General features: G+C 38.1%; 1 protein-coding gene across 1 annotated transcript; it reads right to left on the bottom strand.

Annotated features, from left to right (window-relative positions):
* Nucleotides 1–403: 403 nt before the first annotated feature.
* Nucleotides 404–46,695, bottom strand: tmie (transmembrane inner ear). Its single transcript, XM_051095266.1, has 4 exons — nt 46,291–46,695; nt 33,067–33,184; nt 32,259–32,408; nt 404–857 (listed from the first exon to the last, which is right to left on the bottom strand). The coding sequence occupies exons 1-4, from the start codon at nt 46,435–46,437 to the stop codon at nt 541–543; spliced, it is 732 nt and encodes a 243-aa protein (XP_050951223.1). The 5' UTR covers nt 46,438–46,695; the 3' UTR covers nt 404–540.
* Between the last annotated feature and the right edge of the window lie 14,253 nt (nt 46,696–60,948).

The raw sequence follows: 60,948 nt of genomic DNA, 5'->3' as shown, positions 1-60,948 counted from the left end.
GTTTCTTTGCAGATCAATCAGTCAAAAAATGATCTTATTTTACTGCTTTTGAGTGACTGTTTATTTCTGCTTTACTCATGTGCATTTTATTATATTTTACTTTTTACATTCCATCATTCTTCATGTCCTCATGTGTTTTAAAACATTGCAACAAAGAATACTTTACACAGAAATGAAGATTCTGTCACTATTTTCTTGCTTTCTCCTGCAGTGGACCTTCTTCGAAATATTTCAAAAATGAAAAATTGACTTTTTCTTGTTGTTGTTGTTGTTGTTGTTGTTGTTGATGTTGTTTATATGTTATGTTACATAAATGCAAACTAACTTTTCTGTGTACACCAGTGTTGTATTATTTAGTGCTGATCAGTTGTATCATGTGAATAATAAATGAAAATGTATAATTAACAGAGAATCATTTATTGTCAATATTTACAATTTACAATAAAATAAATATGCTGTAAATGTACATTTACAAATTTTCTTACAAAAAATAAAAAATGGCTAACGAAAGTTTAGCACACACCATTAAGGTGACAATGTTCACTTCTTTGCAGGCTTCTTGGCATTGCCCTTGGCTCCACCTCCTTTTTCTTCCCCTTTCTCTCCTCCTTTCTCTCCACCTCCCTTTTTCCCTTTCCCTCCATCCGATGCCTCTTTCTTTGATGCTTCTTTCTCTCCTTTTTCTCCCTTTTCCCCCTTCTTCTTTGCAGGTTCATCCTTCTCTTCTCCCTTCCCTTCTTTTCCTTCTTTTGCACTCTTGCCTTCCTTTTTGCCTTCTTTTTCTTTCTTCTTCCCCTTTTCTGCATCAACCTTTCCCGCAACGGTTGGCACCTCCTCCTTCTCCTCAGTCTTTGCCGCTAAACCAAGGAAAAAAAGCATCAAGATATGGTCAACAGTACTGATATTTTTCACAAATTTACACCGGGGGAAAGAGAATTTACCTTAAATCAATATTCAATTAGAAACTCCTAGTAAATTCCTGGCATAATTACAAAGAAACAAGTAACTGAATTAAATGTAATTTGGAAGTAGACTGAAATAGTGTTTTCTTAAAAACAATGACAAATAATCTTTAGTTACAACTTTTTTTTTTTTTGTCTACACCAAATGATAGTAAAATTTTGTTGTCAAAAAAAGATGAGAGAAATGATATCATACAGTGCATTTGCTCTCCATTGTCCTTTGGTGGAAAACTTTTATGGAGTGTCTATTTACACTAAGTGTCTATTTACCACCTTGTTGGCAGAGGCTATTTACACTGACTCTGCCTGCCAACATGTGTTTGGGCTAGTCAACACTACAAAAGATGACTATCTTACAACAGCTCCAGTGGCACAGATAGTAAAATGCGAGTTGTGGTCACTTTTGACGCGATCAACCCGAGTTCGACCCCGCCTTTTTTCTACCTTTTTTTTTCTCCCTTTTAAAATCTCACATAGCATCGGAAAGGCATTTATTTTCAATAAAAATGAAGAAAATAATTGAAAATTTGAAAACAATGTATCGTGTAGGGTTAGGATAGGTTTAGGGAGGGCTTTATTGTCCCAAAAAGGCAGCATCCATTTAATAATTTGAATTAAAACTATAACTTACACTCAATAAGTTATTGTTTTAGAATGTACTACAATACTGAGGTGCAGATAAATGCCAGTATTTGCAATAAGTAGTATAAATAGCAGAAACTCCTGCTATTTAACATAGTGTAAATATAATCTATAGCTATTTTACACTTAGTGTAAATAGCATCTATGGTCACACTTTATTTTAAGGTCTAATTCTTTCTATTAACAAATTATAAACTACGACTTTTTCCTCAATAAACTCCTAATTTGCTGTTTGTTAACTGTCAGTAAGGTAGTTGTTAAAGAAGTCATGTTCATGTCATGTCTTTCTTTCTTTAGTCAATAAGAAATTATGTTTCTTGAGGAAAACATTCCCAAATTTTTCTCAATATAGTGGACTTCAGTGGTGCCCCCAAGTTTTAACTTCCAAAATACAGTTTAAATACAGTTTAAATGGCTCTAAATTATCCCAGCTGAAGAAGAGTCTTTTCTAGCAAAACGATCAGTCAATTTCAAAACAAACTGACAATTTATATACTTTTTAACCTCAAACACTCATCTTGTGTAAGTCTTTATAAGTCTTTGTTTTTTTTTCTGGTTCAATGCGGTCAATACAGTTAGGGTATGTCGAAAAGCTCCCATCTCGTAAGACACGAACATCTTGAATGACAAGGGGGTGAGTAAATTATCTGTAAATTTTAGTTCTGGAAGGGGACTTCTCCTTTAAGTTTATGTATTGGGTATACCCAATCATACCTCAATCCTACAGGATTAGGGATGTAAAATATGGCCATGCAGAATATGTACTTTATAAGTACTAATAAACAGTTAATATACTAGTAATATGCATGCTAATAAGTAGCTAGTTAACAGTGTGAATTGGTTCCTATACTAAAGTGTTACCGCTTATCACTATTTACACTTAGTCCAAATAACCACTGCCTTAGTTTTTACTTGTACTTGTTTCTTAATGACGTCATATGTACAAATATAAACAAATGCCCTTTTTCCATGTTTTCACTGGGATCAAATCGACCTAAAACAAAAGCAACATTACACTCCTGGTGTCAGGCATTCACCACAGCCACCTCTATCTGCCACGTCACCCACAGCACCACCTACTCGTTCTGCCTCACCGGAGTTCTGATTGTTATCACCTGACGCTCGTTACCATGCCCTATAAATAGACTGCTCCTTCATTCAGTGTTTGTCTGGTCTACCGTTCACTACCCTGATGCTAGCTCCAGACCCATTTCTGCTCAGAACCTCCGGTGTGTGCTACCTAAGGGCAAGGTCTATCCACTGTCCATCCCGGAGCGCTAGGCGATGGAGGAACACATCGAGGAGGCCCTGAAACAAGGTTTTATTCAACCATCTACCTCGCCGGCCACTTCAAGCTTCTTCTTCGTGGGCAAGAAGGATGGAGGTTTGAGACCCTGCATTGACTACCGACAGCTCAACTCCCAAATCATCCAGCAGCCGTACCCGTTACCCCTGGTGCCAGCCACCCTCGAAGAGCTTCGTGGAGCCCGGGTCTTCACGAAGCTGGACCTGCGGAGTGCATACAACCTCATTCGTATTCGTAGGGGAGACAAGTGGAAGACGGCCTTCATAACACCTACTGGCCACTATGAATATCGGGTGATGCCGTACGGTTTGTCCATCAGTCCCTCCGTCTTTCAGACTTTTTTGAATGAGGTGTTCCGGGAGTACCTGCATCGGTTTGTGGTGGTCTATATCGACGATATCCTGATCTACTCCCGGAACCAGGCCGAACATCGCCAGCACGTCCAGCAGGTCCTCCAGAAACTTCGCCAGCACAGTCTGTTCCTCAAGTTGGAGAAGTGTGAGTTCCATCAATCCACCGTCCAGTTCCTAGGTTACAACATCAGTGCCGAGGGCGTGCAGATGGACCAGGGGAAAGTCAATGCTATCCAGAAATGGCCACTACCCAACAGTGTCAAAGAACTTCAGCGCTTCCTAGGATTCACCAACTTCTATCGCCGGTTCATCATGGATTACAGCACCATCACCTCCCCATTAACCTCCCTCCTGCGGGGTAAACCCAAACAACTCCTCTGGAACCCCGCTGCCCACGAAGCATTCGAACGGCTGAAGACCACCTTTAGCACCGCTCCTGTCCTACAACATCCGGACCCCGAACGCCCGTTTACCGTGGAAGTGGACGCCTCCACCATCGGCGTCGGAGCGGTGCTATCACAAGCGGTCGGCGAACCCCCTGTCCTCCATCCCTGTGCCTTCTTCTCCCGTAAGCTGACTCCGGCGGAGCAAAATTATGACATCGGGAATAGAGAGCTTCTGGCGATCAAATTGGCCCTGGAAGAGTGGCGTCATTGGTTGGAAGGAGCGACTCATCCATTCACCATTATAACCGATCATAAGAACTTGCAGTATCTCCGTGAAGCTCGCCATTTGAACCCCAGGCAAGCCCGATGGGCACTCTTCCTGACACGTTTCAACTTCACCATCACCTACCGACCAGGTTCCAAAAATATACCAGCAGATGCACTTTCTCGGCAATTCGCTCCCGATGCAACCTCTGACCCGGAACCCATTCTACCCTCAGAACTCATCGTCAGCCCCATCGTCTGGGAGATGGATCAAGCGATCCAACAGGCCACTCTCCAGGAGCCAGCTCCACCGGAATGCCCAGAAGGCAAGATCTACGTGCCCCTCTCCCAACGTCAAATCCTTCTGGGCACAGCTCACGGGACTCCGGGCTCCCGGCACTATGGTCTACCGGAGGAGATCGTTTCGGACCGGGGTCCTCAATTCACTTCCCACGTATGGAAAGCTTTCTTTAAGCTATTGGGTATTTCTGTTAATTTATCATCTGGTTACCATCCACAGACTAACGGCCAGACTGAGAGGAAGATCCAGGAGCTTGGACGCTACCTCCGTGCATACTGCCAGGACGACCAGCACAGCTGGAGCAGGTTCCTCCCGTGGGCCGAGTACGCACAGAACTCTCTCCGCCAGAATACCACCGGCCTAACACCATTCCAGTGCGTACTCGGTTACCAGCCTCCGCTGTTCCCCTGGACGGAGGAACCCTCCAATGTTCCAGCTGTCGACCACTGGTTTCGAGAGAGCGAGAGAGTGTGGGACTCAGCTCATCACCATCTACAGCGGGCTGTAAGACGACACAAGATCTTCGCCGATGCTAGGAGATGAGCAGCACCCCATTTCCAACCAGGGGATCTCGTCTGGCTCTCTACCCGTGACCTGCGACTTCGCTTGCCCTGCCGTAAGCTGAGTCCCCGCTACATTGGTCCCTTTCGCATCCTGAGGCAGATCAACAACGTGACATACCAGCTTCAGCTCCCACCCAGGTACAGAATTCATCCCACTTTTCACGTCTCCCTCCTAAAACCCTTCTCTCCCTCTGCCACAGACGCCCCTCGAGCTGAAGCTGAACCCCCTCCTCCGGAAATCCTGGACCAACCCTCCGTCTTCACCGTACGGGAGATCCTGGACTCACGACGTCGAGGGGGTCGCCTGGAATACCTCATTGACTGGGAGGGGTACGGCCCGGAGGAAAGATCTTGGGTGAATAGAGATGATGTCCTGGATCCATTACTCTTGCTGGAGTTCCACCGCAGCCACCCTAATCGGCCGGCCCCTCGCAGTCGCAGCCATCCTCGGCGTCGTGTTAGGGCGTCGGGAGCCGCCCCTGGAGGAGGGGGTAATGTCAGGCATTCACCACAGTCACCTCTATCTGCCACGTCACCCACAGCACCACCTACTCGTTCTGCCTCACCGGAGTTCTGATTGTTATCACCTGACGCTCGTTACCACGCCCTATAAATAGACTGCTCCTTCATTCAGTGTTTGTCTGGTCTACCGTTCACTACCCTGATGCTAGTTCCAGACCCATTTCTGCTCAGAACCTCCGGTGTGTGCTCCTGCTACTCTCCACTGCTCCTAAGACTGCCTTTGAACTCTTTATATCAGGAAAGTCAACTCAACCTATCTGCTGTTACGATTTCATGCTTATTGCCTTTAATACAATCTGTTAATAAACATCATATCATTCTGTTTTACTTCCCTCTCTGGTCTCATCCTTGTGCAAGCGTGACACCTGGATGCCAGTCAATGCATTTCCGGATTTATTTTTTTTACAGGTGTTTTACCTGTAATTTAAATTTTGCACTTGCACTTTTAAACACTGCATTGTGTGCAGGGTTAATGGAAATGTTCATAAAATTACTGGATGTCCTGACAGAAAATTACTGTTGCATTTTCTTGTTATACCAACAAAAGGTCAAATCACAAACCTGTTCCAGTTATGGAAATTACACAACTCAGCACAGCAAACAAAAGGTTCAAAAACTTTCTTTCAGTCTAAAAAGATAAATATGCACCCTTCTTTTGTCTTTTCCTCCACAACATATTGAGCAGACAGGAGAAACACTGATAGTGATGTTAAAAAGATCTCCAAATGGAGCAGACAGCGTTGTCGTGTCAGTTAATTGGTTTCAGATTGATCATCTGAGAGCAGCACTGAAAACAATTACATTGTGTTTCTGGCCTAATCTGAAATACACAGGCAGAACTCAGAGCAACAGAAGCACAGTTTTAAAGCACTTAGTATTTTCAAAACATAGCAAACAGCTTTTATACTAACAACTTTTATACTATCTATTATAATACTGATCTCTTAAACATAAAAGTGTTAAGTCTCAGCAAATGTATTTTGAGATTTTAACAAAGCCTTTTCTCGTATGTATTGAGTTGAGAAGCTTGAGATCGTCTGAACCGTTCTGTGGCTGCTCTGAATTCCATCAAACATTTTTATGGGAAAATGTTCCAACTGTAATATTTTCCCTCCCGCACATTCACCCTATGCACACAATCCCAGCGCATTCCTGCTCTGAGGGGCCATTCTTACCAGATGATTGATATCAGGACGTGTACAAGCTCTGTGAGACACACATGCTGCCTTCAAAAGAATAATATTGTTGTGATGTTTAATAACATGCATTTACAATTGGGCCAAACATGGCAGAATCCTCATGTTAGACAGTCAATGGATGTGCAACCCAAAATTTGAGCTAAGGCAACTAACTTAACAAATGAAATGAAATATTGTAACTTTCAGTAAGCAATTCTTACGTGGCAGTTTATCACATTTAAACAGCATGTTGGCTGCAAAGTGTTTGTTCAGGTGAAAAGCATTTGTATATTTCCAAACACAGAGCAGCAGCAATTTAAAAGCTCGTGTATGCTTTTAATGTGTCCATTCTGTCTGTCACAAAGGTGTAAAAATGCAATGTGACGTGTCATCGCGTATGAAAACTCTGTAATTTGCAGCTGACACAGATTTTCATTCGGCAGCTATTAGCACGACAGTCACCCAGAACAAACCAATAAATGCCACACTTCTTGTCCTAAAAATAAAACATAGCTGAGCATGAAAGAGCAGTGAAAGGCATGGAAAATTACACATCTCAATATAGAAAAGAAATGGTATTGATTCTACATTTCATCTAATTTTGGGGAACAAAAATCAAAATAATCACAAAATCAAAAGCAAGAATTAAGAATCTATAAACACTTAGTTTTTATTGTAATTTCATTGGATTAAACTCTCTTTTTTGCCTTAATAAACTCCTAATTTTATTGGGTGGGGTTACGGGATCTAAACTACGGTCATGCAGAATAAGGCATTAATATGTGCTTAATAAATACTAATAAACAACCAATATGCTAATAATATGCAAGCTAACAAGCAACTAGTTTGGTACCTCAACTAAAGTGTTACCCTATAAGTGCCCTAGCTACATGTTTTAATATACTAAGTAAAATGTCTAAAATAAAATGGGGGTGGTGAAAAATACTACATCATTAGTTAGGAAATACTACAAAAAGAGGTCCTGAGGACAGTCCTAAAGGATAACAGAGGGGTTTTCTTTGAGCCTTTCAGCTGCCGTATGTCTGTGTGGATGGTTCTCGTGTGGATGTTGTCCGTGAGAATCAGCATTAAACCACTGCAATCATCTAACAACTGCTCTGTGTCTCACAGCAATGAGTGGAAAACATGTAAATACAGACCAGAGCTTCATCTTCTCAAAAAGCCCACTGTATAAATACTGACAAATGAAATACACAGTAGGCTTTATTCCTGGGACCAAAAGCTTTAGTTTTTTTATTGCTTTTATTTATTTATTTATTTATTTAAACTTTGAAGCACAGTTTACAAATACAGAACATATGATGAGCAACTTCACTGCAGTGTTAATATTGACGAAAACAAGACGATAACAAAACAAAAACTCTTTTTGAATGACAAAAACTTTGACAAAAACCTATTGACATAAGAAAAATGTACACGTCGTCATTAAAATAAAAGGAATCATACATCATTACATATAGTCTACAAGAGAAAATAATAGCTGAATTTAAAAATTACCCTGTTCCACAAATCCGTTGGTTTTCCAGCATTTTTGTGTATTTGAACCCTTTCCAACAATGACTGTATGATTTTGAGATCCATCTTTTCACACTGAGGACAACTGAGGGACTCATATGCAACTATTACAGAAGGTTCAAACACTCACTGATGCTTCTAGGAAAAACGATGCATTAAAGGAGAAGTCCACTTCCAGAACAACAATTTACAAATAATGTACTCAACACCTTGTCATCCAAGATGTTCATGTCTTTCTTTCTTCAGTCATAAAGAAATTATGCTTTTTGAGGAAAACATTTCAGCATTTTTCTCCATATAATGGTCTGATATGGTGCCCTGAATTTGAACTTCCAAAATGCAGTTTAAATGCAGCTTCAAACGATCCCAAATGTGGTTGTAAACGATCCCAGCCTAGAAAAAAGGGTCTTATGTAGCGTAACATCTTGTCTTACTCTGCCCGGACTGTTTTTGTTCCGGTTCATGACAGTTAGTGTATGTCGAAAAACTCCCAACTCATGTTCTCCCTCAACTTCAAAATCGTCCTATATCACTGTTTTATCTTTTTTGTTAAGGGTGTTTGATCTTCTTTGCATGTTCACGTTGCAAAGACTGGGTCAGAACTTCTGCAGCGATGTAGGATGATTTTGAAATGATTTTTGAAGTTGAGGAAAAAAATACGATTAGAGTTTTTCGACAAACCCTAACTGTCTTGAGTCAGAATACACACAGTTCAGGGAGAGTAAGACAAGACGAGTTTTTGAGATTAAAACGTATTTAAATTGTATTTTGAAAATAACCAATCATTTCACTAGATAAGACCCTTCTTCCTCGGCTGGGATCGTTTATAACCGCATTTGGGATCGTTTGAAGCCGCATTTAAACTGCATTTTGGAAGTTCAAAATCGGGGCACCATATCAGTCCATTATATGGAGAAAAATGTCACACAAAAAAAAAAAATTCTTTATGACTGAAGAAAGAAAGACATGAACATCTTGGATGACAAGGGAGTGAGTACATTATATGTGAATCTTTGTTTAGGAAGTGGACTTCTCCTTTAAGAGCCAGGGGTATAAACTTTTGAACAGAATAAAGATGTATGCATTTTTCTTATTTCGCCTAAATGTATATATATTTTTTTAATGTAGTACTGGCCTTCAGGAGCTACAGAAGATACTTACATGTTACTCAGAAGACAAAATAAGTTAAATTTACAATGATCTTCAAATTCAAAAAGTTTTAACCCCCCAGCTCTTAATGCATCATGTTTCCTTCTGGAGCATCAGTGAGTGTTTGAACCTTCTGTAATAGTTGCATATGAGTCTCTCAGTTGTCCTCAGTGTGAAAAGATGGATCTCAAAATCATACAGTCATTGTTGGAAAGGGTTCAAATACACAAAAATACTGAAAAACCAAAGAATTTGTGGGACCTGGAGGATTTTTCTGAAGAACAGTGGGCAGTTTAACTGTTCAAACAAGGGACTCATGAACAACTCTCTCTAAACAAAAAAACACAGCTGTGGATCATTCAGGTAACAACACAGTATTAAGAATCAAGCATATGTAAACTTTTCAACAGGTAATTTTTATAAATTCAACTATTATTTTCTCATGTGGACTACATGTAAATGTCTTTTATGTGAAATATCTTATTCAGGTCAGTACTAAATAAAAAATAACATGTATTTTGTATGATCCCTCTTATTTTGGTAAAATAACATTTAGCAGATTCTGCAAGGTGTATGTAAACTTGACTGTGTCTGAGTTGTACTTCATTCACGCTTTAACTATCTCCCCCCTCTTTTACTAATTTCTTATGTTAATCTTATAACTAGATTAAAGTAAAGTTTGAAGACAAACTTTTATGTAGCTCGACAAAGCCATGTCTGAAAGTTTAACCTTTTAACTGTCACTCCCTGTCTTGAACACAGACATGAAAATGCGCTATCCAAAGTTAAAATTCATGAACGAAAACATTTTGTAATATGATTTTGATGTACAATTTCCATGGTAATGCAATGTCTGATTTTAAAATGGGTTTCAAAGGATGAATTTTGAGATTTTAAGTTTTCAGTTGATATAATTTCTCAAGAATTCTATTGCGTGATAGGGAAAAAGGCAACAAAGAAAGTATTTTTGTGGCAAAGGTCAGATTTTTGAGGTGCACTCTTGTCATCAATTAATCTATTACTTTTCCTACGTAATTTCTTACACAAAAGAGTGGTAAAATATCTGTTTAGGAGTCTTAGACCTTCCCAACAATATATAGTTTGTCGTGATTAGATTAGAATTTATTTGTAATATGGTGAAGTAAACTTCCCACAGAGCGGACAGTGACAGTTACAGGGTTAAAATAACTTTTAAAAACTTGACATTTGAAGGTTTTACTCAGAGAAGGTCATTAACATGTTTTAGCACAATGTTGGCCTATTATGGCCAAGCTTCAGTATGTGCTAATATGTCTTACCACATTGGCTAGCATTAGTTAGCATGTTGCTAACATGTATCTTGTCAGCACATTTTAGCCTGTTGGTGGCATTACCTAATATGTTTTAGCATATTGCTAACATATTCCTGGCATGTTTTAACACAATAACATGATTTAGCATGATTAAGCATTTTTTTTCCTCACAAAGCCATATTTGCTGAATTTGTGCGATTGTTTATGGCGTCCCCTGCTGTGTTGGTTTAGTTTCACACTTACTTGAATTCATGGAACCTGCAATGCATTCATGGTAATCTTGCGTCATTGCATAATTTTGTGCTATTATGTGAGGAACAGCACTTGCATTTAATGTGTAATGTGAATGACACTTGAGTTCATGTGCGTTGCATGTAGACGACTGCCGCTGATCGAAAATGGTCTCGTTTGATTAGATAGCTGATTATGAGCAAATTCATTTGCCTCTCTGATTACACTGCATGCTCTCTCACACTAGCATCCTCTACATGTGTTCCATTGAACTAATGATGGCGTCATCAGCTAAAAAGCACACGCAGGTTACTGAACAAGTGCGGATATGAGTCTGAGTTGCTTTAACAGTCATGCGAATCGCACCACAGTTCCACTGCAACCACAGATACAGACAGGTGCTGCAATGCGCTTCTCCAGTCTGCATGACAGTTTTCACATTACAAATGTTTCATGCAAACCAAGTTCTGTTTCAAAGTGAGCGGCCAGTTTGAAGGCCTCCTCAAGGCGCTTGTTTGGAGCACTTGTTTCAGGACATGGCATGTTTTCTTCATTACTTCAGTTTGTTTCAGCACATACATGTTAAAAAATGCTGGGTTAAAAACCTTTTTCAGGTTATTTGGCAACCCAGCGGTGGGTAAATATTGGACAGAACACATGCTGGGTTATTTTGACCCAGCTTTTTGGACTTCATACATTAACCCATTTGCTGGGTGTTTTTTTGGACATAGTGCTGGGTCAGTCAACCTATTAAAGGTTTTTCATTTTAAATTATGAAAATGCGCTCTAAAATATATTTATATAGGATAAGAACAGTTCATATACTGTGAACAGAGGCGAGTGCAGTCCACAGAAAAGGCAGCAGCAGCAGCGCGTATGTGCTTGCTTAATACCTTAGTTCCACAGGTGTTGTTTAAATTATTAGCTACTGCTAGAAAGAATTTATTTGTTCTCTGCCTATTTCTATTGTTGTTGTTTCATTTTAAATTGAAGTTTTGATTGCACTTATTCAAATTACTATTGCTCCATTTCTGCACACACTTAAGTGCTAAGTGTCTCGCTTTTAGATTCGATTCAAACCATTTGCATTGCTATAGACTTTCAGCTTAAGTAAGTAGGTGGGCCCAGCTGTTTTCACTCCAGTATCATTTGGTTGTGTATTTATTTGTTATCTCCGAGCTGACGCAGAAGCGTTCAGCCCTCGTGTTCAGCCTCTTCATGTGAAGACCGACGAGGGTAAAGACCTGCGACTTTTTCCTGTGCGACTTTAACTGAGCAACAACACCGACAATGCACTTAAGTATTCCTTTTACTTTCCTTTTATATACTCCCTTCTTGTCCTCTCTTTCCACCTCTATCATGTGTTTTCAGTACATTCCGGTTGTTTCTACACAATGCTCTAACATCACACGCAGACGGCAACGCGATCTTACTAACCTGCGACCTATCGCTACGTCCACTGAACCTTTCTCTTTTACTGTTGGTCTCTGGAATTGCAAGTCAGCTGTCAATAAAGCAGATTTCATTTCGGCTTTTTCCTTACAATCTACACTCGGTATCTTAGGCTTGACTGAAACCTGGATTTGTCCAGAAGACTCAGCAACCCCTGCTGCTCTGTCTAATAACTTCTCTCTCACACACACCCCTCATCAGACTGGGAGTCATGGGGGTACTGGAATACTCATTTCTAACAACTGGAAATACTCGACCCACTCTCTGCTATGCAATTATAACTGAGATAATTAGATTCTCAAGCAATTACTGTAACAGCTCCTATTAAACTCCACATTGTGGTCATTTACCGCCCTCCTGGTCAACTGGGCACCTTCTTAGATGAGCTGGATGGGCTGCTGTCCTCATTCCAGGAGGATGGCAGTCCACTTCTAGTCTTTGGTGACTTTAATATTCATCTGGACAAGCCTTATGCTGCAGACTTCCATTCACTCCTGGCTTCATTCGATTTCAAACGCCTTGTCACTATAAGCACAAATCAGGCAACCAACTGTCTGTATTGCAGATAACAGTTTGGTTAAACCCCTACACATCTCTGACCATTTCTTCATTACATACATCTTGCTACCTGTGTGCCTCCAACCCCTCTACCTGTTACTTTTAGATGAACCCTCGCTCCCTTTGACCCTCCCATCTTTCCTCCACAGTGTCCTCCTTTCTTCCCTCTGCAACTCATTTCTCATCTCTGGATGTTAATGCAGCTACTGACACCTTATGCTCTACATTAACTTCTTGCCAGGACGATATTTGTCCTCTCTCTTCCAGGCCAGCATGGGCCACCCCTTCTAACCCCTGGTTATCCAATGTTCTTTGTGAGCATAGGTCCAAACTCAGGGCAGCAGAGAGAAAATGGCGCAAATCTAAATATCCATCTCGACTTGAGTATGTATCAGTCTTTGCTTTCATCCTTCTCTGCTCAAGTCCATACTGCCAAATCCTCATACTTCCACAACAAGATCAACAATGCTCCAGACAGACACAACCTCTTCAAAACATTCAATTTGCTCCTCTGCCCACGCCCTCCCCCACTACCTCCCACCACTTCTAGAACAGCTGATGATTTCGCCACATTCTTTATCGACAAAACTATAACTATCAGCATCCAGTTCTCAGCTCCACACATAGGAACTAAAACCGACAACATCCAAAGCTAAAATTCCACTCTTCTCCTTCTGTCCTCTCTCTGAGGCAGAAGTATCCAAACTTCTCCTCTCCAGCCATCCTACAGCATGCCCACTAGATCTTATCCCCTCTCACCTTCTCCAAGCAATCTCTCCTACACTCTTACCAGCACTCACAAACATCATCAACACATCTCTCCTCACAGGCACTTTCCCCACTGCATTCAAGCAGGCTCTGGTAACCCCACTGCTCAAAAAACCTACATTAAACACCTCAAATATAGATAACTATAGACCTATCTCTCTCCTTCCATTTCTCTCACAGAACAGCAAATTGGATGCAAACCAGTCAGGTTTCAGGAGTGGACACTCAACTGAGACTGCACTACTGTCAGTCACTGAAGCCTTGCGGATTGCAAAAGCTGACTCCAGATCATCAGTACTCATTTTGCTGGATCTATCTGCTGCTTTTGACACTGTGAATCATCAGATCCTCCTGTCCACCCTCTCATCACTGGGCAACATAGGGATTCCACTTCGCTGGTTTGAATCCTATTTCACAGGTAGGTCCTTCAGGGTGGCCTGGGGAGGAGAGGTATCCAAAGCACATCATCTGGTCACTGGGGTTCCTCAGGGATCAGTTATTGGACCCCTCCTCTTCTCCATATACACTACATCACTGGGACCCATCGTACAGGCACATGGCTTCTCCTACCATTGCTATGCTGATGACACACAGCTCCATCTTTCATTTCAACCAGATGATTCAATGGTAGCTGCACGGATCTCAGGCTGCCTGGCGGATATCTCTGCGTGGATGAAAGAACATCACCTGCAGCTCAACCTGGCAAAGACTGAGCTCTACAGCATGACTTCACCATCCAGTTAGGTTCATCAACAATTACCCCATCAAGTTCAGCCAGAAATCTTGGTGTAATCTTTGATGACCAGCTGACTTTCAAAGACCATATAACAAAAACTGCCTGATCTTGCAGGTTTGCATTGCACAACATCAGAAAGATCAGGCCCTTTCTAATGGAGCATGCTGCACAACTTCTTGTCCAGGCCCTGGTCATTTCTAGCCTGGACTACTGCAATGCTCTTTTAGCTGGTCTTCCTTCATGCACAATTAAACCTCTACAAATGATTCAGAATGCAGCAGCACGACTGGTCTTCAACGAGCCCAAAAGTGCCCATGTCACACCTCTCTTTATCACTCTGCACTGGCTGGCGGTTGTGGCTCGCATCAAATTCAAGACACTGATAGAACAGCCACAGGCTCAGCGCCCGCCTACCTCCGCTCCCTGCTAGGAATCTACACTCCCTCCACAAGTCTGAGATCCACTAATGAGCGATGCCTCGTTGTACCATCACAAAGAGGCACTTCCTATGTCAGTTTGCCTCTTTAGGATAAATCGTTTTGGATAAAAGCGTCTGCTAAATGAATAAATGTAATGTAAATGTAATATACAATCTTTTTTTAATTAATGTCAAGTAAAAAACATTCAGTAAAAGTTTTAAGATGTGACAGGAGCAGCAAGAGCAGCCAATGGGAATTTGTGGGAGAAAAACTGCTATCAGTAGGCTGTTCCAGTTTATTAAATGACATCAAAGTTTAAGTTACATCAAAATCAGCTTTACCTCATGCCATCTTCTCTGTCTGACATTTAAGTTTCAACCCATCAAACGTATAGTGCGACCAAATTGGAGATACTCGAATGTAAACAAAAGCATGGATTGCACGGTTAATTGTACTACTGAATATGTTGTTCTGCTAATTTATGCTGTCTAAATCACAGAAAAAACTCATACAGAGAAAGACTTACTAAGCAGGAAAGGGTGCAATATTTTTGACAAACTAAAGTTAATAAAGATATGTACGAACAGTATTAATTTAGATATTAGTCTAATATTTCACCTACCTGAACGGAACTGATAATAACTAATATGAATGTTGTCAAAATTCTTGCCCTGGAAATTCTGGTTCAGTTTGGCCAACCACAACCACCTTTTGTTCCTCAGATAGTCTTTTGGACTCTTCTCCTTGAATTGTTATAACTTTTGGCAGTCTTTCATACTCCAAATGTTTTTTTGGTCCGACTGATTAGTACAGCCCAAACAATGATAATAACTGACCATTTTTAGCAGCAATAATCAGCAAAATATGTAGGTTTCATTTGGTTCAGTGGCATTGTTTACATTTAGTACCGCCAACATGGCCGATTGATGACACGTCTTAAAAACCGTCTATAGCACTCCTATTATAGTCAGTGGAGCGAATGGAAACTTTGTTACATGTAACAGTCGTTTCGTGTTTCAGCCCCGGTCACACATTCGTTTGCCGGGAAGTGAAACCTCCCTGGTGGCATAATTCACTTTAATTATAGGTATGCGAATGCTGCGTTTGTAGAAATCTAGTGTTCTAGAAAGACGTTAACTGCGACATATATTAAAAAAAACAAAAAAACATTTTCCTATTTATGCAGTAATAATTTGATAGGAATACAATATAACACATATAACGCAGCTGGGTAACCCAGCATGTTTTAGAGTGCAGAAAAACTATCCAGAACCTGGGTAAAAAATATAAAAAGCCCATTAAAATGGCCCACCTGGCTGAATCCAACATTTCGGTTAAAAAAATAACCCAGCATTTTTAGAGTTCAGAAAAACTACCCAGCAACTGGATAAAAATGTTTTAAAAAATAAATAAACAAATAAATAAAATGAAATGACAAAACAGGCAGAAACTAGCATCTGGGTTTAAAAAAAAAAAAAGCATTTTTTAGAGTGCAGAAAAAACTACCCAGGAACTGGGTAAAATGTTAAAAATAATAATAAAATAATAACAAAATGACCAAACAAGCTGAACCCAGCATTTGAGTTTAAAAAAATAACCCAGCATTTTTAGAGTTCAGAAAAACTACCCAGCACCTGGGTAAAAAATATTAAAAACAACCCATTAAAATGACCCAACTGGCTGAACCCAGCATTTGGGTTAAAAATAACCCAGCATTTTTAGAGTGCAGAAAAACTACCCAGCAACTGGGTGAAAATGTTAAAAATAACCATATAAAATGACTAAACAGGCGGAAACCAGCATCTGGGCTAAAAAAATATCCCAGCATTTATTAGATTTCAGAAAAACTACCTAGCAACTGGGTAAAATGTTAAAAATAACCCAATAAAATGACCCAACAGGCAGAACCCAGCATCTGGGCTAAAAAAAAAAAATAATAATAACCCAGCATTTTTTTAGTGTGTGATCACAGTAGTCGCGTTTGAATAATATGTTTAAACGAGGTAAACAAGGTGATCTAGGCATGATAAAAAGACTATGCTTTTTACTTGGGGTGAGAAGGCAGTCAGACTCAATGACCCAAGCTGTATCATAACACAAAAAAAAAAAAAAAAAAAAAAAAAAAAAAAAAAATCTGTGTAGATTTACTCATCACAGCTGAAAACCAAAGTCATCTAAAATGTCATTGCTCTTCACTGAAACTGGTGCATTGGTAGTTATATAAAATTAATATATAAATAAATAAATCAATTAGAGTGGGAATGTGCATTCCTGTATGTGTGTTAGTCCATGTTGCCTTGTGAAAGTGAACTGAACACTCAAATACATTGTTATTATAATTCAAGACCCTATTTTGTAACAAAGCAAACAATCCACAGTTCTGAAAATGCTTTTAGTTTACAAATAAAGAACTGTTTTTTCTAGCCAAAGTAAGGAACAACGTGTTATAAAATGTTTTCATAAAAGCTGCAAAACAAAGCTTTGCCATATTATATGGCTATATACAGTCTTTCATACGTCCCCTAACTCCTAAACAGGGGAGTTAAGTATATAAATGATTTGGGAAAACATTTTAGTAAAAAAACAATAGAGCCTAATAGTTCCTACACCCTTACTATGAACACATTTCCATGCACACACAGTTTTTCTGTTGGTAACATTTTGCACAACCTAAATGTATTCCATGTCTCCTGTATCTTCAATTTACTATGAAATAATGTCTAACCCGTGTGGGACAGACAGCCGTGAGGTTAATGATTTGACCTGTGAGCTGAAAGGTCGTGGATTGAATCGCAGGGTTAGGAAGGAGTGTCAGTGAGGCTCGTCTTGGAGAATTACTGAGACGACTCCTTGTCTCTGCTCTTTAGTTGTTCCAGCGATTCTGGGCCTGGAACCGGTCATGCTCTAGGTAATTCATTAAAAGCATGGAAGGTAAACACGGATAATGAAATACTTTTGCAAACACTTCTGCAAGCGTGGAAGTTTTCAAACTGATATTAATGCACACAACAATGAATCTAATGCTTAGATACCAAGAACAAGCTTGACGAGAGAGACAAACTGACTAAAATAAACCTTAATACAACTGAACTATTTGATTTTTTTTATTCTAAATGGAAACAAAGCCAAACCAACAGTGTTGATTTTCCAAAAGGCCACAGTTAGAAAGTAGTCCTTCCACTTACAAGTGATATAATGATGTTACTTTTTAGTAGCCTAGAACTAGAAACATCAACATAAAATACTCATGGGCATCAATCACTAGACTAAATACTTGCTGGGTAAAAAATAAATAATTATTACCTTACGATGCATCTGTTTTCAAATCCACATAATTTGAATATCACAATGTTGTCTGACAAAAAATAACGTGCACAACACATGGTAGTAATTTCTGGAAGCAAGGGTCCAAGTAGTACACACATTTCCGGGAAAACCCACACTACCAGATGTTTGACAACATCATCGCTTTATGAAAAGAAGGGAAATAGCGGCCTGAGAGACAGTTGTAAAATTAGGAGTGATGTGCCTCGAATTTTTAAGAGTTGCTCCAATTTTTTGCATTAGGAGCGACTTTTTTGTGAATATGGCCCCTGAAACATAGTAGCCTATGTTTGGTAACACTTTAGATTAGGGAACACAATTAACTAGTTGCTTTTTAGCTTGCATATAACTAGCATACACGCTGTTTATTAGTGCTTATTAAGCACATATTAATACATAAACATAAACATAACTACTACAGCTACTTTACTTACTGTCAATAATCAACAAATTAGGAGTTTATTGAGGGAAACCTCTTTATAGATTCTTTTTTTACTTCTACTAACAAACAACTGTGAAAAGTGTTGTTTAAATGTAAGTTTTGATCACACATATACCCTTGTACTTCATACAGACTGAAAACATGCAATCGTAAACCACACAATCAGGACGCTCCTCTCTGAATGATATTTAAATCACATATTTTATGGGTGAGCTAATTAATCCAGATGTAGCCGCAGTGGAAACCCACTGACATTATTTGCATAGCTGCCTGTGAAAAATGCACGTGTCCACAGAACCAAGCCACAAATGTGTGATGCATTCCATCCATGAACATAAAGAACAGACATTCGTATGGCGCCCGACGAGGGGCTCTTCCTGTGCTAAATGGTCTCCGAGGTATCTGGGAGAGTCCTATTAGAATGTCTCTAGCTCTAATGATGAATATAATTAAGTCAGGGTTCGTGCGGGTAAGTGCGAGCCTCAGTGGGTTTGTTTGTTTCGAACGTACTACGTTATCCTTGGCACTGTGTGCGCGTACAGTTCTCCACACCTCGTTCATGTGCGCAAATGGAACGTCAATGTTGAGTTCCATCTCATGCATATTGCAGTTTTCGGAGACCCGTTGCCCTGTATAAAAAAATCTTGTCTATTTACAGTCTGTCAAAGAATGCTTTATCATCCATGATTCTCTTGAAATAATGAGGCTGTAGATGTTCTTCTTTTTGACAGATGATCCATAATGTCACAGTGCCACAGTGGAACAATGTAAAATTTGTGTGCAGTGTTTGAGGAGGATTTCTATTTTGATCTCCAAATGTTAAAAACCTCATTTGAAGTTTTGTGGCTTTCCGTGTCTGTAGTTCAGTATTCTTAAAAACTGACAAAATAATCATTTAGCGAATATAAGCTTTTAGTCCTGAAACATATTTAAAAATAGCAATGCAAATTTGTTTTTGTACATCACAAGAACACTGATGCATAAGACGGTGTATTGATGGAATTTTCGATTTTTTTCCACTTATTATTACTCTTAAAAATAAAGGTGCTTCACGATGCCATAGAAGAACCTTTTTTTTAACATCTGCAGAACCTTTCTGTTTCGCAAAAGGTTCTTTTTGGCAAAAGAAGGTTCTTAAGATTATAAAATGGATGGTTCTCTTTCTTGCCTTTGACTGAATGGTTCTTTGTGGAACCAAAAATGGTTCTTCTATGGCATTGCTGTGAAGAACTTTTTAAAGCACCTTTATTTTTAAGAGTGTACTTTTACACATCTTCTGAAAGTGTACTGAAACAATCGATCAAAACACAAGAAAGAAGAAGCAGAAACAAGTGAGAACATATGTGATGCTGGACCACAAAACCACTCATAAGTAGCATGGGTATATTTACAGCAATAGCCAACAATGCATTGTATGGGTCAAAATTACAGGTTTTTCTGTTATGCGAAAAACATTAGGATATTAAGTAAATATCATGTTCCATTAAGATATTTTGTAAATTTCCTACTGTAAATATATAAAAACTTCATTATTGATTAGTAATATGCATTGCTAAGGTCCTCATTTGGACAACTTTAAAGGCGATTTTCTCAACATTTTGATTTTTTTGCACCCTCAGATTCTAGATTTTCAAATAGTTGTATCTCGGCCAAATACTGTCCTATTCTAACAAACCATACAACAATGGAATACTTATTTATTCAGCTTTCAGATGTATGTATAAATCTCAATTTCAAAAAATTGACCCTTATGACTGGTTTTGTGGTTCAGAGTCAAATATGTAAGTAGATGCATATGTAAAATGACACGACCATCAAACATTAAACATAAATCAAAACTGCCTAGCGTTACTGAATGAAATGTCAACCCAGGAAGTGGTTAGAACCGTGCAAGCTTTGGATGTGTTGATGGAAGCAATCTACTACCATTTTTTGATCATCATTCTGAATCAAGAACACGATTTTCTCAGCTTTTTGGTAAAAAATACTGCTTTTTTTTCATGAAAAATAGAAGAAGCTTGAATAAAATGTTTTGTTTATCTTTTATATTGCATGTTCAGATATTCATATAACAAAACATTCTGGAAGCCACGAAAACTTAGAACTTAGTAAAAAGTATGGTACTGGCTTGCAAAAAAAAAAAAAAAAAAGCTAAAAGGGAAAGAGTTAATTAAACAGTTGACATCTTTATAGCTAGCTATTATAGTATGGCTATTATAATAGTATGGTATTATAGTTTTTTTTTTAAGATTTATTTTTGGCATTTTCACATTTATTTTTGATAGGACAGTATAACAATGACAGAAAACGAAGTGGGAGAGAGAGAGCGGGGTGTGATCGGGACACCCAGAGCACAACAGCTACATGTCGCCATGCTGCCCACAAGGCTATCGGCGCCGACAGCTATTGTAGTATGTTAAGGGAACAAAACTTGCATGCATTGGCCAAGCATTCACGTATGCACATTTGCATGAAAAAATGTTTCTGGCCTCTGGACCAAAAATATTGATCCACTCATCTTGTTCATACAGACAGCTTCTCTAGCATTCATTTTACTGTTGCATACGTCAATAATATTAGAGACTAGGGCTGTCATGATAATATAAAAAATAACAAATAAAAAAATCTTATATTTTGCTTATGTGTTGATTAACTGGCAAAATACAGAATGTGGCACATTCCACAGATTAAAAAACAATGAAAAGCATTATTAGATTATTTTCTAAGACTGCACAAAATATTAAAACCATTTAAAAATTATAATAAAGCATAGTGCTATTGTGAATTCGCAAGTGCTGCGATTCAACTAGATAAAAATATGCACTATGCGTTTAATATGCACATTATTTATATGCGTGTAAGTTAGGTGCATCTCAGAGAGGCTCCATTTACAGTAAATGCTTCTCCACATGATAAAACCATTTTCATTCCTTTTATTTATAAAGCACTTTACAACTGCACCTGCAGACCAAAGCGCTGTACAATCAACATAACATCAACATACAATACATAAAATCACAAACAATCCAAATAAAAACACAGATACTAGCCCAACTCCTCGAAAGCTAATGACAAGAAATAATTTTTTTACCCCAGATTTAAAGGCATTTATGGATGTAATCTCTCTAATCTCAGATGGAAGGCTATTCCAAAGCCTTGGACCTGCAATATGGCGTTATTTTTTAGTCAAAAGTTATGAGCGTGTAAGACATGCTCACGAGCACATTATGTTATTTCACACGCGCAAAAATGAACCTTCAGCTGGCATGATAAAAGTACTCGCGCACAAATTCAACAACCGAGAGGTGTACAGGCAGCTGCGCGCGAGCGCCTGGCATACTCTCATAGGTTAACTCTGCTTGTACAGTGGAATCCTGCTCGCGCGCAGCGGGCTTCTGCTCGCGGAGTGCTGTTTTGCTCGCGCAGTGGATTTCTCCTCGCTCAGCTGATTTCTGCTCCCTCGAGTCTAGATGACTTTTGACAATTTGGGGGCGGAAACCAAGGAGGGCACTGACTCTCTTATGATTGGTCACTTTCATCGTAATCACACCCACAGGGACATCCTTGTACCTTGATTGACAGCTCTCATTACAGGAAGCACGGAGACAGTTGTGCTGCTTAATATTTTTTTTATAACCTGAGATACTTTTTTTCAGGATTATTTGTTGAATAAAAAGTTAAAAAGAACTGTATTTATTTAGAATAGAAATCTTTTGTAACAATATACACTACCGTTCAAAAGTTTGGGAACAATAACTATTTTTTTTTTTAAAGAAATTAGTACTTTAATTCAACAAGGATGCGTTAAATTGATAAAAGGTGATGGTAACGATGTATATTGTTAGAAATGTTTTTATTTTGAATAAATGCTGTTTTTATGAATAAATGCTGTTAACGTTTTACTCATCAATGAATCCTGAAAAAAGTATTCCAAAAAAATATATTAAACAGCACAACTGTTTCCATCATTGATAATAACTGAGTATCAAATCAGCATATTAGAATGATTTCTGAAGGATCATAAGACACCAAAGACTGGAGTACTTGCTGATGAAAATTCAGCTTTGCATCACAAAAATAAATTACATTTTAAAATATATTAAAAAAGAGAACCATTATTTTAAATTGTAATAATATTTCATAATATTACTGTTTTTTTTTTTTGTTTGTTTTGTTTTTTTTTTTTTTTTTTTGCAGTGTTAACTGAATGGCTGAACTCCGTCAGATACCTTGACTCCGTGCTTCCTGTAATGAGAGCTGTCAATCAAGGTACAAGGATGTCCCTGTGGGTGTGATTACGATGAAAGTGACCAATCATAAGAGAGTCAGTGCCCTCCTTGGTTTCCGCCCCCAAATTGTCAAAAGTCATCTAGACTCGAGGGAGCAGAAATCAGCTGAGCGAGGAGAAATCCACTGCGCGAGCAAAACAGCACTCCGCGAGCAGAAGCCCGCTGCGCGCGAGCAGGATTCCACTGTACAAGCAGAGTTAACCTATGAGAGTATGCCAGGCGCTCGCGCGCAGCTGCCTGTACACCTCTCGGTTGTTGAATTTGTGCGCGAGTACTTTTATCATGCCAGCTGAAGGTTCATTTTTGCACGTGTGAAATAACATAATGTGCTCGTGAGCATGTCTTACACGCTCATAACTTTTGACTAAAAAATAACGCCATACTGCAACAACAAAGTTTAAAGTCCATATGATTTCTTGCTTTTGATATTTTATTTGAAACAAATATTATTGTCTCACTGCTATTATATATGTATTTTAAGTCTATTGTTCGCTTAGGCATATTTTTATTACCAAAAAAAAAAAAAAAAAAAAAAAAATTCCAGTTACACGATTAATCATCAGAATAATTTTACAGATTACTTGATCATCAAAATAATCATTAGTGACAGGCCTTCTTGAGACTCTTCAAACCAAACAGTCAGCAAGAGCAACAGCACACCTGAGCAGAACGATGGTGTTCTCTAGGTTTTTAACTCAAAAACTTTAAAAAGCAATAAAGTGGTCAAAGACATCCATCTAATGCATGTTCACATTGGAAAAAACAGTAGAGGAGATCACAAAATCACAATCGGTGTGAATGGCCACTTGTTCACATGCACAGCAGTAACAATTTTCTTAAAGTTACCTCTTAAAAAGTAGCCCCTTAATTGTTTTAGTTGTTTGTGGGTGAATTTCCACTTCATCCAGTGCTGTTACACTGTTACTCTGACTGACTGAACTGCTTCAGATGATTCTGTGAGAAAGCTGTCTGAACAAATGTGAATCAATTTACACTGTTTTGCTAATCCATTTGGCCAATTCACTGGAAAGAAAAGGCTGACTTACACTACCAGTCAAGATTTTTCATGTTTTTTTTAAAGAATTCTCTTCTTCTCACCAAGCCTGCATTTATTTGATCCAAAATACAGCAAAATCAATTATATTGTGAAATATTTTTACTATTTAAAATAACTGCTTTCTATTTGAATACATTTTAAAAGTAATTTATGCCTTTGATCAAAGCTAAATTTACAGCATCATCACTCCAGTCTCATTAATTATTATTATTATTATTATTATTATCAATATTTAAAACAGTTGAGTACATTTTTTCAGGATTCTTTGATGAATAGAAAGATTCAAAGATAAACATTTATCTAAAATAAAAAGCTTTTGTAATATTATTCACTATACCATTCAAAACCTTGAGTCAGTATTTTTTTATTTTTTTATTTATTTATTATTTTTTTAAAGACATTTATAGTGTTACAAAAGATTTCTATTTCAGATAAATGCAGTTCTTCTGAACTTTCTATTCATCAAAGAAACTTGAAAAAATGATACTCAGCTTTTTTCAACATACTAATAATATTAATAATAAATGTTTTTGAGCAGCAAAACAGAATATTAAAATAATTTCTGAAGGATCATGTGGCTGGAGTATCGATGCTAAAAAAAATCAGCTTTGAAATCACAGGAATAAATTACATTTTAAAATATATTCAAATAGAAAGTTATTTTTAATAGTAAAAAATATTTCAAAATGTTACTGTTTTTGCTGTACTTTGGATCAAATAAATGCAGGCTTTCTTCTTTGAAAAAAAATAATTAAAAACATTACTTTTCAAAAACTTTTGACTGATAGTGTACAAGAATGCGTGATTCATGTATGATTGTCACAAAACATACACAGTAACTGCTGAAATGTTACTATATAAGGAAATAATCTCACAGGTCAATCAGAGCTCTTATGGTATGCACAGCTGCAGACACACGTCACTGAACAACTTTTTTTTTTTTTTTTTTGTAATAGGAAACATAAGCGAGATATACAGCCCTGGTCAGAAATTTAGTTAAAGGTTAATTTAGGTTTAAAAAGGCAGAAACAGACATACAGTATTAAGTAAAGTCAACATGAAATAGAATTCACAACCGTTTTTGTGTCTGGAAAACAATATGCATCTGTTTCACAGAAGTGCTGCGAAGCTGCACTGAAACGATCTGTATTGTGTAAAGAGCTATATGAATAAATATGCATATTGTAAAATATTTCTATTTTAAAAAATGTGTTAGGAAAGTAAATTCTATCTCCAGGTTGACTTTAAAAGACAGAAACAGAGACAGAGAAGGAAAAGGTAAAGACGTGTGCTTTTTACTCGTTCATTAATTTATATTTTCCAAGAAGCATCTAAGGCTGAGTTTTGTAAGGATTCACTTACATTTACACTTGCATCTTTCACTTACATCTACTGACAGCAGATTCTAATCGCAGGCAAAACATAACTTCAAAGACATTGCGAACAGCATATTTCACCAGTTTCATCATAAATAGTCTTGATAGTCTTTTCTACTGAGGACAGAAGAGTTTGAGAGCGTCAGTCTAAGTGACTGGATTGGCGGGTTCATCTTCTTCCCTGACCACAGGAAGTTGTCCACTACCACGAGCCTGTACCTGCTCAGAGACTGTCTGAAGAGCTGACGCTTCCGCAAGAGCTGAGTAAACACACAAAGGGCGCAGAAAGAGGGAAGAGAATACAGATGAGCAGAGGAAAAGAGTAATAGCACTGGAAAAAGACAGATGACATCAGACACATCAGCTCAAAGAAAAGATGGAAGAAAAATATGGAAGAAATGTGTAAAGGGAAAAATGACAATTCAGTGGCAATGTGTGGCTCTTCTAGATTTCTATCAAGGTGGAAATCTGCACAAATCCACATGTCTACGTGAAAAGTCAGCAGGGAAGAAAAACAGTACAGGACTTCTGGAATAAAGTGTTGTTTAGTGATCCAGTGCCATGCTTAGTGTGACAGCTATAAAATGTGTGTGTGTGTGGTTAATTTTCTGAAGAACCTACTTTTTTGACCTCCTACTAGATGTTTGTCCGATTTTCCCAAAGATCAAACCAGACAAATTTCTGGTCCATGCAGACCAGAGTGCACTAACAAATCTGATGAAGAGCTTGCCAAAATGTATCCTAAATGCTATGTATCCACAGTGGTTTAGCATATTCAGACCAAACTTGGTGTGTGTTGTGATAACCATGACCTGAGGCAACCTGCACAGTTTCGGCAGAGTGCCACCTAGAGGTAGGGAGATATGAAAAATTGACATTTTTGCTTATAATCTCCAAACAGTTTGGCCAAAAATCACAAGGCTGCTGTTTTCAGACTGAGAATTACATACCAAGTTGAACAATACCCAATATTTCCATGTCGACATTCTAGGCCTCAGCACTATGGAATTTTGTTGTAAAATGTTATAATGCATTGGTGTATCATTACAAAACTTTATATGTCTCTTTAGCACCATACCCTGAAGGTACTCAAAATGTTTGGGGACGTACCACCTTGTGGTCAAAAATTGTAATCATTATTTTTTTTAAATGCTACTCGTTTTTGATTACTTTTGTCCATGATTTAAATCTTTGAAATCTTCTTACTTTTTTGAAATCCGTTTGACGGCATGATGCCACACTGCATCCGAAGCTGTATCTCTCCAAAGCTCTGACGTATTGACACCAAAATTTCATTTCTGGTGTCAGTTTTATTTTATTTTAACCCGGCCCGTACCCGAGATCATCTGACCCGACCCGACCCGACCCGACCCAAGTGGCACCGTTAAATTTAGAGCCCGAACCCAAAATTGTTTTTCACAATGAATAACAAAACTTTTTAAATGCTGTATTTCGCGACTGCATGCAACGGCCAGTAAACAAATACTATGAAACAGTTTCATTAAGACTCACAGCCGGTTCAACAAGGCAAAAAAAGCACTTACCAGTTATGAAATTTTACAAACAGGTGCAATGGTCACATAAATTCAGTTTTTTAATGGTTGTAACGACAAGATCCTAATTCTTCACATATATAATAGATAATCCAGCCAGCATATGAGCCTTAAAAGATTTTAATGCACGACTTGGAGGCAAAGGGTAAAAATTACAGTAATTTTTGTCAGTTATGGCTCGTTTTAGCATTCTGTATTCTTTAAATCAAACACAGAAATGAAGTGTGGTAAGATCACATTTATTTAAATGAATTATAACATTCATTTTAATTAATTAGCCAGAGAGAGAATGAAAGTTGCGTGTGTGATTACCTGCGTCTGCGTCAAGTTTAGTTACAGCGATTTTACCCACTTGCTGCTGAGAAATGTAGCTAATGCAGCCAGTCAGTATCAATGCTATTTTATTAATAAAAGTTTCTCTGCGCCACAGTGTTTCTGTGTTTGCGCTGCGCGTTCTCCGATCTCTGTGTGTGTGCGGCCGTCAGTGAAAGTGTAGCCTGCTGCACATAGTTTTACCTTAGCTACAAACCCAAGCACGACCTGAACCCGAAGTTATTCCTTAAATATTAACACGACCCGAAACCCGAGAGAATTTTGGGACCCGTCAGGCTCGCGTTGGATAGCAGGCCTCTACCTCACATTGACCACACCACATTGATTTGATAACAGCACCACCTAGTGGTCAAAAGCAATAAAGCATTAAATCATATTACTACTGATTTTACTAGATTTTTCAATCATTTTACTAAAAAAACATATCTAAATGTCTTTTTTACTTATTTTGGCAGTTCATCCGATGCTTGCTCTCTTGCTTTTCCCCTTAAAGGGGACAGTTCACCCAGTAATGAAAATTCTGTCATGAATTACTCACCCTCATGTCGTTGCAAACCCATAAGACCTTAGTTTATCTTCAGAACACAAATTAAGATATTTTTGATTAAATCCAAGTGCTTTCTGACCATGCACAGACAGCAATGCAATTGACATGAACAGAAAGGCAGTAAGGACATTGTTAAACGAAAACGTCTCGGTTACGTACGTAACCCTCGTTCCCTGATGGAGGGAACGGAGATGTTATGTCATGATGACATTAGGGGATTTACCTGGGAGCCCCAATCATCTTTGATTAAGAAAACGCCCAAAGAAATCTGGCTAGTGGATTTGCATAATGCACCACTCCCCTTGCACATGGGTATAAAGAGGTGCAGGTGCATCCACTCATTAGATTTTACGCTGAGGAGTCTCCCTGGCCACCAGTTATGTTATGACGACATTAGAGGTCCATGGAAAATTCCACAACCTGAACCCCGTCACAACCCTGAGCATAGCAAATGTTGGCAAGCGACACGTGTCAGACAAATGCTGTGCTAAGGTCATAACCTTCCCACCGCTCCAGCGTGAATTCGCTGACCTTGGTACCCGCAGGGATCAGAGGTGAGTATACCGCTGCTGGTGATAGTCAAGCCACTGTTCCTTTCACCCAAACTTACCAGAAGGGATTTCGACCTTCAATGAAAAGAAGTCTTTCCTATTTGTAGTTACAGCTTGTTCGTAATGGTGGGGAAACGAGCCTTCCAGAGAAGGGCACTACGGAGGCCACATCCTGCCCGTAGGGAGGTGACATGTGGAAACTCAGATATGGACTGACCCAGGCCTGGGGCAGTACTACATACGTAATGGGTCTCTGAGGCAGGTTCTACCTGAGAGTAGGGATGGAACGACTGCCGACAGAGACTGACAGAGTGAACTGTCAAAGGGAAGACACGGGTTCACAGAACGGGAAACCTCACCATAGAAGAATACACATATGGGATAGTCCGCAGGTAATCAAGCCATATGGACACCTAACCCAGTACATGGGCCGACCGGAAACCCGGGCAAGCTAACACCTGATACTGTGCCTGGTGTCAGACTGCTCCGCCCAGTCTGACTGCCGGGGGTGTTGGAGGACTCCACCAGGGTTCACCATCTGGGGAACTGAACTGGAGGAGAACAAAAAGACGCTCGCATCCCCGAGTGAGGGGGAATGGCGCAGCAAGCGTGACACCAGCCTGTTTTTCCCGCTACTTACCTGTTACCCAACACACGGGAAGAAACTGGCTCAACGCGGGACTGTAAAATCTCGCAAAGGTATTTGGTGTCGCCCAGCCCGCAGCTCTACAGATGTCTGCCAGAGAGGCGCATAGGAGCATAGGAAGAGGCAACACTCCGTGTGGAGTGAGCCCTCACCCCTAGGGGACACGGCTCGTCTTAGGATTGGTATGTCAAGACGATGGCACCCACTATCCAGTGAGCCAACCTCTGTTTGGAGACAGACTTCTCTTTCTGCTGACCTCCGTAACAGACAAAGAGCTGCTCAGAGCTTCTGAAGCTCTGGGTGTGGTCCACGTATATGCGCAATGCTCTTATGGGACACAGCAACGCCAAGGCTGGGTCTGTCTCTCGAGTCAGTGCTTGCAGGTTTAGCACCTGATCTCGGAAGGGAGTGGTGGGAACCTTTGTCATGTATCCAGGCTGGGGTCTCAGGACAACGTAAGAGTAGGCCGGCCTGAACACAAGGCACTCTTCACTCACCGAAAATGCTTGGAGGTCCTCAACCCTCTTGATGAAGGGTTGACTCCAGCGGCTCAAAAGGACCTCTCTGAAGTCCCGCCAGGACAACAGAGAGATCCCAGGAGGCCACCAGGGGCGGCCTAGGAGGATTTAATCTTCTGGCACCCCTCAGGAACCTGACGATGAGATTGTGCTTTCCCAAAGACCGGCCGTCCACTGCATGGTGATGTGCTGCGATAGCAGCCACATACACTTTCAAGGTGGAGGGTGACAGCCTACGCTCCAACCTTTCTTGCAGGACAGAAAGCATGACTCTAATCGGGCATTTTCGGGGGGTCTTCTCGGTGAGAAGAACACCAGTTTGTGAACAGACTCCATTTCAGAGCATAGGCTTGCCTCGTAGAGGGAGCTCTAGCCAGCTGTGCGCCAGAGCATCCGTGCTGAGGGGCCCCTCGGTCAGGAAATAAAATAGCTGGCAATGGGAGGACTCACAGGAAGCAAACAGGTCTACCTGAGCTTCCCCGAATCGACTCCAGATCAGCTGGACTGTCTGGGGATGGAGTTGCCATTCTCCGGGGGACGTGAGCTGTCGTGAGAGCACATCGGCCGCACGATTGAGCTTCCCCCGGGATGTAAACAGCGTGCAGCGATTACAGCCACGTCTGACTCCAGAGGAGGAGATGGCGGGCGAGCTGTGACATGCGACGTGATTGTACACCTCCCTGCTGGTTGATGTACGATACAGCCGCAGTAAAAGCAAGGTCCGACCAGAGGTTGAATAGACGGCGACACAACGGAGTGATGGTCACACGATGTGTACCGTGGCACCATGCCCATCTTGGTACTCGGGAGTGTAACCAATGCTGAAGTGGCCACATATCAAGCAAGCCGAGCGGCGTGACTGTGGCTGCGGATGCCATATGCCCCAGGTACCACTGTCCTACCTCTGAAGGAACTCAGCAGTTCAGCACTGATTGGGCTCGCTCGACAGTGAGACGAGCCACCATACTCACAGAGTCCAACTCCATACCGAGAAAAGAGATTCTCTGCACGGCAGAGAGTTTGCTCTTTTCCCAGTTGACCCAAAGCCCCAACTGGCTGAAGTGCTGGAGCACCAGGTCCCTGTGATCGCACAACTGTTCTCGCGACCAGGCCAGTCATCGAGATAGTTGAGGATACTGATGCCCACTTCCCGTAACGGGGCAAGGGCGCCCTCCGCGACTTTGGTAAAGACACGGGGGGACAGGGACAGACCGAAGGGGAGGACCCTGTACTGCCATGCCCGACCCTCGAACGCAAACCGTAGGAACGGCTTGTGTCGAGGAAGAATCGAGACATGAAAGTAAGCGTCCTTCGTCCTACTACCCTCGTGCATTATGTCAGTGCCTTGGCATGGTGAAAAGTAAGTGTGCAGGATAGTCATGACATGCACAGCAGAGGTGGCCTGGTCCACAGCACTGCAAGCTTGGTCACGAAGGCAGCCATAGCCAACAGTGCTTTAGGCGGGAGAAGCGGATGATTCCCCAAGGTGGGTCACTTGTGGGCACGGATGCACCGCAACCGCTCTGTCCACCTGGGGAATGTCCATGTACCCCCTGGCAGCCCCGCCATCGAGAGTAGTGAGGACGGAGGAGGGAGGCGCACCGAATGAAATGCTGGCAGCCCATGCGAGGCAAACCAGCAAAGTCACTCGGGAGCCGGACAGGATGTTCGTTGCGTGAGGGGTAAAAGATCCATTGGCGGTAAGCCGGCCGAGAGGCTCTTACTAATCCTCAGATCTTCCAAAGCGCCAGCCGACGGTTCTCTGGATGAAGCAGAGAAACCGGAGCAGGTGGCAGCAGAGGGTGCCACTCTACTTACCAAAAAGAGGTAAGATCGCAGCGACACCATGCTCATAAGCCCACAGCAGGCACATGAGTCATCCACGAGTGCAGCTTCAGCGTGCTGGAGCCCAGACACTGAAGACAACAAATGTGTCTGTCCTCAGAAGATAGGAAACGACCACAACCAAGAGGACACGGACGGTACAGCATCTTTAAAAAGACGTGAGCCGTCCACGATTTGCTCTTTTAGGAAATTGCTCTTTTAGTTAAAGTGCCCAGGGGAATCGCTGCAGACAGGGAGACCGCTGTTTGCACCGTAACGCCAACCACAACAGTTCCAGAAATGAAAGGCTTTGTGGAGATCAAGCATGTTCATCCACTCGGCTCCGAAGCAAAAGTCTAATGAGTGGATGCATCTGCACCTCTTTATACCCATGTGCAAGGGGTGTGGTGCATTATACAAATCCACTAGCCAAATTTCATTGGCGTTTTCTTAATCAGAGATGATTGGGGCTCCCAGGTAAATCCCCTAATGTCGTCAGGACATAACTCGTAGTGACCGACAAAGAGGGAAGTCCACTTCCAAAACTACAATTCACAAAATAATTTACTCACCCCCTTGTTCATGTCTTTCGGTCTTCAGTCATGAAGAAATTATGTTTTTTGAGGAAAGCATTTCAGGATTTTTCTCCATACAATGGACTTCATTGGTGCCCGATTTTGAACTTCCAAAATGTAGTTTTGCCGCATTACGTTCAACCGTATGCTATGAAGCTACAATAACACTTTTCGTGCGCAAAGAAAACAAAAATAACAAACTTTGTTCCATAAAACGCTTTAGTTGCATAGCTGTCTATGCAGGTCTAACGAAGGTCTTACGGGTTTGGAACGACATAAGGGTGAGTAATTAATGACAGAATTTTCATTTTTCGGTAAACTAACCCTTTAACTGCTGCTTGCAGTTGTATTTTTTCAATTATATCATCTTTACCCATCAATACTGTCCTAATAAACCTCCAGTATTCATTGTATGTATGTATGTATTCATTCACTGACTTGAATGAATTAACAGTTTAATGTAAACAATACTGGGAACAATACACAATGGGATAATCTGAATGAAGATGACTAAAATAACAAACAAAAACACAAGAACATGGTCACAAATGAAATAATAACATGATCAGATTTCTAAAAGTGCAAATAGCTTGTTTGGCTCTTACCTCCCGGCACCTCTGTGAGCTCGTTGAGGGGGGGCACCGTCTCCAGTGTGTTGGCATAGGTTTTTGCGGCTTGTCTTTGAGCGTGTCGAGCCTCTATCTCTTTTTTCGTTCGTGGAATTCGGCATTTGAAGATGCAGCACAGTGTTATTACTGTGAAATGAGGTAGAAAGCTGTGACATATTTGAAAGAGAGTTTATAAGAAGCAGCATCTCATATCTCTTTGTTATGTAATTGATATTTTGCTCTGGAGGAATTTAATTAAATCTCTTAATGTGATTCACTATGTGTAAAAAATTGTTTATTTTGACATCTATTCATGTGAATTCTGAATGCAAATATATGCATAGCCTGCCATTTTAAAGAGGTCACCCACAAATTAAAATTCTGTCATCATTTATTCACCCTCATGTCAATAATAATAATAATAATTAAAAATAACATATAGCCTTTTTCTTCTGGGGTGCGCACAAGGAGGCATTTTGAGTAATATATAGGTTGCTCTTTTCCATGCAGTTACAATGAATACAGATCGGAGAGATTTTGTGCTTAGAAACAACAGAAAGCCTGCAAAGGTTTAAAAAAGTTTTAAAAAATAGTTTATAAAATAGTATGCCATATTCCAAGACTTCTAAAGTTGAAGTGCTCTTTTTGTCACTTTGGAGCGTGACAGCCCCAGTGCTCACTTTCACTATATTGAAAAGAGTGGATAAAATATACCTTTTGTGTTCCAAGCATAAAAGAAAGAATGGCATATGGGAACAATATAGTGAACAAATAGTAGTGAATGATGGATTTTTTAGACACTTACTGATTGCTAGGACGAACATGGAGAAAATGCCTACAACCTGCCATAATCTAAGACCCCAAAACACCACTGTTTCTGAAGTGACTGGATCTGGCTTTTTTGGAGGGTCTGTTGGCAGAAGCTGCAGAGATAAGAGAAAAAAGAAAAATTGATATTTTCCCTGCATCTCTTGCAATATCCAGGTAATTGCACCATTGAAATGGCAACAGTAGCAGTGATTAAGAACCGCAGTAAGATTTTAAACTACCACTTTCACATGGTGATCACAGTGGAAAGAAGAGAGGCAGAAACATTTGAGGTGCATTTTAAGACATAAAGAAGGGGAAAGTTGAAGCAAGTGGCAAAATAAATTAAAAAGAGAGAGTTCCAGTTCCATTTAAAGGGGTCATCGGATGCCCATTTTCCACAAGTTGATATGATTCTTTAGGGTCTTAATGATATGTCTATAACATACTTTGGTTAAAATTTCTCAGTGGTAGTGTAAAACACCCTTTTTACCTTGTCAAAATCTGCCCTTTTTAGAGCGAGCCATTCTGTTGCATTTGCCTCAGCTCACCCCGCCCCTTTCTACTGTGGGGTGATGAGCCAAAGTAACGTCAATCCTCTGCTTCTTCAGCGGCTCAGATTTAGGACTCGCGAGTAATGCTATATTCATTATTACATCTAACAACAAAACACCTCAATCGCTCAATCAGAGACATTCTTGTCTTCCCCTGCACTGGAGTAGACCCAATGGGCAGTTGGACTGTTACAGCTCAGTCAGGGCGGGTCTAAGGTAAGACGGCCTTGTCAATCAACGTCAATCAATGGGAGCGGCCTTGGTCGGTGTGACGTCACACCAACAAGAAGGAGAGAAAGGCTCAATTTGCAAAAGGGTTATTACTTATAAAGATTTTAAAAATACCACTGGATGGATTTTTATCATTATAAGGTGGTTGTGTACACACACTGCCAACACACCTTTATGTTCAAACAACATGTAAAAGTGAGTTTTGCATCCGATGACCCCTAAACTGTTTTTCAAAAAAATGTTTTACTTAATAAATTAAAATATTTATTAAGTTTTTTTTATGATTATTTTCCATGCTCATGCAATTAATGCTATTTAAATTAATCATTTGATATACTGCACTTATCGTGTACATACATGGTTTACATTGTAATTTTTTTTTTTTTTTTTTTTTGCATGTAAGTACACCTCTAAATAATTTCTGTAATTACTGTACATTTAAAGTTACACTGTTCAACCAATCACCTTAAACCTTAACCCACCCTTAAACCTACTCATACCACAAAACCTGTCCCTAACCTTACCAGTATCCCACAACAAAAGTGTTTTGCAATACAATATGAATACAGTAAGCACATTGTACTTATTTTTTGACGCAAGTACATAGTAGTTAAGGCCACCTAATACAAAGCGGGGCCTAATCTTCTAATTGTAGGGTTTCACAGAATATTTTTCTTCACAAATAAGAGATCAGAAGGAAAATCTCAAGGTTTTATGGGATGTTGTTATAAAGTAGTTAGATTTGTGCTGGTCAGAAAAAAAAAGTCTGAGCACTGAAACATATGCAACAATTTTTATTGAAAAGTTAGAAAAACCCAAAGATTATGGTGATTTATGACTAAGATTAATGCTTCTGTATATACATGTAGCATTTAATTTACTAAAAATACACTACACTGTCAGAATAAAGGTACAGTTCTGTCACTGGGGTGAGGTACAAAAGTGAATAGGTACATGTACCTTACCTAAACAGTACATAGTAGTACCTTAAAGGTACATTTTAGTACTTTGAAAGTACATATTGGCACCTTTAAAGTACATTCGTACTTTAAAAATACAAGGTACTGCCACAGTGACAGAACTGTACCTTTTTCTCTGAGAGTGTATAGACTATCTAATATTATATAATATCATTACTGTTTGCAATAACATTTTGCCTTTATGTATTTAGCGAACTGCTAAATTGAATATCCATTTTCAAAAGCCCCCTTTTCAGCAAACATTACTTCAGTCTACTAAGAAAACGCTGTTACATAATCCTTAAAAATCATTATGTAAATTTAGTTCTTAGGAAACCTCTCTTATTAGAAATGTTATAATGGCTGTGCCTTTATTGAAAGTATGCTTACATTTCCTGAAAGGTGGGATGGGATTTAAAAATATTTCAAATGAATATATCAATAAATTTGCTGTCTGCACAGCTGTCATTGCTGCGAAGAACATTTTTGTAGAACAGCAAACAAAAACATGCATTTACAGCATTTGATATAGTATCAATGTATCATTATCAATATCAGGTACATTCAAAAACACATTATATAGTGAGTCCAAACTTTTGAATGGCTATCTCCAGCTTTGACAGGCTCAGGAGACAAGCCACAATGTGTGACAGTAGCTTTAAGGTGAAAATTTGTTGCTTTTGTTTAAATAATTCAGAGTCATTTCAGAGTCACAAAGCATTGGTGGAAGGTTTGGATCAGGGATCTGGTCAGTGTTGACATGTTGATGTGTTGTCCAAGTTTCTCCACACGGGTTATTACTCCACATCTCATTTGAAATCTGCACTCCTGAACTATTATACCTGCAGACAGATTTCACTTCACTTGTCCCCAGTCCCCAGGCCTGAAGGTCACATTGTGCTGATAAATATACAAAGCTTTTGACTGAAGGAAGCAGTGCATTCTCTTCATGGGAAGACTGTACTGTCCACATAAAAATGTATGTACTTGGTCTTGCAATGACTGTTTTTGTCTTCAAGTGATTCAAAATATATCTTCCAGTCTGTCACCTCAAGACATCTTGGAGTCCAGATTCTACTACTTCTGGTGGAGACAAACAGATGATGGTCAGTTCTGGATGATGGTCTTGAATGTTGAGATGTCATGTACCAACATGACTGTAGTTTAATCTACCAAGGAGTGACATACCCTTTTGACACATGCATATACAGGTACTGTATAGTGTATCCACAAACAGATTTAAATTTGTGAAGGTGAAAAGTAAAACAAGAAGTTAGTGATGCACATGCTGAAGTTTCTGACAACTGTATTGCATCCAGTGTTTGCACAGGGCAGAGTGGACACAGTGCTATAAAGTACATTAGTGCCTGCTAACTTTTTCAGCAGTGCTTGTTCTAAAAATATATATTTTTTCTGTTTATTTCTCCAATAATGATTTTAAAACAGTCTTAGTCAATGTGTAAAAAACCATTAACCAAACCAACCAGCTATAAGGAGAAATACATAAATGAAAACTTTGATTTGAAGCCAAAAATATTCGAAAATCGGACAAAAAGATGCAAGGTGCAAGACTGTGAATGTAACTGCTTTAATGAAGAAAAGAACAAAAATCGCATGAAGCACCGCAAATGACAATTAATGATGTAGAAATATAAAACTATTAATACAAAGTTGTTGATTGTATATGTGCTGCGATCTGGGAAAACCCATTGGATGTCGCACTGGGACGTGGATTCGAAAAATTTGTTGAAAAATTAGTCTTTTTTGCATCGCTAAAGTTTGGCTAATCCCCCACTTTGTCCCTACACCTTGCCCACAATTTTAATTTCCGTAGGCGGAATTTAATATAATGATATTCTAATGGACCGCGTTATGACATCATTGCATGCGGAAATCAAACGCTGTAGTCCAAAGGAGCCGTTCATTGTAGTTCTTGGAAAGAGATTTTTTTAAAAACGAAATATCTCCCTTTGAAGTGGATCTTTTTTATACCCAAAGATACACACCACACACTGACTAAAATTCAAAAAGTAAAAAAGCTTAATAGTACCCCTTTAATATTGTGAGATGGCGGAGCGCTACAGAGAACAACCCAGTCTGAAGTACAGCTGCTCACTTAAACCACACTCTTCAAAATAAGGGAGCTTTACGATGCCACAGAATAACCCTTTTTGTCTAAATGGTTCCACAAAGAACCTTTAACAAAAGGTTCTTTGTGGTGAAAGAAGGTTCTTCAGATTATAAAAAAAGGTAAGAAAGAGATGCTTCTTTAAAGAACCTTTGAAAAAAAATGGTTCTTATATGGCATCGCTGTGAAGAACCTTGTAAAGCACCTTTATTTTTAAGAGTGTATCTTACTTATCTAAATACTTACTCGTGCTCAATCTTGGTGATGTCAGTGCCCTAAACCAGGGGTGCCCATCCCTGTTCCTGGAGATCAACCTTCCTGTAGAGTTTAGTTCCAACCCTGATCAAACACACCTGTCTGTAATTATCAAGTGCTCCTTCAGATCCTAATTATCTGGTTCAGGTGTGTTTGGTCAGGGTTGGAGCTGAACTCTTCAGGAAGGTCGATCACCCCAGGTTGAGCACCCCTGCCCTAAACAATGTTATAATGGACTATTTTACATTCAGAGATGAAGGATCAGATGGTACTAAAGTTACTAAAGAGGAGGATTCTGGTGATAGTCTGTTATATGCACAGTGCACAAACAGTTGTGTTGCGCTCGCTTTTCTAAATGTAAACTACAAGGTACACTCTTTGTGCTATCTAAACTTCGAGGGGTGATCAAAAGTTCAGAGACTATGCCCATGATAAACAACGGAAAACTGTCCTCTTCAGGGTAACGTTAGTCTGGTTGTGTAATGATGCAGTATAGCGCTCTGACAGTCAGCTCTCGTTAAACCCGTGAAGTGAAAGCCATCTCACTATTTCCAGTTTTTCTCAAAATTCCATTCCTGAAAATCCTTGATCGCATCACAATTATTTAAAACATATGCTGAAATAATGCAAAAAACTATTGGCTTCAACAAAAGTATACACTATCAATTAACAGCCTCAGAGCTCACAGTAGGTCTGCCTTTAAAGGTTTAGCATTAAAAACATTTTCTCTACGGAGAAAACCCCACTGGAACCCCACTGTTGTGCTCTATTGCGTTCTGGTTGCTGCGTCTTGGTTGCTGGGTGATTACTTTCTGAACAAAATCAATAGAGCCCACCTAAGTCTCTATGGAGTGTTAGCCTGCAATGTGTAAATGCATGTTGTTTCAAAGCAGCTTTGCGTGTTAATGTTATATCATCTTCATGTCTTATAGTCGCTTTTAGCAAATTAGAGCTGGTCAATAACGTAGTTTACATTTCACAATAATAGAAATTGAGATTGAGCTATTTAGTATAATTCACTCTACAGTTGCAAATACTTATATATATTCAGCTTGATATGAAGAATCTGATCACTGAAAAAAGTAATAGCACATTTCTCCTCTACAAGCCACTCAATTTTATCATTATATGTAAAAGATGCACAATAAATTTTAAAATAGGGTAAAGAGGTTGTTCAGATCTTCAGTGTCACCAAAGAAACAGCGATGCTTGCCTCAGCAAAAACCACTAATAATTAGTATTGACTTATACCATTAGTATTTAGTATTGACTGATTAGCATGATATTTTTGCCAGATAAGAGGGTAACATTTCCATCAGCGAGGCTGAAGATAGCAGATGTCCCTTCAGCTAAAAGTAAATTACTATTGATGTTTCCTTCTTATTCAATAAACTTTGAGATTTTCACATGGTCACCTGCTATGCCACATCGATAGACAGTGTGCTGAAAGCTCATTCAGACATTCATAGCTCGGCACCTGTGTTTCCTCAGTCTACTGCACACGCAAGCTAACAATATACATGCAGAAACTCTTGGTGGATTCAGTGTGTCTATACAAAGAATAAGCCTCGGAGCATAGATTTATATGTCTGATTGATAGATCAATATCTCAACCAAAGAATGAGGGGAAATCCTTTTTATTTCACTCACTGTGTAAAATCAACAGAGCGAGTGCATCAGGGATTTGTAGTGAGCCCATTCCTGCTGTGAATAAATATCATTGAAGACTGAAAGAAATGCTTCATACTACTCCCTCTGTGACTAACCAGTGCTTTCTATTCTTTAGAGAATGCATCGCCTCTACATTGACATTAAACATATTTATATATATATCGATATCGATAATTTGTGACTCTGTAAAAATGATTTTTAATAAAAGTTTGTTTTTATTTTCTTCATGAAGTTCATGCAGACTATGAAAATCATGGTAATTTTGTGTATCATGAAAAGTGCTCATGAAAACTAAAAAAAAAAAATATGTTGACAACTTATACAAGCTAATCTGTTATTACTCATGCATAAAATCATAACAGTTTAATATAAACATTTACTAAATGTCTGCATTGGATTATTTTATATTCTTTATGACTAGCCTCGCAATGTTCTGGAATGCTCCAGAAAGCACTAGAACATAACAGAATATTTCAGAATGTTACAGAAACTTTCAGATTGTCCCCATCCTTGCAAAATAAATAATAAAAAAAGTACAAAAACTTATCTGTACTAAATCAGTGTTTCATAATAAATAATATAAGTTCTAAAAATTTACCTAACCTAAATATTTAGCAAAATACTAATGCTACATGCAAATAAATAGTACACTAATAATTAGCACCATGAATTAAAAAAGAAACAAAAAAAATTAAGTGAAACAATTTTTTGGTACATTATGTAATCTTTATTTTCAATATTTTATGTTCAATATTTGTTTTGGGACTTTGTGTTTCATTAAGAATATATATATATATATATATATATATATATATATATATATATATATATATATATATATATATACATATATATATATATATATATATTACAAATATTGCAATAATCCAGTGATATTACTTTTTTCTTTTACAAAGACTTTAGTTTCTTGCATAGCTGATATCAGATTTAATGTAAATCCAAATCCTGGAATTATTAAATAACAACTCAAACAACAAAAAAATATAATGATTTAAGTACCACAACAACTTGCCACTGCCCAACTTTAAATTAATAAATAAAATAAAATAACAAAAATAACTCTTCAGATACCACAAATCTGTCAGTCCCTCAGTTGGCCTCAGTGTGGAAAGATGGATTAAAAAAAAAAAAAAAAAGTACACAGCTGTGGATCATTCAGGTAATAACAAAGTTAAGTATCAAGCGTATGTAAACTTTTAAACAGGGTCATTTTTATGAATTCTACTATTATTTTTTTCTTGTGAACTATATGTACATGTCTTTTATGTGAAATATCTTATTTAGGTCAGTACTAAGTAAAAAAAAAATAACACCACACTTTTGTATGATCCCTCTTATTTTGGTAAAATAATTAATATTTTGCAAGGTGTATGTAAACCTTTGACCTCAACTGTATTTAGTCTAGCGTACAATAAATGTTTAATATGATTTATTTTATATGATGTTTAAACGTTCAAAATCAGACTCTTTATATCTGTGTCCAAGAGAAGTAACATTGTGGTATCTTATCCTAATTTGGGTTTATTTATTTATTTTAGTTTAAATGAGTTTCAGAAGAAATTATGAATTTGAGTCATTATTTTCTATGTGAAAAAGCCACCAAAATGCACTGTTGTTATGTGAACAAACAAATATCTCTATAATCCTTCTGTTTTGAGTTTTTGAGTGAAAAATTAGTATTCGAAAACAGAAATAAAATATCGTTAAATATCAGCGTTAAGGCAGAAAAAGCATGACCTGTAGACGTAAAGATTTATTGGGTCACTCAGTGTTTCTGACAGCCAATCAGTCATGAGATGCAATCGCTATTGTGTGTGGCACAGATAGTTTGGAGACTTCAGCTGGCAGTGGATCACATATTGATATTTTTCTTTGTAATGCACTTCATCATGTCCCTTCTCTTCTATCCTCAGAAGAAATAAAATTGACTCTTATTTGATGTGCCATCCTTAACAAATCTATCGACAAACAGCAAGCAAAGACATCAGAACGTCAAACATCACCGTCTGGACATGTAACACACGTACTGTAAAATGAATTGCACATATATTAAAATGATTGTATACTGTATTGCATAGCATGAAGACAATAAAAAAAGAAAATTCATAGTTATCTTCTCAAGTCTAGCACGTGTTCTTCCAGCGTGATCTAACACGACACGACTGGCATAATTGTGTGTCTTACAATTCACAGATTGCCTGCAGATGAGAACAAATCTCTATCATCATGTTGTTTTATACGGGGGTCTATAAATATGAATGAACGTCATCCTGTTTTTCAATTCGATTCTATTGCCTGCTGAGTCCACTGGAGCACAAAATGTCCTGAACCATATTTGTGTTCCTTAAGCTGTTCCGTGTTGGAGTTAAACATTGTACCAGCAGAGAAAATTGGAGGCACCTGGATAATTGACCCTTTAATGAGTGTTTAATTAGCAGTGGGTGTAGAAAAACGGTACGTCTGACACCTGCGGTCAAAGTCAACTAGGAAGAAACCTGTAGTATTATTAGTTATGAATGTAAACATCTGCTAAGCACTTGCCAGCATCTTCAAGACATGTCTGAGAACAACCAATGTTTGTTTTTGCATGACTGTATTGACAGAGGCATTTAGATAGCATGGCCTCATCAGCGCTGTTTTCTATTTATTGGTCTATATTTGTCAGACAGACGCGTATTTGTTCAGACATTGTCTCACCAGAAGTGCTATCTTAAGGGATTGCTTGAACCATTTAACAGTCCATTAAAAATACTTTATTTTTATCATCCATTTTAGACATTCTATTAACTATAAGTAACTTGGCAACTCTATGTCAACTAGTAGTCATTACAGTATTAGTAGACTGTCTGCTTAATATCCGCTAACACTTTATTTTGATGCTCCCAACACACATTCTACTGACTAAAATAATTTTTTGTTTTAATTCTGATGATTAGAGCTTACAGCTCATGAAAGTCAAAAATCCAGTGTCTTAAAATATTAGAATATTTCCTAAGATCAATCAAAAAATTGATTTGCAAAACAGAAAAGTTCAAGTTCTTTAAAGTACTCTGTACTTGGTTGGCAGCACATATTACAGCAAATGACTTGGTCCTAGCATAAATTACAGCATCAGTAAAGTGTGACATGTAAGCGATCAGCCTGTGGCACTGCTGAGGCACTATTGAGCCTTCAGATCGACTGTATATTGTTGGATTGACTTTCTCATCTTTCTCTTGAAAATATCCCATAGATTCTCTATGGGGTTCAGGTCAGGCATGTTGGCTGGCCAATACAGGACAGTAATATCATGGTCAGCAAACCACTTGGAAGTGTTTTTTGCACTGTGAGCAGATGCTAAAGTCCTGCTGGAAAAAGAAAATCAGCATCTCCATAAAGCTTGTCAGCAGATGGATGCATAAAGTGCTCAAAAATCTCCCGCTAGACAGCTGCATTGACTTTGCACTTGATAAAATACAGTAGACCAACACCAGCAGACGTCATGGCACCCCAAATCATCACTGTCTTCAAAAACTTCACACTGGACTTCAAGGAGCTTGGATTCTGTGCCTCTCCAGACTCTGGGATCATGATTTCAACATGAAATGCAAACTTTACTTTTATCTGAAATAAGGACTTTGGACCACTGAGCAACAGTCCAGTTCTTTTTCTCCTTAGCCCAGGTAAGATGCTTCTGACATTTCTGTTTTAGAAGTGGCTTGGTAGTCCTTTTCCTGAAGACATCTAAGTGTGGTGACTCTTGATGCGCTGACTCCAGCTTCAGCCCACTCCTTGTGAAGCTCTCCCAAGTGTTTGAATCGGCTCTGCTTGACAGTTTTCTCAAGGTTGCGGTCCCCTGTTGCTTGTGCACCATTTTCTATCCAATTTCTTCCTTCCAGTCAACTTTGCATTTAATATGCTTTGATACAGCATTCTGTAAACAGCCACCCCATTCAGTAATGACCTTCTGTGGCTTATTCTCTTTGTGGAGGGTGTCAATGATTGTCTTCTGGACCTCTGCAATGTCATAAGTCCTCCCCATTATTGTGGTTTCAAAGAACAAGAGATACATAGAATTTATACTGTAGGGACGGACATTTACTGAAACTCAAATGTAAATATTCTAATATTTTGAGATACTGGATTTTTTACTTTCTTGAGCTGTAAGGTCTAATCATCAAAATTAAAACAAAAAAACATTAGAAATGTTTTACTTTACATGTAATAAATCTAGAATATATGAAAGTTTCAGTTTTTTTTTTAATAAGTTACAAACCACAAATTAACTTTTTCACGATATTTTAATTTTTTTAGATGCTTTCAATGTTCAATGTTTGACCCAACATGCCGTTTTTCAAATATGGTTTAAAAAATACTATACTGCTGGGTTAAAATTTGAACATTAACCCAAAATGGGTTATAAATTAAAATGACTTTAACGCACAGAATGACTACAGTAGAAGTACAGAAAAGAATGACAAATTAACAGTCATACAGTTTATACAGTTAAATGAAGTTGCCGTTTAAGTTGTTCTCTAAATTTAATCTGTTATTCAAAGAAGATTGTTGAATAAATATTGAATAATTTACATTTAAGGCCCAATTTTACCAGCTATTTCATTTATTTTTTCTTTCGCCAATGAAAATACTCCTACTACAGCCAAAGCCTCAGGCTTTGAGTGCTGCCAAGAAACACACAAACTGAAAGCCTATAATATACACTGAAAGTCAGGAATAAACTACGTATTGTAGCGAATCAACAGGATTAAAGCATTTTCGATCACTCCTCTCAAGAGCCATTCCTACTTTTCCAGTTCACGCTCAACAGTCACCACTTCACTTCGATTAGTTTCTTCTATTTTCCAGACATACTCCTGTCACGAGAGTCATGAACACAGACAGGTGAAGTGCTTTCAGCCTGCTCTCTTTTACAACTGCATTTCCAACCCAGAACTGTCAGGTTACTGATTATGAGCAATTATCAACACAAACTGGGTCAAATCAACCCAGCATCTTTTAGAATGCATATTTTTAAATAACTGTTACATTTTATCTTGGAAAACTGTCACTGTGTTACATTGTTACAGTGTTGTAGATTTAAAATCTAACAATGACAATGTCAGCTGACCTTTTTGATCTCATTTGTAAATCAGGGTCTTTTGTAAAACATGAATGACAACCCTTAAGTTTTCTAAATTAACATATTTTCATTACTGTAATTGTTTCCTGCTAACATTGGTTCCAAAGATTACCATTTCTCACATGGCATGATGTAATGAACAGGATGTCCTTAAGCAGTCAATAAAATTTAAACAGTCATTTGTTGTCTCAATCGACGGTCTATGACAGGGGTGCTCAACCCTGTTCTTGGAGATCAACCTTCCTGCAGAGTTCAGCTCCAATCCTGATAAAACACACCTGAACCAGCTAATTAAGATCTGAAGGAGCGCTTGATAATTACAGACAGGTGTGTTTGATCAGGGTTGGAACTAAACTCTGCAGGAAGGCAGATCTCCAGGAACAGGGTTGGGCACCCCTGGTCTATGATTTAACAATGACACCTGCTGGATCTTCCTCCTCTCCTACTGACAATATCACATTATGTAAACATGTTTACATTACAATGCCGTTATGCTAAAGTGCTGTTATGCTAAAAATAAAATAAGTGTGTCACAGTGAAATAAGCAGATTTCAGAATATATCATCTATGATATAAAAATCTGCTGTTACTTACTGACTAATTTAATGAACAAATTAGTAAGTAAGTAACAGCACACAGTTGAAAGCAGTAGTCAGGGCTGGATTTACCTCTTATCGTAACAAAGGCAAAACACATTTTTGGGCCCCCCTTCGTGTGTTTGAATTGCAGCAGCATCTACTAGCGAATCAATAAGTTGAACCGGTTCAAGAATCTCGCTACTGAGAAATGTCATGTAGCTTTTCAGCTGCAAAACTATTTTCTTGATAAATTTGCGAGGCAGTGCTGACAAGAAGTTTCTGTTCGCATCTCTGCATGTGCGCATGAGTGTGTACTGTGTGTTCGTCTGTGAAAGAGAATGGGAGAAAGAAAGCGTGGTTTCTGTATGTAAAAAAAGGTGGAAGAAAACTGAAATAGTTATAGTTTTTTACCCCATTGTTTGTTATATTTATTTGCTTAGTGTCTTCTGGGGTTTTTGGTTGTTTTACTGTTGTAGATAGCCCATAGTATAACAAAAGTATTATTTGGCTTTTCATTGTGTTTGTGTTTGGGATCTAAAATATGGTCATGCAGAATAAGGCATTAATATGTGCTAATAAACAACCATATGCATGCTAGTAAGCAACTAGTTAATAGTGAAAATTGATTACACTTTGGTTTACACTTTACTCAAGAAAATACTAAAAGATAACTACACAGGTTAAGATTAGGTTCAGAAGTAGCTTCAGGGTTAGTACATAGTTATTATCCAGTTATTTTAATTGCTATAATAAGTATAGTATGCACATGGGGTAATAGGGCTTCAAAATAAAATGCTACCTGAGCATTTGTCCCTAAACTAAAGTGTTACAGAGGCAAGTATGTGTAAAGCATTATTCACATGAATTATGGAACTGCATATTTTCATTGTAGTTCTTTGTATGGGCAAAAAAAGTTGTTAAGAGTGCTATTACCAACTCAGTCTTGTTAGTTCATAGAAGTTACTAGAATGTTATTATCGTGTTGCCCCTTTGTTCCATTAATGATAGAACAGTGCAATAAAGTGTTGCCTAAATCTCCAGGTAACAGTGATGTTTTCTTAGCCGCCATGACTAATAACCCTGCTAGCAGCAGTATTGTCCTACAGAAAGATACTGCAGGCAAGGTCTTAGTCTGTTGACGTTTAAGACTTATTATCCAATTCCTCTCTTCCAATAGTTCTTTTAGCACTTTGGGTGACAGAAGAAACAAACTATGCTCTACCTTTCCTCTGCACATCACGAATCGATTTATTTATTGTCTGTCAGTCACTTCCAGGATCTGACCTTTCAGGAAACTGAACTCTAATGTCACACTTAATGGACTGCTTATCATCGGCGTGGATTGTAATAAATATGCGCGTCCTTGGTTGTTTCACTTTCCATGTTTTCAGGCAAAGCCTTTTTCTCTGACAGACACAACAGAGGGTCCTTGCACTACTGCACTTACTGTAAATAGCTTTTTAATAGTCGTATAACTGTACAACACCGTTTGACTGTCAGTAAATGTTTCTGAAACACCATAAGCGCTAACTTAAAGGCGTAGTTAGATAAATCCACGCCAGGACTGGATGTGTTTTTAACGCTGTCGTTGTGTCAGTGCATTCAGTGCCATAAAAATGAAAAGCGGTTCACGCTCGCCTGTTCAATACAAAGAGAGTCACGACAACAGTGCAGTTTAGGGGCCATAAAATCTAAGCAGCTCTTACCTCGGGGTCTGGTATCTGTGCAGCTGCGTTAAAGATGTGATGCGAGATCAACACAGCAGTCACGCTCATCAGCAATGGCACGAGGGTTGGCGGTTGATGCCTAGGCCCCTCCATCGCCATTTTCCCTCTTCTTCTCCCGCGTCTCATCCCTCCCCCTGCTGCTGCTGCTTTCTGCCCGGAAAACTGCGCAGGACCACAATAGTCCAGGTGATTGATAGACGTTCAGCTCGAAACGGCCACCACCTCCCCTACATGAACGCTGCTCTGGTCTCTTGCTGTCCTAATGCTTCCGAAAACAGAGAATACTACGCTCTCCGCCGCAGAGCCAGAAAGCCAGCCACTCAGCTACACGCCATTAATTAATTAATAGCCCTGGTGTCATTTACAGCCTCGCCGCCCGGTGCACAGAGAGGTTACAAGAGTCGTGGGGGGAAGGGAGTTACACAGAAACACGCAAGTGGATCAGAGGAATTGTGTAACACTCTGGAGACACTCAGTATTTTGTTCACACGCTCGTGTTGATGTGTGATGCTTGCTATGCCGTCTGCATATCTGCTGCAACAGGTTTTGCAATAATCATGTAACCACAGTCGTTCCACTAAGATAAGGACAATTTACTCAAAGCAAATGTTTACTGGAAAATGTTGACATGCTTTTTCCAACACAGGCTCATTGGCTCAAAATCATGCTTCTACCTACATTTTGGCAAAAACTATCTATGCATACAATTCACTGCAGTTTCCAGCTGAAAAGAACTCTAGTGGCAGTTACAAAAACAACAACAACAACAACTTATATTCCTTTTCACACAAATTGTTCACACAAACTATATATCGTTGGAAAAGTCTAAGACTCCTAAATAGATATTTTACCACTGTTTATATTACAAATGATGTAGGAACAGTAATAGATTAATTTATGACGAAAGTGCACCCCAAAAATTGACATCATAACAGGAGTTCTGACCTTTGTCACAAAAAGTCTTTTTTCGTTGTCTTTTTCCCTATCACGTTTTAAAAATTATCATAAATTATATATTAATTGAAAGTTTAAAAACTCAAAATTCATCCTTTGAAATGAATTTTAAAATCTCACATTGCATTACCATGGAAATGGTATTTCAAAATCATATTAGAAGATGTATTTGTCCATCAATTATAACAATTTAAGTTTGGATAGTGTACTTTCACGTCTGTATTCAAAAATTAAAGGATTAAAGGGTTAAACTCACCTATACATACAAAATAAGCACTAGTGGCAGTAAAAGACCAACATTTTATTCCTTTTTCCACATTATGATTACAGGAGTAGACTATACAGTTAATGCTAACACTTTACAAAAAGGTTGATTTGTTAACATTAGTTAATGTATTAACTAACACGAATGAACAATGAACAATGAACAATTACACTATTACACTATTTATTTAATTTTGTTAATGTTAGTTCAGAAAACTACAGTTGTTCATTGTTTGTTCATGTTAGCTCACAGTGCATTAACTAATGTTAACAAACACGTGTCATTTTTATAATGCATTAGTAAATGCTTAAATTAAATGAACTAAAATTAATAAATGCTGTAGAAGTATTGTTAATACTTTGTCCATTTTGCTATTATAATTAATATTTTCCCATTTGTTATTTTTGCATGGTTTCTTGTAATAAAATAAAATAAAATAAAAAATGTGGATTAAATAGTCTCAATTCTAAATTAGAAATGAAGGCAAGATTTACAATGATATTTATATATATTTATAACAAACAAACAAATAAGGTTTTTCTTTAAATGTGATATGTGAATGTATTTTCTTGGACTGAAATATATAGAGGGCAACATATATGTGAGTTCTTTTAAGAAAAATAATTTTACAATTCTGAAATATATTATATATAATAAAAACAAAATATATTGCCAGAAAATATATTTATGTTAATATACCGTATGTTAAATTCATTTTGTTGCAAATTTTAGCACAAAAAAAGGTTATTTTGAAATATATATTAATATATTTTTGTTGTTGTTGTTGTTGTTTTTTTAATGTATGGGAATACCATGTTATGACCAAAAAAAATAAAAAATAATAATAATTACCACTATTGTACACAAATTGTACTATTGTACATTTTGTTATTTGTATCACATGACTTGTGGGATTTTTGTCTTACAATTGCTTTTGTTAACACTATTAGTTTGGTTTATTGATTGATAATTTATTTGTCCTCAGAGAGGAAATTCATCTTCACAGAAGGGTTTAGGTTAGAGTTTATTTTTACATCCAATATAACATTATCCTTTGACATTTTGTTTCCGAAATGCAATGACACATACAACAACCAACGCAAAAATGTTCTATTCACATATGAACTCATTTAGCATGTAACAGATGGGATGAAACCTGATGACAGCAATGAGCATGTGGGTAACTAGTTCTGCAAGCCTTCTGACTCAGAATAAAGACCAAGCTGACATTGAAGAACTCACTGCGAAGACTGCAGCCAACGGCCAATTAGCACATACATTCTGCACCTGCATGAGAGGAAATCGCTTTCACAGCAGGTGGCAGTAGTCAGTATTCATCATTTAAAAAAGAGAAAGGAGAATTCAAAAGATTCAAAAGTCTTATTTCACCCTCTCAATCAAAACCTTATGCGTCATCAGTATATAACATAAAATCACACTCGATTAACTCAAAAATCATTCCTGTCTGACAGAGAGTAAAAGGCACTGGTCTGATTGCCAGTAACAGCTGCTCACATGGAACTGAACTTGATAGTTTTCCTAACCCACACAGAAACAGCTAAACATTTAGCTGATTTAATTTACAATTCTTCAAAAGTGTTAGAGTACTGTGACAAACTTAGTTCTAGGACTTATGACAAAATCATTAGGTAACACACTGAACTTGTGATATGACTCATGACTGCTCTTGTAGTGGTTTCTTTCCGTGACAAAACTGAACAGGTCAACTGAGTATGTTTTACCATTCATATATAACCTGTAAAAATGACTCTCTCAAACTTTCTCAAACTGAAATCCAATCATAGACTAAATATGTTTGGAATATTAATTTACAGTTTATTTTACTTTAAAAATGTTTGAGGTTGCTGGGATACTTTAACAAATATATCTTTATTTTGGGGGACTCGTTGCACAGTTACTTTTTTTTGGCTATCTTTACATACTGTAATAAGATGAACTGTTTTAACAACAACAACACCAAATACACACATTAAATTAATCACTACCAGCCACCAGTGATAGTTTACATTCTATATAGTTTCATAAGATAACATTTTATGCTTAAAGGTGGCATTTTTCTGTAAAATCCTGCCTCAAAACTAATGCTAAATACAACTAATAATAATAATATGTTTTATTTATGTAAGTTTAGTTGTATAAACTTAGCCTCTGTGTTAAGACAGTGTCTTGAGAACTAGTCTGACCATCCATCACCTAGCCAAGTAGTAATCAGTCTTATTATTTTAGATTCCATGTAGACTAATCTAACAGAATTAAATACATATAAGCAAGACTAGTCAAATCCTGTCGTGCAACAAGAATAAGCTGTTCTAAAAAGATGGGTTTTGAGATGTGATTAAAAAATCTATTATGTATGTCTTAAGGCAAGGTGCTTTAAAGACTTGGACCAACACAACTAAAAGCTCTACATCACAAACATACAGAAGGTATAACAAGAGTAATTAGAAGGACCTAAGATGAATACATACAGACAGGATTGCAGAGATGAGTAAAATCTTACATTGAATCTGGTATTTAACCGGAAGCCAGTGGAGTTGTCTAAGGACTAGAGATGTGTGCTCAATCAATAGTGATCATGTAATGATTCAAGCAGCTGAATTCTGGACAAAAGCTTGTGTGAAACACCACTAAGAAGAGAATAACAAGAGTCAATACGAGATGTAGCTAATGCATGTAAAAAGGATGGCTTTGGAAGCTGTTTCCTTTCTGAGACATAAACTCGCAATTCTTTTTCTCAGAACTGTGGGACTTGGAATTGCTAGTTATAAAGTCCAATTTGAAAGAAAATAAGACTGTTTTCTTACAATCATCTCAATAACCTAACTTTATTTTTCAGAATTGCAAGCACACAATTCTAACTTTGGAATTCACAATTGCAAGTTTCTATCAGGCAGTTCTGAGAAAGTCACGATTACCTTTTTTTATTTTTTATTCAGTTGAAGACAAATGTTTTAATTAATCAATGTTATTAATATAATTTGATTAGTGATATCATTTTATAATATTTTAATTCATTAATATTTCAAACATGATGATAACAGCATGACACAGACTGTGTAATGTTATTTACATCTGCCACAAACACTAAAGTTGTGACCTATTATGCCCCATTTTTACAAGATGTAAAATGTGTCTCTGATGTCTAAAGAGTGTGTATGTGAAGTTTTAGCTCAAAATGCCTGACATAATTTTTATAACTTATTAAAATTGCCACTTTTAGGCTATGTGCCAAAACATAGTGTTTTTTGTGCTTGTCTCTTTAAATGCAAATAAGATGGTGCTTCTGACTCGCTTTTAAGAAGAGAGTGGAGCTTTAAGAGCCAGTAAAAACAAAATAGGGCAATCTCACACACTGAAAACGTCAGAAACTCTCAGTAGCGGTGTTCAGCCCAGTGTTGCCAGATATACGATAATTATCGTATTTGTACAATAATTTTGACCTCTGTACGATATACAATCAATAATGAAAAAAAAAAAACATAATTTACGGTAATTTCAGAATTTTGTGACACTTCAAATGGTGGTCGTAGTAATCATAGGGCTTCCATATTGATCTAGATGTTTACCGTGCCCTGCTTTTAAGCCAACAAGCACTATGTTGCAGTCTATAACGGCATCAAATCTGTACTGCAAAAGGACCCGCTTAACATCTGACAACACGCAGGCTTCTGATTACAGTGACTCAGAGGTGGAGTTTGGACCTTCCTACTAAAGTACGCCTAGTTATTTATCTATTTTGGTCATTTGCAGGTCGTGTCAAAAAGTTGTTGGTCTAGATCAGGGGTGGGGAACGTTGATGCTCAAGGGCCGAAGAGTTTAGCTCCAACCCTATTTAAACACAGCTGAACAAGCTAATCAAGGTCTTCAGGATACAGGTTGGTATTTTTTTTTTTTTTTTTCAGGGTTGGAGCTAAACTCTGCAGGGACATTGGCCCTCCAGGATCAAGGTTCCCCATGCCTGGTTTAAATAAATAGCTGTAGACTCGTGTATGATAATTTTCTTCCAAATACGATAATTTTGACCATCTAGTACGATACTTGGGCATTTCCAATTTGGCAACACTGGTTTGTCCTTAAATGTTCAAATCGGAATTGGTTTAAAAGTCAGTCATCTGATTGTATACTGTAAAAAATAAATAGTTGAGAAAACTTAAAGTAGGGCATCTTAATCCACTAAGACTTTTGAGTTCTCTCAACAATAGTTTTTTAGTTTTTCTCAGTAAAGATACTTTGTTTAGCCAAGATACATTTGTTTGTTCATGCAATGATGATTGTCTTTTTTTGCTAATAGAAAAAAGTCTTGTCACAGCAACTGAAACAATTACTGTCGTTGAGGTAATTAATTTTTTTTATGTATCATAAATTAAGTCAGCTAAGTCATTTATTCATGCTGCAATGCAAGCTGGGAACTCACAAAGCCTTAACATTTCATCAATATAAAATTCTTTGCTCAGACAACTGTGTTTGACTAGTTGGGACAACATTTGGGGCAATTTTGTTAGTCTGACAAGGGTTTTTATGTTGTTTCAAGAAAAGAGCATTTTTTTTGTATTTGAGACTCAATGTTTCGTAAACTGGAAAATTTGCATTTGCATTTTTACTGTGTACTGTGCATAATAAATGCACATTTATGAATTACACAAACGGGGAGCACGGCGTGATAAAAATAACAACATAAGATAAGCTGGTGTCATGGTGCGATCACGTGCTATCAAACTTTATACGTCCCACATGTGATTATGAGCTTGACAAATTCAAGTGGTTGACTTCACATTGCTTTCATATGCAATTTTTAACTACCATATTACTATTTACGATGATTCTGGTAGCATGTGAAGGCAGCATCAGTAAAAACAGGCAGTGACAATGGTAGCTTTAGCAACACTAGCCCTACAGAGTGCCGAGAAGCTCTTTCAGAAAGGCAATTTGGAAATCAAACACGTGATACTTTCTTTCTAGGTCCCCTGTGAGATGTCCTTTTTGAAATACTGTGTTTAATATGACAGTCTATGTTACAATCAGAAAAACTTCTCTCTGTCAATCATGTGAGCTTGACATGTCTGTTTGTCAAATATTTGAAGATGGCAGATCATCTATCATTAGTGGTGTTTGTTAAGGCAAATATCGCAATGCATATCGCTCATACTTGGGGTCATCCATACGTTTTAAACCCTGACATTGTAACCAATCCCTTTTGTGCTAATGATTCCTCCAAATTGTGGTTCTTCTTAAGGATAGCTGTGCTATTGCTTTCCCAACTTGCTATTTTCAGCTGGTGGGTGATAAAAGTTGTGACTTGGCCAGCAAGCAACCACACAGAACACCCTCACAGTAACAACATGGTGACATTAAGTATAATAAAAATAAAACAACACTGTATATCACCCCACAAGATACAAATTTGCTGTCTATCAAAAGATCCCTCAATCTGTTCATTCAGACGTATTGATGAGTTAGAGAATCTGCTATTCAAATTTGTTCTTTACTTTTGGATTTTCCATCCTTCTTTCAAGGGATCTGACATTTCTAGGCTGTGATCTTCTTAGAGTGTGATCAAGCTGGTGAGAGGATGTGGTAGGAATATATCAGCGGCTTATTGGTTACAGCCTATACATCTCCACAGCTTGACTGACAAGGTTTTCTCCACGGCCTTTGAGAGCCAAAAGAGAAGATAATGAATAAACACAGCCAAATGTCATGCTAATGTTAAGATCTGGGGATTACGTGATGGGTGCTAATAACCCAACCTACACCGCTGTTATGAAAAGAAGGGTGCAGGAGGGATGGAATTAGATATGAGTGTTGTGCCTCTTTTGAATTACTGATTCTATCTCAGTCAGATAATACATCAGAGCGAGTGATTCTGCTCCACATAATGCGGCTGCTATTAGACTGATAAGCATATTATCAAAATTGACTAGTCAATCTGAACAAGTGGGGGCACAACCTAACAATTTTGGCTTTTTGCACATTAGTTTAACATGTCTGGCACTAATATGTGGTCTCATTAGTATTCCTTTTTCTTTATTTACCCTACAAGAAAGGAAGAGAAGTGTGAAAGCATGTCAGAAAGTTGCGGCATTGAAAGCTGACAGCTTGTTATCTGTTCTGATCATAACATACACACAAAACTAATTCAAAACTGACCATTTTGTCCATAAAGATTAACTTTTTGTATGAGGTATTAATTTTCAGCAATTAAAAATAACTACCCAGATAGCACACGTACGTTTGCAAGATGTCTGTTAAAGATCTATTGATCTGGAAAGTATCTGCTGTGTACAAACGTCTAGCAGACAACTTTAAGATTGTCAGTTTTATATACATTCTAAATCATAAACATCTTAAAGAATTCTAATGGACGTCTATCTGACATCTAATAGGAAACGTCCAACAGACGTATTGCAAATGTCTTGCAGATGTAAATGCAGACGTCAAATAGACGTCTTCGAGATGTACGTGAGCTATCAGGGTACTTTTAGAAACACAGCTATATAGCAAAACAAAGTGGGCAAAGAGATGAGGAAACATTTAGAAAACCACACAACACACTCCACTCTCAGAACAGGAGAAAAAATCGAGAAGCTAATAAGAAAGCTTTCTTGATATAATAATTTCTGGACACTTTGGTTCTCCCTATCAATCTTTATTCACATCTTTATTCAGAATTTATAAAAGTTATATACAGTATGTGAATTACATTACTAAGTTAGCAGTGCACGTTATAATGCAGTGTTACAACATGACTCACCTGTGCAACTGGGATTTAAACCTCACTAATGTCTTCGGCTAGTCACATAAACTTTTCAAACTGTCATAACAGATATAACAGATTGTCAAAAATAATTAAATTTAATTAAAATAATAGCTGATTTCTCATTTTAAATAAGGCAGCGGCTTTGCACTAAGCATAAATAGCGATAGAGGCTATTTACACTAACTGAAAATAGCATATTTTCTTAGCGATGTGCTATTTACACTAAGTGCAAATAGCTATAGATTCTATTTGCACTGTGTTAAAGTGCCCCTATTATGGATTATGAAAGGTTCATATTTTGGTTTGAGAGTCCCCAACAACAGGTTGACATGCATGCAAGTTTACAAAACACTTTCATTGTCTTATAATATGCATTTATTTTTTACCTTATTTGCTCAACGACGCCCAAACGATTCAAAATGTTACATTTGCCTTGTGTAAAACCTCATAAAAGCTCACTGAGATGATACAGACCGAACAGACATGAAAAGTTCCCACCATTCACTTACATTCAGATCACACTCACTCACTATTATACAGTGGGTACGGAAAGTATTCAGACCCCCTTAAATTTTTCAGTCTTTGTTATATTGCAGCCATTTGCTAAAATCATTTAAGTTCATTTTTCCTCATGAATGTACACACAGCACCCCATATTGACAGAAAAACACAGAATTGTTGACATTTTTGCAGATTTCTTAAAAAAAGAAAAACTGAAACATCGCATGGTCCTAAGTATTCAGACCCTTTGCTGTGACACTCATATATTTAACTCAGGCACTGTCCATTTCTTCTGATCATCCTTGAGATGGTTCTACACCTTCATTTGAGTCCAACTGTGTTTGATTATACTGACTGGACTTGATTAGGAAAGCCACACACCTGTCTATATAAGACCTTACAGCTCACAGTGCATGTCAGAGCAAATGAGAATCCTGAGGTCAAAGGAACTGCCTGAAGAGCTCAGAGACAGAATTGTGGCAAGGCACAGATCTGGCCAAGGTTACAAAAAATTTCTGCTGCACTTAAGGTTCCTAAGAGCACAGTGGCCTCCAAAATTCTTAAATGGAAGACGTTCGGGACGACCAGAACCCTTCCTAGAGCTGCCCGTCCGGCCAAACTGAGCTATCGGGGGAGAAGAGCCTTGGTGAGAGAGGTAAAGAAGAACCCAAAGATCACTGTGGCTGAGCTCCAGAGATGCAGTCGGGAGATGGGAGAAAGTTGTAGAAAGTCAACCATCACTGCAGCCCTCCACCAGTTGGGGCCTTATGGCAGAGTGGCCCGACGGAAGCCTCTCCACATGGAGTTTGCTAAAAAACACCCGAAGGACTCCAAGATGGTGAGAAATAAGATTCTCTGGTTTGATGAAACCAAGATAGAGCTTTTTGGCCTTATTTCTAAGCGGTATGTGTGGAGAAAACCAGGCACTGCTCATCACCTGTCCAATACAGTCCCAACAGTGAAGCATGGTGGTGGCAGTATCATGCTGTGGGGGTGTTTTTCAGCTGCAGGGACAGGACAACTGGTTGCAATCGAGGGAAAGATGAATGCGGCCAAGTACAGGGATATCCTGGACTAAAACCTTCTCCAGAGTGCTCAGGACCTCAGACTGGGCCGACGGTTTACCTTCCAACAAGACAATGAACCTAAGCACACAGCTAAAATAACGAAGGAGTGGCTTCACAACAACTCTGTGACTGTTCTTGAATGGCCCAGCCAGAGCCCTGACTTAAACCCAATTGAGCATCTCTGGAGAGACCTAAAAATGGCTGTCCACCAACGTTTACCATCCAACCTGACAGAACTGGAGAGGATCTGCAAGGAGGAATGGCAGAGGATCCCCAAATCCAGGTGTGAAAAACTTGTTGCATCTTTCCCAAAAAGACTCATGGCTGTATTAGATCAAAAGGGTGCTTCTACTAAATACTGAGCAAAGGGTCTGAATACTTAGGACCATGTGATATTTCAGTTTTTCTTTTTTAAAAAATCTGCAAAAATGTCAACAATTCTGTGTTTTTCTGTCAATATGGGGTGCTGTGTGTACATTAATGAGGAAAAAAAATGAACTTAAATGAGTTTAGCAAATGGCTGCAATATAACAAAGAGTGAAACATTTAAGGGGGTCTGAATACTTTCCGTACCCACTGTATGTGATCCTGGACCACAAAACCAGTCATAAGAGAGATTTATACATGAATAAATAAGCTTTCCATTGATGTATTATTTGTTAGGATAGGTCAATATTTGGCCAAGATACAACTATTTGAATATATGGAATCTGAGGGTGCAAAAAATCTAAATATTGAGAAAATCACCTTAAAAGTTGTCCAAATAAAGTTCTTAAAAATGAATATTACTAATCAAAATTAAGTTTTCATATATATACAGTAGGAATTTAACAAAATATCTTCAGGTAACATGATCTTTACTTAACTTCCTAACAGTGGCGATTTCTTTAAGACTGCAAGGGAAGCTCAGCTTCCCCTATAATGTCACAAAATTAATGGTCAAATTATGTACTATTGTATTAACATTTTATTGACTAAAAATGCGTTAGAAAACGTTCATCCCAAAGACGAGTTCGTTCAGAATCAGTTAGATATAGCAGGTCGGCTGACTTGCTATATCTAACTATCTAACTTCTCATACATTCCCGTAGCGTCACAGTGCATTTCCCCGTTGAAGCCCAGCGTCCATTGACTTCAATGCGGCTGCTTTGAACGTTTTTTTTCAGTGCTTTGAAACTAGACGGTCATTGGATAAACGCTGCGATTATGTCCCGCCCACGGACGCTCAGCGTCTCTGGGGGTGAATGAGGAGCAAATGAGGAGTGGGCTGGCCTGGACTCCGAGCTTCTGCGTGATGATTGGAGGGTCTGTCGAAAGATTGCATCTCCTTTTGACTGACAGCGATTTTGTACTATAAGGAATCGCTGAAGCTATTCGCGCTCAGTCCCATCGCGGATTTCTCAAGTTCAGTCGAAATAAAAACTGCTGCAACCTATTTCTTTATATTTGCTTGGCGAAATTGCTTGATTTTCATCATACATTTCACACAATTATACACCACATTCCTTGTATATATAGATTATATATATAGATTACTACATTAAATATTAACATGGAGGATGACTATAAATTAATGTATATATATATATATATATATATATATATATATATAGTAATCTTGAAAAATTTTAACATAACATAATGAAACCTTATATTTCTATTAAAATACTTTATAAATAAATAAATAAATCTCCATAATAACCTTATTTAAATTGCAAAATATTTATACTATATAGTAGCATCTGACTAAAAGAAAAAATACATCATATTTTGCATAATAAAACTAAAGCTTTTTTTTTTTTACGATTGTTTGCATTGTGACTTACTTATGACAATAAGGCACATTCTTGTGAATAAATAAATAGACAATTTTATGATGTAGGCCGAAAATGAGCTTCCCCTATTTGACAGACCAGTAGCCGCCACTGCTTCCTAATGATTATTTGTATAAAAGAAAAATCAATTGACCCATACAGTGTGTTTTTGGCTATTGCTACAAATATACCCCAGCAACCTAAGACTGGTTTTGTGGTCCAGGGTTACATATGTATGATTTACACAGCAACTGCGAGTACATTTTCTGTCATCTTGTAATCTGTAATGTGAAGAATGTACAAAGTAGCATCTTTAGCAACAGTGTAAACAGCACATAATAGGCACAATACCGGTAGAAAGATAGATATCTATTGGTACTATATCACATGACTAAACATGCGTCATCGTTTTCAAAAGCCTACGTTTTCAGTCCACACTACAACATGTAAACAGCATTTTCAAATGTATCCGCTTTGGAGAGTGTTTTCTAAAAGCTCAGTTTTCATCAACAAAAACAGTGTCTCAGAAGGGACGGCTCTCTAGAAGCTTTCAGACAAGTGTGTTGAAACTGGTAGAATTTGCTGCAGGATATTGGCTCCTCAGGAGCAGGACTCGACCCTTGTTAAGGATCATGTCCACCAGGCACCAGGCCCAAATCAACTCCAAGCAAGTGATGGCAACCGCTTCTTACTATAGAAACTACTACTGCAACCCATGTCAGAACGCAATTCTTGTCGTAAAGCATGTGTTGCATTCTCAGTGTTGCAACAAAGTTGGTTAACTGCACTACAGTGACCATTTGTGTAAACAAACTACTTCTGTTTCCAACTGGAGAGGTCTTAAGTGCTAAACAGACATTTTCTTTATCCGCTGCCTCATGAACCAGCAGGACAGTCACTAGTGAAGGGTTTGGGACTGTAGCTACACTTCTTGTGATGTAGTCAAGCTCTGCATCTCAGTGTGCACATTATACATCCTAACTAGTATGTGAGTTTAACTTAAGTGTGTCCCAAAGCAAAGTTAAAAAGGCTATGCTAAAAGTCACCAGTTTCTGAAGTGTGGATCCTCTGATCTGCAGATTGCACTGCTTCTGCTAGATTGCATTAGTCATTATGATAATAATCTGTCTTTGTCTGTGTTCTTTAATTTGCACATTGTCAGGAGAACTTTTCAGTCCCATCAACACAATCAGCATGTTTGTAAATCTGGAAAATATGGAAAATATGTAAAACACTTATTTAATGTTATCAGTGCTACATTTCATCTACAACAACATTGTGAACTTTTATACTGTGGATACAAAAAGTGATAATAGCAATAATAGAAGATACAAACAGCACAACAGCAACACATACATTTGGCCATTAACTGTTAAATGTATTATTATTTGACTCACAAATAGCAGAACATGCTACTTGTTGTCTCTCCAATACGGTAGTAAGAATTGTTTGAGTAGTGTAAATTTAATTCAATGTAATGTGTTGATTTTGTGTTAAATGTGGCAGGATAATTGACAGACTGGTATATTGTGACAATGCACATAACAATGAGCAGGGTTCCTACGGGTGCTTGAAATCCTTGAAAGTTTGTGAATCTGAAACAATCTGAAATCTGAAATTTTTTAAATAAACATGCTGTGTTTATGACCAATCTGCACTAAGGGTGACTGTTAAATATACATTTTAGGTATAGAAATGAAATATTTTGATATGGGATATGGTCACTGCGGTACTTTCAGGGCTTTTTAATTATAAAAATTAAGATTACAAAGAATGGCTTGCCAGAGATCCAAAGGACCATCACTTGGCCAGGTACAGAGCAGAATATTCTTCAATTTTATGCAAAACAGAAATACGACAAATAGAATATCATATCTCTGCCATATGGCCAAAAATAAATGCAAAAAATAAAAAATAAAATAGTTACGTTTGACACATGAAAACTGTAAAAATGTATCTTACAAGGTAACATGACGTAACCTTGCTCTCACTTGAAATCTGTCCCCACATTAAGTCCTTGAATTTGAGGGTATTGGACCTCGCATGGATATATTTTAAGCTCATGAGTGATAGGTCACATGGCATTTATGGTTTAGGTAATTGCATCATCTGAGAAAATTCCACCAAGAGTAATCCTAACAGATTTCTACAGGTATCTGGGCATTCAGTCCATAAAAGCTGCAAATGCTCTGAATACCCAAGCCATTCAAGAGAATGAGTTCTTATGAGGCTTATTAGTTTTAAAATAAATTCCCTTGTCATTTGAGGTTGTTAAAATATTCTTATTTCTTAGGCTTCAGATTCTGACTGTCCTTGTGTAAAATCCTTTTGTTATATGCACGTCATGAACACCTAGTCAAAACGATATCTACATGATAGATATCTACATCCACATTGTTACACCTGCATGAAAACGGGAACTAAGCGTGCACACACCAGAACACAGACATGCTCACACACGCATCTTATTTGTTGTTATATTTCTTAATATCCATATAGAGTAATGTTTAACCTCTGACTACCCCCCAGGACATCCTGTATGTTGTTGTGTGAATCTGTGGGATAAATATGACCCAATCACATAAGACTTGTTGGGAATACGTATGTAATCATCCGTAAACTATTTTTTTGCCAAACAACAGTCATTTTCTGTAAATCTGTGCCGGTTACGGAGGGATTCGGGTGAGTGGATCCTCAGCAGCTTTGGCGCCTGCGCTCAATTGCTGTGAATCATCATTACTGTATCACGTTCTCATTGGTTTGATGGCATGTGGGTTATTTTAATGGGCAAGGAAAGATGTCCACAGATCGCCCACCCAAATGGGAAAATGTTGTTGCATGCCGTTGCTGCCAGATCACGATTACCGAAAATCACATTGTATTTGACGCAAATACAAAAAAAAGTCACAAATCACTTGCAAAAAAATTGTAACTCTATGTTTTCATGTATTTTCAAGCAAAGCAATTTTTTCCAATCCACTAAAAACATTTCTTCTTACATTTGATGGCATAGACCAAGTATGTTGAAGTTGCACATTATTTGGCAACATGCTTGAGCAAACAAATTAGAGTGAAATTATTTATTTAGTTTTATTGTTTCAGTTGATATTCCCATTCACTGATGCACAAGAAGCAAACATTAAGCATTAAGAGCCAGGGGATGAAAATAAGTTTTCACCCCCTGGTGATGCATCATGTTTCCTTCTTGATCATCAGTGAATGTCTGAACCTTTTGTAATTGCTGCACATGAGTCCCTC

The sequence above is a fragment of the Labeo rohita genome, chromosome 2, assembly GCF_022985175.1.
Source record: "Labeo rohita strain BAU-BD-2019 chromosome 2, IGBB_LRoh.1.0, whole genome shotgun sequence".
Lineage (NCBI taxonomy): Eukaryota > Metazoa > Chordata > Actinopteri > Cypriniformes > Cyprinidae > Labeo > Labeo rohita.
Note: the sequence above shows the minus strand (reverse complement) of the source record. Positions and strands in the feature narration are given on the sequence as shown.

What these genes read in the sequence shown, in the direction of transcription:
- tmie (XM_051095266.1), bottom strand. Translation starts at nt 46,437, where the DNA reads ATGAGACGCGGGAGAAGAAGAGGGAAAATGGCGATGGAGGGGCCTAGG. An exon ending in CACAGATACCAGACCCCGAG is followed by an intron (nt 33,185 to 46,290) that starts GTAAGAGCTGCT and finishes TTATCTCTGCAG; the next exon opens with CTTCTGCCAACAGACCCTCC. An exon ending in GCTCACAGAGGTGCCGGGAG is followed by an intron (nt 858 to 32,258) that starts GTAAGAGCCAAA and finishes TCCTTGGTTTAG; the next exon opens with CGGCAAAGACTGAGGAGAAG.